The 72089-nt window shown below is 38.8% G+C and overlaps 1 long non-coding RNA gene across 3 annotated transcripts; it reads right to left on the bottom strand.

The window, feature by feature from the left end:
• Window positions 1-20962: 20962 nt before the first annotated feature.
• Window positions 20963-54119, bottom strand: LOC142062019 (uncharacterized). Of its 3 annotated transcripts, none has more exons than XR_012662348.1 (7): window positions 53932-54119; window positions 44907-44937; window positions 42879-43024; window positions 30703-31054; window positions 29760-29873; window positions 25071-25287; window positions 20963-23136 (listed from the first exon to the last, which is right to left on the bottom strand). It is a non-coding gene; the product is annotated as an uncharacterized LOC142062019 (long non-coding RNA). The 3 variants fall into 3 exon arrangements; XR_012662346.1 differs by having other exon boundaries at window positions 42866-43024; window positions 53932-54075; XR_012662347.1 differs by having other exon boundaries at window positions 21768-23136; window positions 25071-25370; window positions 42866-43024; window positions 53932-54096.
• Window positions 54120-72089: the final 17970 nt, after the last annotated feature.

Raw genomic sequence — 72089 nt, 5'->3', positions numbered from 1 at the left:
GTAAGGTATAATGATTACAATCCAAGCAAGCTGAGAGCTGAGCTCCTACCAGTCTTGGACCTGTTGGACCTGTTAATTCTATGCAAAGGTGTAAGACTGGGCTAATACAGAGGTGGCCAAATGTTGCTGCAAGAAAAGGCTTTGTCCAGTTTTCTGGATTGATTTTCATGTTTCAGAAGGAAGTCCCATTTACCATGAACCAGAGAAGGTGGGGTGGATACAGACACAATTTAAATGGGAGGAGGAGGTTAGATGGCACAGCTCCATGTCTGCAGCTTCATGTCATGATGCAGGAGTTTTTGCTGGACCTCATATCTGTAAGGAAGGGCTAGTGTTTCTATTCTCAGACCACTCTTCAGCTTTGGACTAGAGTCTCTGAAATGTATCCAGAGAGAAAAAAAGGTCTAAATTTTACCATCAGTATTCGCACAGGATGTCAGCCACAGCTATCCATAGGGGTCAGCATCTTGTGTATAAGAGCTGCTAAACTGGATCAGACCAAAGGTCCATGTATCCTGCCTTTGACTATTGATGGTATCGGGTGTTTATGAAAGAAACATAATAGAATGGTCATTCCTTAAATACACCCTCCCTGCTTCCGGCATTTGACACTTAGAGATTTCTTTTAGGTAGTTACATCAGTTCATCATGTCTGCTAATCCCAAAAGGAGGACAGAGTAACTTTGTGCTTGACCTACATGACTTTGTCTAAACCATTTTCAAAGCCATTTTTTGAAGCCATTTTTCCTATTGGTCTCCACAATATCCCAGTCACAATTTTGTGAGAAAGTACAAGCCACTGTCCTCGCTTTGTTTTAAAATGTTCCCTGGTCTTTTCACTGATTGTCCCCTGGTTCCTCTTCTTTGAATGTCTCTTCCATCTCCACCTTCTCCAAGCCATTCACAACATAGTAGGCTTTCCCTCTTTGGTTATCTGTTTTTGTCCAGCTAAGTAGCCTAGCGTACTTCAAAGTTTGCAGGATATGGAAACTGTTACATTAAAAAAAAAACCTTTTCACACCATGCCCACATTCATTCTCAGCTACATTGTCAATAGTAATTATCTTCTATCTTAAATTAAGCCTTGGAACCCATTTGTAGACTAAAAGGTTAAGAGATGACAATCAATTTAAGATAGAGACTGTATTTTTGTGTGTGCAGTAACAGGTATGATGGTGGGCCTATGAATAAGACTGCAAAAAAGATAATAAATGAAAACAAATGTATGGAATAGTAGCACACATATAAAAACATTTAACAGTCAGAGCTGTTCTACTATAAAAGAAGTGTAGGGTTCATAACGTTTGCTTTCACCAGTGAAGAAAGCCCTTTACGGGCTTACTTATGTAGCACACACTTATGGTCATAACTTCTTCACTGGTATTTCAACCTTCAGGATTTCTAGTCCTCTAAATATCTAATTAGTACTGCTTTTTTAATGGTTTTATAAAAGCATCTTGGCATGTATGCACAGAATGGCCTAGTGCCAAAGTACCATAACGTGTAGGAACAGTAATGACTCTGTCTCTGCACCAACTCTCTGTGATAGAATGTGATCAGAAAAAAATCAAATGCAAACCTGTCAGGACAGCTCACATTTCTGCTAGATCTCATAAACCCTACTCAGTGTAAGACTTCCATATCTTTCACCGGGCTTTAGGTTTTTTAGACATATAGCCTATAATTTGTTCCTTTTTTGCCTTTTCCCTCTTCATGTCTTCTTTGACCTACATATTGGTCAAATCCTGTCACCCCTGTAAGACAGCTTCAGGGGAAGAAGACCAAGGCATAAAGGAGCTTGTCAAAGAGACACTGAATAGATACTCAGATGAGATTTACTACAGCAGAGCACCTGAGAAGTTTGATTTTGCTTTGGAGGCACTGCCTAATACACTGGATGGGATGTTCAGCAGATGCAGTACCCACTACACTCAGGCAGTAGGGAAGTTAAAGCACTGCTACATATTCAGCCAGAGAGTCTTTTCTGTTCAATACCTTCTGCAAAGAGCCCTTTTTCCAAGCATCTGAACAACTTGAAGACTTAAGTTAATGCAGAAATCCCAATAAAGGGCTTAGGTTTTGACCTAATGCTTCCTCCCACTTGTCCAAACTAGTCCTTAGCCCATTCTCAAAATCAAAGTAAGGTGTTCTCCACTTCTGCTTCCTGGCAGATAATATATAGACTCTAGCAAGCATATCTCACACACCAGCAAGGCCTAGCTAACATAATGGTCCTTTGGAGCCACTAGCAGTCCACATAATTTACAGTCACCCTCAAATTGCTCTAACTCATGGCAAGGGACAAAAGCTGGCTAATGATCAGTCAGTGTAAGGTGGCATCTTTGCTCACACCTCCCTCCCAATTAGCACTCCTTGCTCCTTGCCTGCAGCAGAAAATCTGGGCCTTTATATTATTTTCCCACAACAGCAGACTCCATCATTAATTAGTGTATGGAAGCTCTGGAGATCCATTGGGAACAGAGAAAAAACATCCGCCTGTGACAGTGCTACTCGTGCTAACAACTCCAATTCCCCTCAAGCTGTCAGTGACACATCCTTGAGCTTCTGGTGACCCTGCACAAGACCTTCCTTTGGACTCGGGGAAGGAAACAATGAGATATACAACTCATGAAGCTTATGGCTTCCTGACTCATGATTGTATTATCTGTATCTAATGGGGTTCAAGCTGAGTCCGAAACCTTTACTGTAACTGGGGCATTGGTAATGTCTCTATCCCATGTGTACTCTCTGTTGACTAATAATGCACTTTAGCTTACAAAGATGTATCTTTCTCATTAGGGACCTTATTTGGGTATCCCTTCTCTGGTTTTCCACCTATTTTCCTAAAACTTGTGGGAACGCAATATCTTTGGACTTTAAAATCACCATCAGCTGGCTTATAATAAGAAGCCAGAAAAACAAAAGCCACCTTGGGGAAAATAAACAAACAAGACAAAACAAAAGTAAATCTGAGAAAGGTCTGTTCTTGTGCTTTGAATCCAGCAGAAGTCTGGCTAGGCTAGAGATTTCTCAAGAAAGCTGGAAGTTATGCTTTAAATATTTTGAAATAACTATGGATAGGATCAGAGATTTTAGATATCTGATGAAATTTTCTGTGATTCATTAGTCACTAATAATGTCACATTTACTATCTGTATGATACCAGGTACAGGAAGAAAGTACACACATGGCATTTATGCAATATCAATCAAAAATAATATTAAAAATGCATTAAGAAACAAGTAGTTTCCCACTAGCAATTCATTTTCCAAATTTATGAGGCTTTTGTACAGCTGTAGACATTAGTCCAGATTTGCAAATACCTTTTCCCAGCAAAGAACAGTGCAAGAATATATATATATTTTATATATATATAGTATATATATGTATCTCTCGTATATACATATGATTTCTTTTCTTTGTAGTTTTATTACAAAGGAAAAAGGTCCTGGTGAACTCAGTGTCTGCCCAGTTCAGATCACGGCTGTACTACCAGACTATGCACCTTGTACTGATTAGGCTCCCAAAGTCCTAGTTTAACATCCAATTGGTTCAGTTAAAATCTGCAAATGGTCTGAGGTCAGGCCTTTGGCTGTTGTAAGGTGCCGATCAGCAATCTGAAGGGGATATCCCCAGGATATTAAATCCATTGACCTATTGACACAAAATCTCTGATGATTGAAAGGAGCTGTCAGTCAGGAGCAGTGGAGTCTCTGCTAAGCAGGATATGAAGTAAAACAAGCACGTTTTTGGATTATTCCCCAACAGTAACCCCGTTCAGCTTTTTTATTGACCTTGAGCATGAGTTAACTCCTATGATAAGGGTCTGCCAGTAAAAGTCCAGATCACAAGGGAAAATTAAGTTTAAACATCAACTTCATTCTTCAAAAGTTCAATAATGTTTCTGGCATCAACAAGTTCCAAGTAAAATTCTGTTTTTTCTATTCACATTCTTTCCCATCCTTGTCCCATTAATGAAGAGCACATACCTAATGTGCCTGGTGTGGTATTATCACATATAGAATATGTCACCTGCAATCCCCCTCTGCCTGTTATCTAAGCATATATCCTATTGGGCAGAAGAACTCTTATACTACCCCCCACCCTCCTTCTACATCTGTACAGTATCAAAAAGGAAAGTTCTGTATGTTACAGAAACGTCCATATTGAGGGCTTCAGATGAGAGAAGGATGAAGAGGGGATAAGGACCAGGTCAAAAGAAAATGTACAGAAGGCAAAATATTTCAGCTGCCTTTTAAAATATAGAAAGTTAACTCAGATCAAATTGATTCCAGAACAGTATGCATTCTATTCCAGCAATATCTATTGCCATATGGGACTTTTAAATACTGGGTTTGGAAAGGAAAGAAAAGAACACAAGGTAGCCTAGTTAAAAACGCACCAGAAGTATGAAGACAGCAGCCCAGTCTGTTACTTGATATTCAAACCTTCTCAAAACTTTACTGGGATTTTTTTTCTTTTCTTCTTGGGGATTCTATGCTGCTATAATCAAACACTTGACAGCCATTTTCAAGTAATTTTGCATGATTTCCATACTGAAGAAGTATTAAACATAAGATTCCAAGAAACTAGTCAGACTCCGTGCATTTTGCTATTTTCTCTAGCATAAACACCCTAACCAGTGCCCTTAAGTACAGTACAGTATCATACTACTTTTTCCATTTTTTTCTTTTCCTCATAGAAAATCCAAAGCTTTTATATGTTTTCATATTTTTATACTTTTGGATCAAATATCTCTTGAACATGTAGAAGGGAACAATGAACAACAATATTTTGGAGTGTATTTGGCAATGAGTGTTTGGGTACATCTACCTATCCTGTGACACATTTAAATTCTCTTCATGAACAGCTTAGAATAAATAAGGTTTTTAGCACTATGTCTGCAGTTAAAAAATAGACAAATCAAGTAAAAGTCTGTTAAAAAGTAAAGTACAACTGTGAAATAACAAAATACCTTTAAAAAGGAGGAAGCGATATAGTCTAACTGCAAATGAGTCATCTTAATGGCATAACAAGAAAAACATACAGGAATTTGGCATTACAGTCAGCATCGCAATTGTTCTGGTAAGAAAGGAAGAGGAGAAAAAGAGAGAGGCCGGCTTTAGATGGCTAAGTGCTGCCTATTAGCAGGGAAACAAGTACTCTACTTTGTAAAAGTTACCTTTTTATAACATTTTGGAGCTTTTCAGCTGATAAATGTAAATGTTAATCATTGTCTTCCAAACTACTACACTAAATTTCTATTACACTTACATCACAGAGTGAGGCACTTATATAGAAACAATTGCATTCTGTTCGTTAATGTGAAACCATTCTACAGTGATTAACATGTGAGGTCTGTCAAAGCATTTTCAAGGTTGTTTTTGCATTTTTGTATGTGTGTAGTTAATATCACTAGAAAATGCTGTAATTCCAAACATCACATGACACTGAAATATCTTTATCATTCTTTAAACCAAATGTAAAAAAAATTTTTAAAGTATAAATATTCTTCATATAAAGAATAGGAAATCTATTTGTCTTTTCATTTCAGGAGGCGCATTATTATCTCAGGAGCTTCTTTAAAGGTGTCCTACAAATAATTTACCAGGAGTTAGTTTTATATAGCTCATACTTCATGATGAATGAATGAAGAATGTTGAAAGGTTTATTTTATTCTTGTTATTTGAGTGAGGGTTTGGTGGGTTTTTTTTCTTTGAGATATTTTTAAATGTCGGTTTTGGTTTTCCTATATTTTAATCACTGAACTCATTAGTGATTTAAAAATACATATCAATATGTTTGAAAAGGGTGGGGAAAGAAGAAAGATTTTAAACTTACCCTCTCCAAAAGATTATACTGCAGTACAGTTCAGTGGTGTTAACAAAAGAAAAATACAAAAAATAACACGAATTGTCACTAAAACTCCATTACTTTCCTTGATTCATGCCTCCCTTTATCTTTTTGACTGTTATGATGTCATCATTTCATCAGCATTTCAGGCATAGATCACAGTAAATGGAGTTGGATATACAACAGGAAAAAAAAGGGACAGAGGGGAAAAAAAAACCCAGCCCACAACTGTAAAATGTTTTTACATTTAATAAAGTACCAAAATATAACCTAAGCTCACATTCAGTTTTTCCTTGTTTAAGTCACTCAAAAATCACATAAAAAAAAACCCCAAACCTACTTCCTAATGTATAGAGATATTATCTCAGGAAGTTAAGTTTTAAGGAGTTTTTTAACCAGTAGTCCTTCTTTCTAGTTAGGGATGGACTGCAGAATTATGGCACTGATTTGAAAGAGAAGATGTGACAATTCATATTCAATTCTGTTTAACCAAGCATGATCTGCAAGGAAGTCACCTTGCTCCTTTACATCAACACCTGGAACAGGTATGGAGGCAGCATGCTTAGACATTGGCAAGGAAGGAGAATCCTGTCTTATTTTATAAGGTCCCCATCTGTCCATCTTGGAAGCAACAGCATAGAATGTTTGGCATGGACCCCAGTTCAAGGACCGCAATGAGGATGTCCTATTCAGCCAACCAAGAGTGCTTTTTGTTTACCTTCCCCATGTCTGCAGCCAGGAGCCTGAGGCCTTCTGGCCTGAATACCCAGTAGCCATTTACTTCATAGTTATGTGATGCACTTATCAAGTAAAAGAAAATCACGATAAGGTAGGGAGGCAAGGTAAATAATATCCAGAGATATCCTGAGAAATGCAGGAGACCAGTGACATTCTTGTTGCTTGTTTTCACTGTTATAGAAAATTTTTTTGCAATATATATAAAACTAAATTAATCAGTTTTGTAAGGCTTTGCAGATAAAGGTCCACAGCTCTGAAGAATGCTACAGCTCTGGATGCAGATACGTTGGCAAAGCTGTGCGAAGCTGTTTTGCATAAACTCACTCCCATAATATTCTAGGTCCTAGCTGGTGCTACCTGATATGTAAACACTGGAGATCCCTTCTTCTTACCTCTCTTAGTGCTTTGAACGAATCAGAATGTTTCTTGCCTGTTTTAGTTTCATGCTATTACTTTATCCCCCAGTACCATCTAAAAACCTCTCTAGAAGAAGCCATATCAGTATCAATAGATTGGAAAGAACTGCCTGCTAATTTTTCCAAGCTACTAATCTTTTTGAAGAAAGAAGTGGTTGATATGTATTTCCTGGATTATTTTCATTATCTTTAACATTAAAAGAGTGAGGAGGAAAGGGTGAGAGAGGGAGAGAAGGAAGGCAGCTCAGTCCTCTGACCATCTCTCACTTATCCTTGGTTCATCAGGGTGTGTCACAGTCTTCAGCAGAAAGCCTATGGTTTTATGCCATTTTGAAAGGGAACTGAGTGCCTCCAGTCTTGAAGACAGATTTTTTTAGTGGCAGCCTTTCTGGGTTCTAAGAACTTAGGCTTGCATTAAGAAAGGTTTACCCTGCAGAGGGTAAGGGTGAAAAGGACAGAAATGCATTATCCTCCTGTCAGCTACCAAACTTCACCTCTCACACATCCTCCTGAAGTGGGACACAAATGCAGCACTGGTTCATTTACTCTGAGCTATACTCTGCTCCTTCTCCACCCTACCAAACTGTTTGTGGCTGCTCACTGGAGCCATCTTGAGTGTATTTGCCACCAGCTGCTTCCCACAACCTCGTTGCTCCCCTAGCCACCTCCAGAGTGTTGCACCACGCTGCAGGAGCCCACAGAGCCATTTGCCAACACCATCTGCTGGACCTCCTGAGCCAAGATTACCTCCTCCTAAACCCACACCCTTTCTATCAGGGTTTCAAAGCCTGCAAACAAGGGGTCACAATCTGAAAAGAAAGGCTCAAAAAATCTGAAGCTGCTGTTTTTATTCCCAGCATCTTTCCTTTCTCCGTCCAGCACACAAACATCCTCCTCATCTTACATTACTGGGGGAAAAAGAAAATCCCTGTACAATTTTTGTCTGCTGCTTTAAGCACATGACGAGTCATGTCAAAGCTGTGAAGTGATAGTCCTAATAATGTCTTATCTGTCTCCAAACTGTGTCAGTCCAAAAACCTGAAAGAGCCAGGTGGTGGTCATGTATACTTACCTACACCTGAATTCCAGTCTCTCTCTGTCTTGGACAATCTTTTAATAATAGAATTTAGAAATTGCCTATTCCTGTACCTCAAGTTCGTGAGATACTTACCACTCCCTACACATACTTAACCTCCAGAAATTTCTTGTTTACACATTTCTACCTTTCATCTCTAAAGTATCCTCATTGGATTGACCCATCCCAGGAGTTACTCAAGAACTTTAGTCTTCCTTTATTGGTATTCCCTCTTTGCTGAGAAAGCTTCTGCTTTCAGCCCCAGGTTTCACCACAACTTGCAGTAGAAATGTTCCTCTGGACCCCCTGTACACTTGCAAAGGACTATGGTCCTTCCACAGCTGCAATGAGCACAGAGGCAGATTCTTGACTCAGTTTATGAGGAGACAGGCTATGAAAACTAGGCTTTCAATGGAAAAAAACCTGTCAGGTATTACACTGAAACCATGGGATCTTCCATTTTCAGTTCAAACAGATCTAAAAAAGAAAAGGGTAATTTTTCCTTTGTAAACCATACTTTTCCAGTGGTTTTGGTCTGCTGCTGGAGAAAAGAAAGAGGAGATCAGAATCCCCAAGTCCTACTTCTGCTTTTGACTCTCAGCCAGCTGCATGATTTTCCCTCAGTCAAATCATTCCTCAGTTTACCAATTTGCAAAGTTCATACAATAACAGCGATATTTCCACAGGAATGCAAGAGAGTAAAAGCAACTGTTTGCAAAAGACTTCAAGTTAGCAAAAGATAATATTGGATGACTTATTCTTTCCAATTAAATACGTTCTAGATTATTCACGAATCTATACATAAACTCAAGCCATGAATCTGCTTGTAAGTGAACCACTCCTACATGAACACTGCACTCTGTTTATAAGGCACATTGTTTCCTTTATAAAGCCTACAGAAACCAGACTTTGATTTGAATATAATAAAATTGCAGAAACAGCAGAAGCTGGCCATGTAACTCCTATTTTAATGAATACCTAAAGTAACAGTCCTCTAAGCCATTGTGTCATTTTTCAACTCCTGTCCCTCCCTCCCCCTTTCTGCACCAAACTCGAGGAAAAGAAAAACTGATTGGCAGGTACTGTAGCTGGCGTGAATAACCACGACTATATATCTTGTCAAAAATCAGCATGTACTTTAAAAAAGAAGAAAGTAAAATATGAAGATAAGAGGAATAATCTGAGGCTCTCCCATATTCTCATTCAAATTTTTCTATTTAGATTTCACTATATTTCCTTTTTTAACCTTCTCCTGCAGGTCTTTATATATAGGACAAAAAAATCCACTTCCGTCATTTAAAGCATGATGAAAGTACCAAAGAAAAATCTATTTTCAGCTGTTTCTCGTTAGAGCACTTTTTTGCCACTGTGATGAAAGTCGATGCAAAGAAAGAAAGACGAGTCACTGATGAAGATGAAGAAGCATTTCTGATCAGCCATCTGTTCAACCAATTAAACCCCTCGCAAATAAAGTTGTGTATATGTATATAGCTAACCCGTAAAGATATACATATCTATGTGTACACTGGCATGCGTACACATACATATAAATACCATGTAAAGTCTACTTTGCATATACTAAACCCTGCTTACATGCTGAGCATAGCTAATTAAATGTACACATAGAGAAACACTGCAAATGTGAAATAGAATTTGGCCCTGTTGGAGAACAAAGCCTTCTCTATTAGCATGCTTTTCTCTTAATGGTCCTTATGCAGTAAAAATAAAGTCCAAACACTATAATTTCACTCCCAGAAAAGTTACAAATACTGTAGGTATCTTTAGAAACAGCTGCAAAAGTGGATTCACTTCTGACAAGATTGGTGTTAATTACCAGTAAGGACTTCAGTATAATACTATTTAAATCATTTTAAATTATCCCTCTCAAAAATTAATTTTTCATCAAAGATTACACAAAAAAATCATGATATCATCTCTGCAGCTGCGATTTAGTAATAATTTCATCTATTATTACCAATGTCAGTTAGATAAAAGAAAAATGGCATCCTACTGTGCTGATTCCAGCATAGGCCATATATAGAAATTTTTAACTATCACTTATAATCGCCTTGATGAGCTTAAACCTCCTCTCAATTAACACCCTAAATGACACTGAGACATCTTAATGGAGGATGTAAGTAAAGGAAAAAGACTTTAATCAAAGAATAAAAAGAGAAGTGCCAAGCAAAGGAGGAAGGCTGGTGCACCTCTGAGTGTCCAATCACACTGGGGTCCTTTATCTTGTCTTGAACTTCTTGTCATCTTTATATTGCGACTGTAACTTCACAGCAGCCATAAGAAGAAAAAAAAAAAGTGTGCATACTCTTATCTAGAGTTTGCATCCACATCTGAGAAAGACAGTGGTGGTATACACCTAGCAGGCAAACACAAATTAAATGAAACTGAAGAAAGTGCAAAAAATAAAAGTATTATAAGCTACAATAAACCTTACTCCTTTTGGTTTCTACTTCAAGAGTGGTTCAGGGCAAACCTTAAAGACTGCAATAACATGATTCACATACTATTCAATAAACTTCGAAAGAGCATGTTCTGATCCTAACATCCTGACCTGAATAAAAGTTCTGCTTTCACAGCCAAGATGTAATTATACTTCTAAAGATCTCAGTTACCAGACAGCCATGTAAATATTTGCTTAAATGGCACCTACAGTCCATATTATGAAGGGCATTCTTGTCTCTTTTAACATATCTCTAAGACTACTAATACAAACATTTAAATGCATACACATAATGACTGGTTGTGATAGCGCTCTTCAAAGATTGAAAAATAAGTCTCTATCTAGTGTTTCCCGAACTTGTGAACCCAACATTCTAGCCATCAGAGTAACCACATAGATGCAGTAAACTGATAATCTTTGGCTAGCTTCTACAGACTTCTTGCTATACCCTTTGTGCAAAGCCATGGAGCAATGACTACAGCCTGGAAACTGATGGTTTAGGCTGCACATGGCTGGAGGGATGGGTAGCGGGTGTTTTTGCCCTGGTAGATGACTCAGTGACAATCTGCTAGCTCTGATAGGGGAAAAGGGCTTTGGGAAGCGTGGTCATAAATACCTCTGAGGGACTTTGGGAAGTGCTGTGAGTGCCCAGGAACCGTACATCTTAGCTGTAGCAGCTAATGGGGCTGTTAGGTTTTGAAGTATGCAGACAACAAATGGAAGTTCTTGTTCACTGTGGCTGTTCCCATGTCTGTAGTTATATATATATATATGTAGTTTCACAGCCTGATATTTTTTCAGTTAATTTACTCATAATGAGAAGCAAATTAATATCTCTGGGTGCATTAATAGTAAAAAAATGTAATTAAAATCGGCCATGGTATTTCATTTCTTTCAAGTGTTTGTTTGCCTGTTAGAGCTTCACAAACTGTTAGCTACAAATTATACCAGTTAAGGATTCAGCTCATTTTGATTAACAAATAATTTGCAAATGGATTTTGCTTTTATTTGTCATAGGTATTTGTTGAATAGTTCACCCAACCATTTCAGCTTGTGAGTTGTTTGCTTCAGCTTTTCACTAGTCACTCTTATTCTGGTGCTAAGCACACAGTATTTATGACACACGAAGTACTGTTAAAAGAGCCCCTCAGGTAAAGGTAAGAAATACTCCAACCTCTGCTCCATGACAGGCACAGTATCCACTAAATTTAGTCACTGCTGTTACAGAAAAATTGATCAGACCCAGGGAAGTATTTCTCCTCCCGTGCTGGATGATTTTAGATGCATGAATATTACATAGCAACTAATAATAAGCAATGGACTGTGTATTTTTAGGGAGAAATCTGCAGATGTGCAGTGATTCATATTAATATCTGTGTAACTTTCAGCACTGCCATGGGGCAGCTGTCTGAATATTACCCTGCCATGGGGCAGCTGTCTGAATATTTCTAACTAAAAAGCTTTCTGTGACTCACAGAAAAAGCAACCTTCCAACGTTCCAACGTTCTCTCTTCAAACTGGTTTTTGTTCGGGTTTTTTTTACCCTCATTTGGACTTCTAGACAAACACGTATCTTTCTCCAATTAAAATTTAAGGAGGGTTGATTCTGCATACGTAACACACAAGGTAGCAGCAAAGTAATGCATGCAATTAAAAAAATCCCTAAGTATTCACTGATCTGAAGGTTGACAGTCTACCAGTTTACAGAAAAAAAATGAAGCTAATAGCTTTACAGAAAGAAAATACCTCACGTGGAAAATAAGTCACTTACTGCAACTACTGCTCTAAAAGAAACTGCTGTATTGTCCACTGCTAAATGCTAGGTACACCATCTTAAAGACAACAGTCCTGGGAAACACTTATTTTTTTATCCAGCAGAAGAACTCTAAATACACTGCTTTTAAATTGGTCTCAATTTCCCTGTTTTACTGGTATGATAATAATTTCTGTTGATTACGAGCCTGAAAAAAAGGCCTTTTCTAATCAAAATGGCTGTGGCAACGAGGGTCTTAAGACAGACTTGGTAATGCTGATATCAAAAGAAAGTCCTTTTCCTGGCATTGGGTTTGACCTGCCTCAGCAAGTGACTGTCATGAACTTCATCTCTTCAGAGGGACGGGATAGTGCCAGTCAAGCCACACTGAGAAATACTTTCAAGTGCAGACAAGCCTCTGATATTCAGAATCAGCTAAAATAATACACCTTTCAATGTAGATGGACATTCTTACACTGGTTTATGATTTTGTGACCCAGGTTTAAGCCAGCATTAGGAAGTTTTGCAAGACAGTTAAATCAATGTAATGCTGACAAAAAAAAAAAAAGTGTTTCCACTCAGATCCCTTGCTCTCAGAGGTATGCTGCTGCTTCTTGCTTTGCAGAGACACTGGTGTTCATCTGATCTCTATGCTAACCAATTTAGTTCACAAAACTGGCAGAAAATGGTGCATTGTTATTTGCTGTGTTCATTTTCTGCCTGTATGAGCTGAAGTAGCTTACTGGGGCATCAAACAAGCTCCAGAATCCTCTCAGTATCAGCAGGATTTTAGGACTGTCCTCTGGGGAAACCACCCCCTTAAACAGTGTTATGTCACTGTACTTGGAATTTTGACTTTTGCCACATCAGAGCTATTGTTCTGACTAAATACAGGGATCTTTGGTAAGAATAAAAGACAAGACTTGCACAAAAACAGCTGGGTTTTTTCAGGGTGGAATAAATTACACAGAGAAATATACCAGCCTGGCAGCTGAGTTTTGCTGGCAACGCTATGTTGATTATACCTGTGAAGAAAAAAAAAACAGAGACAAAGAGCAAGCAAACCACACTTTCCTCTCCTAACCAGCACTGCTATGGCAGCAACTCCCCTGACGTATGTGCCATTTTATCTACAAAAGGGTACTTCTGTCCTATACTTATCTTGTTCAGGAAGTTGTATCAGTTTATCAGCTTTTTATGCCAGTGTAAACTTAGCCTCCAATGGAAGTGTCTGACAGTCTAGCTATATCACAAGCCCTTTCTAGTTAGGATATGGTCCTAGCAGGAACCTTTCAGCTTTTGATTATGAAGAAAACCTATATTTCAGTAGATGCCCTACCATGAAGCTGCACAGCTGCTATGAGGGTGTTCTTTTTGCTTCTTCAGTCACCACCTTTCCAAACAAAGAAGAAATTCTACGTGTGCTGTGAATAACAATTAAAAAAATATCTATTCAAAATGACTATGCTGCATTTGTGTCCTTTTATTTCTTTGCCAACAATAAAGGAGTTCACTCTAAAATCTCCAACATTCTGCAATTGCTTGAGAGCCAGGACAGCTCTCAAGCCAGGTCTAAATTATAAAGTGTTGTTGACAAAGCTGTTTCAGTCACAAGCATGAAAAAAATCACACCCTTAATTGATATAGATACGCCAGCAACACCCTCTGTATAGATGCAAGAATCCCTTTACTGGCATGGTTTATGTCACTCAAAAAGGTAGCTGTAGAAGAAAGACTCCTTTTGCCAATATATATTTTTCCTCTGGTACAGTTCAGCCAACAAAGCCTGTATATCATGGACCAGCAATTCCCAAATTTTCTATAGTCAAGTCTTGCTTGAGAAAATTGGCAAGGTATAACACCTCCCTGCATCCAACTCCCTTCCACCCAAATTAGGCTTTTAGTTCAACCTCGTGTCCCTCTTCTTGCTTCCCATCTCTCTGGCACTCGCCCTGTGGCAGCCCTGTGTCCCTCTCACATCATGAGCCTCCTGCTCTTTATGGGACTGTTTCTGTCTAGAGTCACTCAGACATGGTCACCTCATATCTCCCAGTACTTCTGGTTGTGGCTGAACACACTGGATGGGAAACTTCAGTGCAAACTGTTACAGAGCCTGTCAAAATGAAAGCAAAGAAAGACTTTCCATGCTACCATTTAGTTTTGTCACTCTCACCACTGACAGTCACCAAACTTCAGGACAGTTGAGGTTGACAAGGACCTCTGGAGATGGAGATCATCCAGTCCAACCCCACGGTCAAAGCAGAGTCAACTAGAGCAGGTTGCTCAGGACCTTGTGCAGTCAAGTTTGGAATATCTCCAAGGATGGAGACAATGGAGAACTCCATGTTGGAAACAGTATTATTTAAACCATTCCCCCGTGGAAAACATCTCAAAAGCTGCACAGATTCTAGCAGGTTTTTCTCGTTTCGTTCCAATATCCTGTAAATGGCAGAAAGACAGTTACAGATAGAGAACATGCATGGGGGGGGGGGGGGAATAAAATGGAGGTTCTATTTTGATAAGAGACATTTAAAAAGCAGGCACTATTTGGGGGGTTAAAGCTGATTAATTTTCTGTAGTCCCTCTATCTTTCCTCAGAGTCGTGAGTAACTGGAAGACTACATCCTCTGTTTCTTCATATTGAGGATGCTACCTGAACCCTAACAAGTTTGAATCTACTGATACTTTAGGGGGCATGAAGAGGTATAGCAGGAAGGACTGATTCTTGTTTTGCATTTGAGATTTATAGTCCTCTGTTTCTAGTGAGTAGACTGAGGTTATTCTTATTTTATATATTGGATTAAGAAAAATACCAACTGCTTAGAAGTACAAGGAAATCAGTATGAAATATGCAGAGTTCTCTATAGGTTGTAGACATAGCTTTGTGAAGACATGTTTATCCCCTCCTCCCTCTTTTTTCTTTAACTTATTCTCAGTGGGATAGCTTGCCAGACACACCCTAAGCCACTTTAGGTTCATTTAACCGAAGATTTAATCTTGCAGAATGGAATCCTCCTACACTATATCTTATGCTTGGATAGATCTATGGCTAACTGGACAGGTGCAAGGATGAATGATAATACATCACTATATTAGCAAATGTTGCCTTCACATATAAATTTCTGAAGAAAGCTCGGGCCTGTAATGATGCTTCCTTTACTTTGGAGGTAAATACAGTACTTCAATGATGTCCATGAGTTGCATTTGTTTGGAAACAAAAATAAAAAAAGAAAAAGCTGATTAAAAGAAAATTAGTATAAGGGAACAATACTGTGTTTTGTTTTCTGAAACTGTCTTTAATTTAAAGGTAGAAGGGTAGAAAATATAATTTAACATTATCTTAATATTTATATGAGGAACATATTTATATTATTATTTATTTGAGTTACCAAGATGATCAGGGGACTGGAGCATCCCTCTTACAAGGAAAGGCTGAAAGACCTGGGTTTGTTTAGCCTGGAGAATAGACGACTGAAGGGGGTTCTTATCAATGCTTATAAATGCTTAAAGAGTGGGTGCCAAGACATTGGGGACAGACTCTTTTCAGTGGTGCCCAACACCAGGACAAGGGGCAATGGGCACAAATTGGAAGCCAGGAAGTTCCACCTGAATATGAGAAAAAACTTCTTTCCTGTGAGAGTGCCAGGGCAGTGGAACAGGCTGCCCAGTGGTTGCAGAGTCTCCTTCTCTGGAAATATTCAAAACTTGCCCGGACACAGTTCTGTGCCCCCTGCTCTAGGTGTGCCTGCTCAATTAAGGGGGTTGGATGAGACAATCTCCAGAGGTCCCGTCCAACCCCCACCATTCTGTGAATCTGTGAATTGACTGAGCAATTATTACCCAGAATCTAACTTTAGAAGCAGCATTTGAGAAAGTAAGAAAAATGTTCTTGATTTCTTTTTCAAAATTAATTGAACTACATGAAATCACTCTTCTGTCCCTCTCTTATTCATCCCACAATATTGTACCAAACCAGCAACAACATATCTTTAATATATATACATCAGACAATTTCCTCCCAAAAGAGCACAAAGCTCTGTGTAGATGATGAAAGTTCTTTAGCTACTCCTGAAAATCAGCTCCATCAGAGGTGAAACAGATCAAGCACTTAACATATAAAAAAGGATGACTCTAAGTGAAGAAAAAGATTGTACCCAATTGAAATTTCAGGGAACATAAGTAGGGAGAATGTAATCACTCAGTCAGCAGTTGATTAAGATACCACTCTTTCAGCTGTAAGATCTTTAGTGTTTGTAAGTGGCTAGGACCAAGCTAACATTTCAATCAGAAGGTGCTACCTTGCAAACAGAATAGTCTTCCCAACAAGGCAAGAACAGCATGCAGAGGAATTAGTGATCGTTGGCTGAATACCACACAAGTTCAAGTTCTGGATTCTCCATCTCTTTTGCTCTTAGAGCTCCTTATTTCCTTGAAACACTAAATTTGGGAAGAAATCGTGTAAGGCAAGAAAAGAAAATATCTAGTACAGAAGAACTAACCCTACACCTGCGAGATTCCTAAAAACAGCACGCATTTCCTATGCAGGTTGCATCAATATTTATTAAGTAGTAACAGCATTTTTATGTTTACAATATTTTTTTATGTCCATCAGTTACATTCTAATAGACTATTTTTCACATTAAAATTCTCAGTAACAGTCAAGAACTGCAAAATTCAGCTGAAGTGAATGGCAAAACAAGCTCAAACTGACTTAGGACATTTTCTGGAATCTGAGTCTCAGTTCTGGTTTGTCCTTAGGGTCCCTGCCATAGCAATCCCAAAAAATCCTTAATTCATACCAAAAGTATTTGGCCTTTAAGGCTACAAATTCATGGTGATCTGCACCTCCATTAAAAAAAAAGGTCCATGGTCTTAATTATAGCGACTCAGCAACAGAGTTGCTAAATCATCACCAAAGCCTCTCCCTGCAGGAGAAACACTGCAAAACCAGCCTTAGGGCAGCTGTTTCCCCAGGAGCAACACAGGACTGCCACGGAGGTTGTAATCCAGAGCATGTTCGTGTGTCCTCCATGCCCTCTTAATGCTTCTTGTGAAAGATGGGCACTCATTTAGCAAAAAGTTATGCCAGCAGCAGATCAATGCAAACTGTGCCACTTTCCAATAATTTTAATGCTAGATCATGATTGAGTAAGACATCAGGTGGACTGCAAAGTATAGCAAGACACTGCCCTACTGTTAAGCTTTAATTAGTTAAGGCAGCATTGAGCCTGCCTAGAACAAGATGCTCATATTTCTTAGAAATGTAGGCAATCTTTTATAGAAATATGAATTAAGAATAACTTTTTTCTATCTGCAAGATAAAAGCAGGGGAGGGAATTAGGGCATGAAATCCTCACAGGACAGTTCATAAGCTTTCTCTTCTGGATGGTATCTGAAATATAAGTACTGTCTGAAGAATAACAACAAATAACAGTCTAGGTACAATCGTATAAGAACCAGGAAGTGCTATACCCTAGATGACACAAATGCAGCGTGTGCAACGGGAAGGAGGAAAAGGATTAAAATTGCTTGTGTTTTACTCTTTCCTGCCTCCACCACTGATGTTCTGTGAGATATTCAGTGATGCACTTCAGTTCCTACCAAAACTGAAAATAAAATATGTGTGCCATAAAGGTACTGGGAGTTTTAACTATCTGCAAAAGCATTTTGATCTGTGGATTAAAAAGCCATTAAAAAAATGAATCTTAGGGCTGAATACAGGAGAAACACTGCAGGGAAAAAAAAACAAAGCTGTAAACATTGGCTTGCCTGATTTTGGGAAAGTTTCCTGCAGCAAACTGGCAGCGGTGACATGTCCCTGCCTCAGAGAACAAGGAGCACTGCATAAAAAATGGTGACCAATAATGTTATGTCATGAAGTGTTTACACATTCTTACACCAAAATGTTGTATTAAGTTTCTGTATTGGAATTTGAAGTCTATGGATAGGCAGAATGGAACAATTTCAAATTAACTGTGGAGTTTATCGTAAGTATAGTCACTTCAGTTAAAATATGAATGGGTTTGCAGTCATGTGGTGGAGAATAGTTAAAAATGACTGGAGTACTCTTCAGATTATTGAAGCAATCTAGGAAATCTAAATTGGTCTACAGTGCCCGTGCCCAAAGCACCCAATTCACTTCCAAAATGAAGTGCTCTTAAAAGAAAAAAAAAAAAAAAAAAAGTGAAGCAATACATTTGGAAAGGATCAGAGTTCTGGGCATGCACTATGCAGAACAATTTAAAATTACTGGAGCACTTCAGTTTCTTTTTTTTTTTTTAATACACACTTCTTTCTGGAAGCAAATCAAAAAGCATTCTATCATTGTAGGCAAACTCATGAATGATTTAAAAATTGAACCCTATTTAAAACAAAAGGAGGAGAATAATTAATAACACTAACCCCATCCTGCCCTGAAACCTGCTGAAAGTAAAAGGGAAATGGAGAAAAAAGTAGGCAAGGAAAGGAAAAATCCATACCTTCAAGGGATTAAAAAGAATTGTAGGGTCATCTCTGACCTGGTCTGTATGCTTTTCAGAGATCTACAAATCAATACGCCGCTGGAACGATAGGATGGTCTTGGGAATAGACCATGGTGACCCTATCTCCTCACCTTTGGCTACATGAACTTCCTTCACACCACAGAAAATGCCTCTCTTCCTTCCTGGTTGCATCTGAGTGCCTGCTCCCTTAACAGTTGCGTTTGCCCAGGACTGCTAAACAACATTTTTTGTATAGATTTTTCTTTCTTTGGTGAGAGACATCTTGCACGGGCTGATTCTAAAGATTTTGTTGTGATTTAGTGAGGGTTAAAGCTCCAGATCTTCAATGTGTAGGACTAGGGGGAATTTCAGCTTTCATTTAACATGAAAGTGTGTTTTCTAGCCCCTATAGTTGATGAAAAAAACTTGGAAATGTGTCCCCAGGAAACTATAGACTCCAAATCCCTGCAGGCAAATAGAAAGATCTCCTCCTTCTCACCCCTCCCCATGCAAACCAAATTATTTTTAAAGCTCAGTATTTAGAAACCATCTTCGCAACTATGGAACATTTGGGTCTGGCAGTCTCCCTTTGCTTTGCCTCCCTCCTGGTATGCAATGTTTCCTTGTGAGCTAAGATTAAACTGAGAACCAGGAGAGGATCCCCAGTTTGACCTATGCTGCGTCGGAGGCAGCGAGACGAGCCCGACGTGGGAGCTCAGCCTTCCTGAGCATTGAGGCAGAGGCATTGCCCTTCTTGGAGCGGCTGCTGAGGGCAAACGCACAGGCTGGCAGCCCACCACTGTGCCGGGAGACATCCAAGAAGGGTTTATGTCTGTGGGACTGAGGAATGCTGCAGGCCCCGCTCTGAGGAAAGAAGGAGAGTCAGTTTTGCTGCCAACAAAATTAGGGCTCTCTTCCAGCATTCAGAAACATACATCCTTTTATATATTTGCCACATGGCTTTGCTGTGCAGCAGCACATGTGTTGTGGCTGTGCAATGATGAGTGAAAAGAGCACCCAAATCAAGAGCACTGCGGGTGGGTAGGTGGCAGTGGGTGGCACTGGGCAGATGGTGGTACCTGAAGTTGGGGGAGACAGCTAGAAACATTCATCTTCTGCCTGCCAAAGTAAAGTTATGCACCTGATCACCTTTGTGCAAGAGCAACAGACCCATTACCAGCACTGATCAAAGGTGCTTGGGAAGCTCTAGTCTTTATTTTCTTTCCCTGATGTTGTTATTGTTGCTATGTGCCCTGGTGGTGTTGTCTGCAGCATAAAAGCCTTAATGGAGACCAGGCCCCATTGAACCAGGCAACAAAACCATAGGAGATAATTGTAAAGAGTTTACATTGAAATCTGACAAGAAAGGCAAAGGGTAGAAGAAATGATACATTATTATTCTGATCTCAGGTCCCTAAAGTCCCACACCAGTGTCTTAACTGTAAAAGACTTCCCTCCTCCTATGACTTTAGTCAACAAGGGAGCAACCATTGAAAAATCAGACCCTGTTTTCCCACTGCTCTCCTGAAAACAATCCACAACGTAATTTCCTGTATACATCTGTGCTTAAGAGGAAAAATTCTATAAAAAGGGACGTTTTTGACAAACATGCCTATGGTTCATGAATAGCCTTGGAAAACAAGGAGGCAATTTAGGGAGAGTCAGTTACGAATACAAAAGAAGGTTTTCCTTGCCATGACCACAGCCAGTATTTGCTCAGCAGAGAAGCAGGTGACACAAGACAATCTGCATGCAGCCGAAGGCTGATGGAAAGCTTGTTTGTGCTCAGTGCACTAGAGAAGTTGTTCGGGAACAGTTACGTAAAGATTAGCCCTGTAACGCTGCCAAATACTTTGTGTTATTATGTGCTGTGCTTGTGCCAGGCAGCCCCACATGTCAGAGCTGCCTCACAGGGCATTTTTAACATGCACACCCACATTTCCAGAGCACTCAGAAGAATAAAAAAGCCACGGAGGAACCAACTCTGACCTCGTTCGCATGGCTGCCATCACTGATTCCCGTCAGCTTGTACCTGCCCGAGTGCAACCAGCGTAGAGCTAGAAAGGCACATCCACTGCATTTTGGAGGTGGCTCTCCTTTCCTCACCTCCCCTCCTCCCCGTGACCCATCGTGTTCCCTCCGAGAATCCCAGCTGCATGGATAAAAAAAAAGTAGCAACTCAACCATGTGGGAGCATACAAATTTAATGTCAGCTAAATAGGAAGGCTGTCCAAATAACACAATGATTGGAGTTATGCAGGTCATAAGTCTAGGGAGTAAGGACCTCGCAGTGTTTCTTTTCTTTTCTTTTCTGTCTTGCTCCGTTTTCTTCACAAAAGTTCATTAAACAATGATTCTTTCCCTTTTAAAAATTTATAAATGAATGATGTGTTCATGAAAATTAGAGAGAAAAAAGCACTGGCCGTAGCCAGGCACAGCACAGTCTGGCACTCTTCAAGCTCCCCCATGCACCCTCCTCTCCCAATGCACCTTAAGCCTGACCCAAAACACTACTACCCATGATGCCTGCAACCTCATGGAGGGAGAGACCTGTCAACAACACGTATGGGTATTACATGTGTGGGACATACCTGTCCTGGCAGGGAGTGGACATGAAACCCAAAACCTAGAGGATAATGCTACTTCATCAGCCCTGGAAACTCTTTAATTCACATGACACAGGTCTCAGTTATGAAGATGCCACAAGCACAAAGGAAAATAAGAGTGTCTGCCAACATAAAAATTGACATCTTTATCTAAACTAGTGTCATAAGTGGCACTATCCTCTTCAAGGTGCAGACATTAGTGTAGCTTGTCTGATGAGAAAGGGACAACAAGTAACCAACAGACCAACAGTAATGACAAGTTTTCACACAGCCCGTTTTATGGGCTTTTATATTTTTACTTTACAAAATAGAAAACTACCCTTAGTTTCCTACTCATATTCTCTCTCCATCTCCATAGAATTGCTTTATCTTCTTTTTTTTTTTTTCTCATTTTAAATGTTTTCTACATTTATTTCATCAGCCTTATTTTTTTACCTTTTCTTTTCTTTTTCATCCTCCTTATTCTCATTTAGCTTCGGTTTCAGACTTTTCGCAGTTTAAGTATCTCTCAACTTTTTTCTAGTATTCTACTTCTTTTCCTTACTCTCTATTTCTGCATCTCCTCTTCTCTATTCTTTGCCTCTCTGCTTGCCCTTTACCTACAGCTCTTTATCTGTTGTCTTCTCTCTTCATCCCATGTTGTTGATTCTTTTCCTTCCCAGCTCTGTTGCCAAAGTCCTTTTCTCACATCCTGTTCCTTATTGTGATCATTTCACATGCTGCCCCGTTCCCTTTCTTTTCCTCTGTTGTTATTATTCATATTTATATAACTCACTACAATAGTGTCCAGACATCTAATCTTGGCTGCCCTTTTACCACCACCACCACTACTGTCACCCTTCTCAGTGGTCTACTTAACAGTCAGGGGCATTCCCGGTCTCAAACTTACTTATCTTTTCCAGATCTTTTTTTTTAACATCTGCAGATAGGGCCTGGCTAGCGATGGAAATGTTAGGATTAGCTTGTCCTTGCAGCATGTTGGGAGAATAGGTTCTGGCTCCAAGGGTAGCCTGCCCTGGAGTCTGCAGAGAAGGGAACACACCACAACATGATCTCCAGGAAGAAAGCCAACTCATTTATTGCAGAGTACCTGCCAGTAGTTTCAAAGGACACAAACTCCCCAATAGCTCCAACTCTTCCATAATCAGGTTGGTTGGTGACTCTAGAGAGGAAAGACACAGCCTCCAGGCTGCCTTTGCTGACTGTGTGGTTGTCACCAGCAGAAATACTCTTCTCTAGCATTGCCTTTAAGATGAAGACTGTAAGTGAAGATATCTGGGCATGCCTGGCACAGCAGACTCCACAACAATAAGGATAATCCCCACCAGGACAGGAGACAAAATGACTCAGAACACCTTGCGGCTGGATACTGGGACATATTCCTGGGTACTTTTAAAGGAGTAAGTCTGATGATAACTAGGTTTAAAACAAAACAAAACAAAAAGCAACCAACACACACATGCACATACACCCAAAACAAAAACAACAACAACAAAAAACTAAATGTGGAGCTTTCTGGGCTGCAGTGGGAGTATTTAAAGCAGCTTCTTAGTTGTGGTAAGGTATGGTTTTATGGAAGCCCTTGACTTGCTTCCACTTGCCTTGAGCTGAACAGTGTTTTCAGAAAGGAAGCTTTGGCCTCAGGAGGCTGATCTTTTTGCGGATTTCAGTGTCTTTGACAAACGGAGCCTCAGAGCTTTGCTGGATGGGAATGGTATCCAGGACCTCACCAGAAGAGACAGCACCTGCTCCTTTCTAGAAGGATAAAACGTAGACAATGATTAGTTGTACCACCACCAAAGGAACCCCAGGTAACCAGGGCAGGTTGAACTCCCCTTACTTTGACAGACTGCATTGTCTGTCATAACTAAGAGAGGTCTTCAATCCAGAGGGCTGTGAAAGCCAGAGGAATGAAATGAAAAAAGGGAGAGGGTTGGAGTGACATAAGGAAAAAAGTGGCTGCAGGAACACTGGAACAAGGCAGGGAGGGAGAGGGAAGAGAGATGCAAAGAGCAGAAGGAAACTCAGAGCAGTACAGTTGTTTAAAAAAAATTCTACTTATGGAAAAAAGATCCAAAAGCAGGCCCTGCAGTTACTGGGTTTTTTTTCTTCTTTTAATTCCTTCTTCTTTCACCTTTCCTTTTTGGAGGCAAATAAGTCATAACACATCAGTGTACACTGGTCAGGTCTCTCTGGCCATATACACAGTTATGACATGGTCAGAACATTTTGGACAGAGGAGCTAATAACACTAACCTATATTACACCAACTTTTGTTTTCAGTCCCCAGTCTCTCTCCCAGGTTTGTTCCATCCCCAGATGCACTTTATATTAAGTTGGCTACTTCCACATGCATCTATCCTTTTTTGTAACAAATTATGGATACTTAAACCCTTTCCACACAAATCTGAGAGGATAAACCAGAGGCTTCTGCCAAGTCTCCACTGTCTGGCCAATAGCAAAGGAAGGTTTTCTTGATATCAGAATTTTCTTTCCTGTGTTGTGTAATGTGTGTGACTTTTACCCAGGAATTTTGAAGGTCATTAAACATCTTGGGGAACATATGCGCAGTCACCCCATAGACCATAACAATGGGAAGACTGTTTGTTTTTTTTGTGGGGAAAAAAAGTTTCATAGTAATACAACAATATTTGATGCCGCTAGCAGGGATATGTATTCATGCTGTGCATCTTCAGTTGTATAAAAAATAGATCAAGAGGGGTTTTTTTATTATTATTTTGAAAAGAAAGAGAAAAAGAATGTAACTTAATACATTTGAAATGTTTGTAAATTTTTAAACATAAAAACTCAACCCCATATCCCTATCAACCTGTAGCTCATATAATTAACTTAGCATACAGCCTTAAAAGAAACAGGGTTATTATTGCACCCAGGAAACAGGGATGGATGGGGAAAGAGAAGGAGGGAAGTTAAAGAGGAAAGACTATTATTTTCATGTACTCAAGTTCTGACATAAAAATGGGGATTTTGTCTGTTAAATGTTGCTGTGCACAAAAAAACATAGTCACGTCTAAATGCCTTAGTCATGGCAGGGGGTTAAAAAAGAGAATATTTGAGAATAATGTGAATTAAAAAGGCAAGTTAGTTTAAATTTCTGTTTGGTAGGGCCTGAGGCCTACAACTCCGATGGGAATACACTGTAGCCGGAGGGCTGATGAATGCCCTTAATGAAGTTGGACAACCTGGAATACATGCATAAAATGATTTTAAATATTGATATGATGTCATTGTGTGTCTGAAGATATTGAAATGTTCATTTTCAGAGTTAGACAGGTTGCGTCTAATTTATTATGGGAAGGGGAATGATTATTTACATTTTTTAATGTAGCAATAAAACAATTATGGGATTTAGGGAGAGAGAAAATATTCATGTTTCTCAGAGAGCAAAAATGCATGTTGCGATGGAAATTACTTAGAGGAGCTTATACCAGCAGATATTAAGAAATACATGTTCCCTTTTTCCTTCCTGATAATTGAGGTAATACATTCATAAAGTATGTAAAGTAAAAGGACCCTTTGACCAACGTTAATTATATTTAACCTGCTCTATGTATAGTAGAAGGAACAGCTTAAATATATCACTGGAGACGACTAGCTCACCCATATATTCTGGATATGTCTATTATAACATTTCCATGACATTGCCTGGTTTTCAGAACAATTCTTACCGTGAAGAAGAGGAGACGTGGTGCTATAATGGTACGTTCAGTTCTGTTGTGATATGAAAGTTTTTACGAAGAATGCCTCAGGGCAGCTGTCTGCCTTGTGTGTTCAGTATTACGGCTGTATAACACACAGGGGTGGAAGTGTATTAAAGGTAGAGCCATTGCAGTCTGCTGGAGGTTGCTGGTGCTAGAGTCCAATCCTGATGATCCCCTGACCAACCTAAAAATAGAAAGTCTTCTCAAAAATTGCCAAGAATACTTTTTCCACTTGTTCTTTTGTTCCTGGCTGATATTCATCCCTACCTGCAAAAAAAAAAGAACTTAGGCTACATTTCAGTTCTAGTGCAAATTTAAACAACTGCCTTGTACATGGAGGTGTTTGGGGCATGAATTTCTGATTCTCTAAAATATCAGTTTGGCATTGTCCATGCTTATGATATGCACTAGCAAGCAGGAATGAAAACTTCCACACCTCTCTGCTCCCTTGCCCACCTTTCACATCAGTGGTTTAAAACAATTTAGCTGAATAGTTAAGCATATGCATAACTCTAAGCATCTCACTGAGGCTGTTTCTCTGCTCAAAGATGGGTAACTTCTTGCTGAATCATGACCTGTATGATTATAGATGCAGTGTAACATCAAATAGGTCCTTTAAGGGATATACACACTGCTTTCTGGTTCCACCTAACAAATCACAGACACTAGAAATACTGCCTATGACATGGGCAGAGCTCCAGAAAGGGTAAAATACTTTCAAGAATGCAATGGTAAAATCAGCAGAAAAGCCCTCTTCCACTGGATGCCCTTCCTCTTCCTGAAGCATATATACCAACAATGACTGGATGGGCAAATGAGGCAGAGGAAGGAAAACCTCGAACAATATACCTGGACCCAGTCATCAAATATGAAAAAGAGCTAGAAAAGGCAGAGAGAAGGTCAGCATGGCTGAGGACAAAGGATATGTGAGAAATTTACATTTTTCAGTGAACAAGATAGATAATTGAGGAGAACGTGACAGACATGTGCAAGGTCACAAATGGCCTAGTGGAAGCATGCAGGCATTGACTACCGCCCTCTTCCCACAGTATCATAAGGAAGGGGGACCCAATGAAACGAGCAAGCAGCACATTTACAACAGAGGAAGCCATTTTTTCCATAGAGCACATAATTGTGCAAAGTTTCTGCTGCAAGATGGTTATAAGAGGCCAAAATTACTACTAGATTTGAAGAGATTAGACAAATTTGTGAGGGATAGCTTCTTAAGTCTGGATTTAACCTCTGATTCAGGAAATTGCTAAACAGTTGATTGTCAGAAAAAAATCACTTTACATGTCTCCTGTTTCCTCTGTTTTTTCCCTAACCATCCATTCCAGTTAATACCAGACAGTAAATAGCACTGGAGAGGCTGCCCGAGCTCTTATGAAGGTGTACAAGGCACAGACAACCTTCGGATGTATATTATTAGTTCATCTCCGCTGGCTAGTCACTAAGTGAGCTGATTCCTGGCATTCTTGACCTATTACTTCCAAACAGGAGCAACTGTCAATAGAGTGAGTTAGAGACTAAGAGTACAGCAGACAGGGACATGTCTCACCAGGCTCACTCTTGGTACATGTGTGTGTGAACCTCCATGTGCACATTCACAGGTTAGCCTAATCCCCAGTCCTTGTTTGTGCACCCTCAGCTTCCCCAAACAGCCACGTTTCACACCTTGTCTCAGCAACTATTTGCTCCTTGGGTTTTACATCACATGTGCTACAGCTGTTTAAAACTAATTTCAATTAAGGAATGAATCAGATCTCATGATGATTCCAGCTACCCCCTTTTCTGAAGTGATTGCCCTGGAAGAAGCAGTGTTTGGTTCTCAATTTGGTAATCAAATAGCCAAACTATGTGATTAGACGATATCAAATTAGTCACTGGTCACCAGCTGACACCCCCAACTAATGCTTCCTGCCACTAATTGACTTTGTTTCCACTTCCTTTAATATGGCTATCTGTTTTCAAGCTGTTAACTGGATTTACACGCCTTTCAACTTGGTCTTTCTGATAAATATCCTGCAGCCCTCCTGCTTTTCACCTATCCCTACCAGCATGTCTTCTCTCCTTCTACCCCTTGTTTCTCTCTTGTGTTGCATACACTTCTACTCTTAAGCTTCATGTCTCAAAGAAACATACAGCATCATTTTGGCCACTATACAATGAAAGATTGTGAAAATTTAGTGTGAGATGGCAGGCGAATGCTGCCTTTGAGTAGAAAGGTGTCCCCACACAAAGAACCCTGGGCCAGCTGAGTGTCGTAGTGAGAGGTCAGGACTCTCACTGCACAGAGCATCCTAAACTTCACCTGCTCAGGCTTGAGGGGTGGAGCATGGCCAGTAACGGAATCATGCCTGAGTCCTGCACATTCTTAATTCAGTCTCATTTAACATGGTCACACAGAAATACTGCCTCTCCCATGCCTGCCTTTTGCACTGCCTATGTGCATGGAGCAGGCCTAAGGCAACCCAGAGAAGGCAGCCTCAGCTGGGACAGACTGCTCCTGCCCCATGGGGTGCTGGCAGCACTTTTCTCTGTAGGAACATATAATGTGCTACAGCTTTGCCCAGCTACCACGGTATATGCTCCAGGTTGTCTAACACAAACCAGAGCAACCCCCAGGCAGCTGTAAACAGCGCAAATGGAGCTGAGTGTGTTACACTTTTCTCCAAACTGTGCTGAGAAACACAACAGCCTTGCCCTCTGTGCTTGTAAGGGACAGATCAACTACATACACAGTCTGGATCAGGCTGTCCCCCATATTTGTCTCTCGACATTTTAGCTTAATGAATATCACCATTCATAGAAAGTTTGACTACAATATACATTGCTAAGAAAAACAACTGTATGTTAGCATCATTCACTGCTAATATGGGATACAAAGGAATTTTAAAAGCTCTGCAGTAATGACAACTTTTCCTGGGAAGAACATAAGCATGGTAAAAAACAGTCTTTTTTAGAAAAGCTTTAAAATGTTCCTAAATATCAACATTATTTTAAAATACTGTAATATTTCTAGAATAGAAATGTGATCTTAGCTGTCTAAAATTGCATTCACAAAACAGGAAAGTGGCATTATTTTAATGCTCTTAAAATTGAAGGAATAAACTTTAATTCATTTATTCAACTGAAGAAAATATCTGAATATGATTGGTATTCAGAGTAAGTGAAAATATGTTTCAATTCACATTTAACTTTTTGACACTTTTGTATTGTAACATACACAATTCCAAAATTATTTAATGTATTTTGTTTCTTCTTTTACAAGACAACTGAAAAGCTTTCTACAATATGGGTCAGAGCAAAACTCTCATTCCTAAGCTTCCTAAAGAATTGTGTTCACTCAGCTGCTCTTTTTTATGTGTATAAAAGTCACCTCTCTGTTTGTTTTCTGCTAATCGCAATCATCATTAGAAATGATGGACAATAGGATCTGTCTGAAGAGCTGCAAAATTTTTAGAATATATTTGCAAGGCTGATTTAAAAATCACATAGTATAATATATATTACAACATATTGTCTAGGCCACCTTAGAAGAAATCATTGATACAAGTGAGTAAGCCAGCACTGGCCTTGATGGAATAGCATTGGCACAAAAGAAATAATGCAGTAATGCACTCGCAAGAACTGAGAGCTAATAGAGAGCAACATAATAGATATTACCCAGGATGTAATACCCTTATTCTCATACATACCACTTCATTTCACATCAGGATGCAGACAGGCTCAGAAGAGAACTTGTGGGAGGAAAGGGGGAGGATGAGGGACAAGGGTTTGTCTGTGAACAGATGAACCTAATTCACCAACTAAACCTCTCAGGCCCAAGTGCAAGGCACAGATTCAGTGACACTAGTTGTGAATTTTAAGAAACTCTCTCAAGCTAACAAGTTTTCCAGCACTCCAGATCTGCCCTTGAATTTTGTTCCTTCTCTACAGCTCCCTACTCATCTTGAGCAGGAAAGTCCCATACTGGTAAATGTCTGAGGGCAGTAACCCTAGAGACAGATCTGAATTTATTCAAACAACTGTTGTTCACTCCTGAGAAATTTGGCTGGATCTGGATAATTTAGCAAAAGAATGTTTGGGGGGTTTTTAGTCACATTCGTTACACTTACTTGTGTTGCTCTTGAGCAGCAGCCCACCATGCTGTAACTTCACAGGAGTGTGACAGCCCCTACCCCAGAGCTTGCAGCAAGCACTCCTCACCAAGAAACACAAAATTACACTGAAAGAAGGAAGGGCAGGGTTCTTCATCTCTGTAAGTTCCTATATTTTGTTTAGTATTTTCCCTCCCAACATCTGTCCTGTAAAAACTCAGATTTCTGAATCAGCAACTCCAGAATCTTAGCTCAAAATTGTCACTCATTTACCACTCTTTCACAGGAACAGTTTCTTTGTGTGTGTGTGTGAGTGTCAGTCCCCTTATCCACCCCCACTTCCCATGATCTGAATCTCTTCGCGTTATAGGACAGAGGTCCGCACCTCTATTGTCCTGCATCTTCAGGCAGGCATTTACATCACCGGGATGCAGATGCTAAATATTACTATTGTTATCAGGCACTGTCTTGTGCCCATGCTGCACTCACCTAAACGGCTACATAAGATGCACGGCAAAGGACAATCAGTCCCCAGTTTTCTGGGCTAAGTACATACCTCTCGATTCTGCCATTGATTTGTCAGGAGATGTATACTCGAGTAGATGGCTCAGAAGAGGATCCTTTAGGAAGAGTGTGGTCAGATTGACCTCACTTTCACTGAGCTGACAGCCTGGTGAAGAAAGTTAAACTGAATATCAAAATCATCAGCAAAAACCTCCTCTTTCTTTGATTGTACAGTTTAAGAGGAGCCATTCGAGCTCAATTTATTCTCTACACAGGAACTTCATTGATTATCTCAGACATTCATGCAGGAAGGAAGATGAGATAAGAAGAAAGTTCTTTTTTTTTTTTTTTTTTTTTAAAGTGATTGCAAGATGGAGAAAGCTGCTTTGTGAGTGTAATATATACCATAAAGTTCCCTTTGTGTAATCTCCTACTGAAAAGTGAGAAGAGTTTACCTTTTCTGAACAAAAGAAACATTAGAGATGGGCTGGTGATTACTAAGGGCAGAGATATGAATACTAGGATTAGGGTATATATTCAGATATAAGATTAGCATACAAAAAATAAGTTTTCTTGGGGAAAATATTGTGGAGGTTCTCCCATTGTCTTGTACTGTCAGTCACCAGGACTGGGAAGAGAGACTGATCACTATTCATTTTTTTTCCCAAAGGATATTCTGGTTCGATCTCAGGCTATCAACCATAATGGGGATTTCCACTGACTTTGAGAGGGAATTAATCCTGATTTAAGACTGATGCCATGAAGAGATGGGTGTTCAGTTACGTTCTACCAAAGTCAAATGGATGCTCCACCAGTCTCGCTCTGGGTGAGGAGGGAACTGTGGGACTGCAAACCTGAACTCCGGGGGCACACAGAGACGCTGCATCACTGCTTCACACACTAGCAGGTTACTGGAAAGGGTAAGGACGTGGTATGTGTTTTATCTGAATGTTGGTGGTTGTAGTATGAATTGAATGGATTAAGTATATACATACCCTGGGAGGGTCTCTGCTCTCAAGTCAGTTGCTCAAATACAGTTATCCTCTTCACAGAAAACATCACACTTCCTAAAGGAGCCAAGGCATGCACTTTCACATAAGGGCAGTTCTTGTGCATTGATTGATGCAGAAACTGTATAGATTTCTTGGGTCCTTTTACACAGCACCAAAAAATCTTCAGATGCAACTTCCTGTGCAGGCAAGTTTTTATGGGCACAGACTTTGAAACAGCTGTTTCAGCTGAGAACAACTGATTATCATATGGGAAGAAACTGGAGGGGACAACAAGGCTCAGTCAAAATCCCTTTGTGCTATTTTGATCTTGGGGTTGCTCTGTGTCAGTCCAGTCCTGTGGGGCAAGCCAAAGTGACATGTGAAATGTATCAGTCATACATGATACACGAGTCAAGAGTGGCACTAAAAACGTTACAGTTTGGGCTCTTATTCATACCACCTCTGCCGTCAGCAGATGAGAACTGGCATGGGGACCCCGAGAATAGCTGCACCAGAAAAATAGCTACATCACAGCTCTCCATGACTAGCTGAGCCGCCATTTAATCTCCTTTACAAAACACCAGAAAAGACAGATTAATCTCACCCATATCTTAAAACAAAGAGTATCTCTGCTGTCCCAGCTAGACAAAATTGAACTAAACCAGCAGAATCATTCTTACTTCACAGGTCGCTTCAACAGGGTCACAGCAGAGCTGGTTGTAGATACTTCAAGGATTAACCGCTGCAAAAGCTACCGGAAGCGTGCCTCAGGGAGGAGCTAAGCAGATCAGTATGCATACCATCTCTTCTATATCTGCTTATACTGGTGTTAGATTTTGGCGTAAGTACAGGCTACAGAGCACAGAAATGAGGGACTTCTGAATTCTAATATCGTCTCTTACATTAACCCCTTTGGCCTTGGGCAAATCTCCTAACTTTTTTGAATCCAATCATTTATCTTCACAAATGTAAATAAAACTGTACTGCCTATGTCACATTAGAACTGAATGTTTGTATACTACTACAGATTTTAACCACGGATTTATGCAGAAGTAATATTTCCCAGAAAGAGCTTGTAGAGAATCTTTATCATGACACACCTTTTGAAAGCTCGGTACAAGGCATAATATTCATGTTTTGTATTTCACTGGCACATGTGTGCAGGGTGGGATGCTTTCTAATATTTATTGTCTCCCAAATGCTCTGAAGCTGACAAATCAAGCATTATTAAATAGACACTTAAAAAAAATTACTCAGCTGCTAAACCAATCACTGTAGGTTGCAGCTCAAAATGAAGTTGGAAATCTGCACCTTTTAATAAAACAATCTGCTTGAGAGCTGATGATATTTGGTTATGGAATTTATCTGTAAATATAATTAAAAATTCAACGAGAGAGTGCTCTGAACTGAGGGGTAAATATTCAGCACGATGCAGAGTGCTCAAGCTACATGATTCCCATTATCGTTAATGGGAGTCCTACAGCTAAATCCCTAAGCATCACGCTAAAAATTTACCCCCTAGTGTTTGCAGATGGAACAAAAGGATTATTGTACATACAGGCAGAAAATAAAGTTACCACTGACATTTTGACCAGAAAGCTTCCATCAGGATTGATCAGTGAAAGATTTAGCCTACTAATTCCCCTGCAGACTGTTTCTTTGGGGTTTCTCCCATGTGAAAAGGCATTCTTGATTTTTATTTAATTCATTTCTATTTACTGGTTTTCATTTCATTATATCTCTCAAATTCCTTTCCTTCTGGCTTCCTACCAGAACACTTCTCTCTGCTTCACCCCAGGCTTCCTGGCTTCACTGTGCACAATTTCAGGTCCTTGAACCTTAAACATAATGGACACAAGGACAGAAGAAAAGTACATATGCCAATGACCTTTCAGCTGAGTTAGCTAAGTGTGCAAATTTACCTAGCTATAAAATGCTGCAGGGGATTTTAGGGGTGATTAAAAAGTTGAGGGAGAAGGGAAACTCACACAAGCAACTTCATTCTTCCCTCGTTTGCACCTTCTACTCTTCCTGGGTCAGGGCTACAAGCTGTCAGGTGTCCCTAACCATGTGTGACTATGTATACACACACATGCACACACCAAAACGAGAGGAAAACTCTAAAATCTAATTTCCATTCTTGATTTCACTTATTCTAATTAAAAAATAGCCAAAGGGATTTGTTTATCCTTTGCAGACCATGCTGCAGTCCTGAGTGAATTTTTATGGGTGATTTTTAAAGCCCTCAACAATAGGGGCTTATAATGGAAACACTGATAGACTGTTATTATAGTGCTGTCATAAATACAATGCAATTTCATTTTATGTAACATTCTTCATACAAAATATCACAAACTGCTTTACAGGAAGCATCAATTGCAAGCCAAAGCAAAAGGAAAGGGAATTTAAAGGCAAAATTTCATTGACTTTAGCAAGAAGGAAAGAATTCTTATAGGATAACACAAATAAAAGTGCAAGCTTTCTTCTGCCAGGCTTTTCTGTAGAAAGGTCTTAGGAGGCTGAGAATACATATATAAAATGTATCCTTCTCTCCAAAATTCAAGATTTCAACTCCTAGTTCCTCTGTTTATATACTTGTAAGGCTCCATTACATACCTTGGCAAGGATATTCTTTAAATATTCTGGCAGGATCAGGCCTAAACTCCTGAATTGTCATTGATTTCAAGAGGGCTGGGGGCACCTGACAGCTTGTAGCTTTGTAGCCCCAACCCAAGAAGAGCAGAAGGTGCAAAACAGGGAAGAATATAGCTGCTTGTGCAAGTTCCCCTCCCCCTCAACTTTTTAATCACCCCCAAAGTCCCCTGCAGCATTTTATTGCTGGGTAAATAATATAATGAAAAAGTGCCTACATGACACAAGCCACATGGGCACAGACAGCTATAAAACTGAAATGATTTATTTCATAACAATCTGAGGTAGCACACTTTAACTCTAGGTATAGCAACCCCTCCATTTCTGCTTGCCTCATTTGCATAGGTAATTGACAGCTTGTTAACAGCTCATTAGGAACACTGAAAACCATGTGACAGATACAAACCTAGTGCTAGAGGGGAGAAAATCTGTGAATTACAGTATATTGAAAACTCAATCAGATTCAGAATTACAGGTCACAAAACAAGTTGGTTATTTTATTAGGTTAAAAAAAATTAAAAGGTTAACATACCATTTTTTGAGCTGTATTTTTAAGATAGCAGGCTACAAGGTAATTAATTAAGAATCTGATTGAGACATGAGCTACTCTCCACTGCCATGGGTAGGTTTAGGAATGATACTACGTTGATACAGTAGGACAAGTAATAATTGCTGAGAATTTTTTAAAATATTAAAAGGGCTTGATGTGGTATTCAATTTTGGTTTTGGAATATACCTTTCTCAAAAAAGCAAGTAATTTACAGACACTGCAATCTAATATTCTGTAACTGAGAAAAATGTGAGGAATAATTTGATTTTAGCCTATAAAAAGAAGATGAGTGTTCTGATTTGCACACTCTTACTATCCGTAAATTTTGATTATGCTTTTTTTAAAGGACATTTGAATATAAACAGTGAAAATAACAGTTATATCAGCAAATCTACTTTTTGTATTAAACACATACACCATAATCTTGCTTTTCTAGCACTGCTAGCAGAAATACAGTAACCTGTAGAAATAAAGTGGTCTTCTTGCAAAAACTCTCCCTTTCCTTGAAGCCTGATATGGATTCCCTGTAGCTCGAGTGATATTTGCTGATGAGGACAGAGCTGGCCAACATCATGTTAGTCTGTAGGGGAAACCAGTAAGTTGTGTGATTTCAGACCTTCTTTCAGACACCAGTGGTTTATAGATCCTTCCCTCACCCCTCTGAAAAAAAACACCAACAAAATGTGTTTTGGTCTAAACCCCATGCTATTTAGCAAAAGGAACACCACCGTTAAGGTGGGGGATTATCTAAATCCCCCGGTGTTTGTTCACACAGAGGGTTGTGCTGTTGTTCAAAAGGTGCAACTGCAGCAGTATGAATGCATATGTTATTTAGATAAGTTCCATAAAAATAACTTCTGTTAGAGTTTCTTCTCTGAAAGCGTGGATCTACTTCTGTACTATGGGTATAACCATATGACTACAGCACTCTGGCTGGTGGGAATAAAATCTCCTTGTGTAGACATGGTTTAAGAGTGATTAATGAATCCGTGACCTGTGATACAACGAAAGCAGCGCTTGTAAGTCACTTCAGCACTTTTGAAAGCTCCATCTTTAGTCTTCATTATGAATAAAGCCAAAAGAGCTGTTGTGCCCCCTGCATTAATTACACTGACTCCTGCACCAGTGAAGTTACACTGTCGTAACTACAGCTATATAAACTTCTAATGCAGACACGCTCCAATGGTATAAAGAGAGCTTTACACATAGTGCAACTGACCCCAGATTTACACTGAGCTTAGGCAAGTCATGATTCACATACACTGAAGAAAAATTAGCTCATTTTTTGCCCTTGAGCCCATATCAGCTGAGGTGTTTTGTCCAAAGAAAAAGTCAGTGTATGACTGGCAAGAAGCAATGGCGATGGAAGAATAGTCAAAGTTCAAGATCATAATTAACCAAGCCAACATATCATGGCAAATAAAAGAGATGGTAAGCTTACCACAGGTGAGAATAAGAAATAGCTAAACCCTAGACTCCCAGACCAAAACCCAATGAATTTTACTTACATGCCTTTTTCTTTGACCATACCAGTACAAACAACAGTGCAAATGCTGTGTTTCACAATAGGTCTCATACCTGAGTACTGAGCCAAAAGTCTCAGGAAAAGGAGCTTGGTCTTGGGATTTTCACCATGCCATGCTTCAGTTGTGTATATGACTGGCAATGTTCTTTGAGGCCTGGGCTTTGGGTTTTATTTCTTTTTTTTGTTTTCCCCTTGGTTTTTACATGTGAGAATCCCACTTTGATTTGGTTCCAGCAGGGCAAAGATAAACACTGAAAATCAGTAGCTAAAATTTTCAAAACACAGATCACTTTCCAGTTAGACTGGGCTGAATTACGGCTGAAATTCTGGGAATATATTCTTTTTCTGCATTAACCACTCACTCAACCCTTATAAGCAGATGACATGATTAAAATCAAGTTTGAACTTTTTCTGTAGATTAATTCTCTGACTTCTGACAAGAGTCTTCTAGTTTTCATTAACTTAAGTGCCATTTCCTTAGGACTCTTATTTTACAGTTTCTTATCTACAGCTTTGTAATGACCTGGTCTCAGGAACGTATTATGCTATATTTCCCTTCCTTCAGTCCTTGAGCAAGGGACATACAGGCTTTTCAGAAAAGGAACGGGGCTGTTTCATTTTGGCTTCCAGCTCATGAGCACATAAGATATTGGGGTTTGCTGCTGAAAGTGCTCAATGGTTGACCCATACCCACAGTCCTCTCACCTGCTTAATGAGCGTTCAGGTTTTAGTGTCACTGGTGGAAAGTCTCCAGCTCGTTAGTTGTTCCCTATTCTTGTAGCACATTGCTATACCCTTCCTTCAGAAAGTGTGTTGCCCATCAGTTCATACTGCTGTTAACTAAAGATTCATTTCCAGAGTACCAACCCAGCACAAACAAGCTGCTTTGGCATCCAGGTGTCTAAGTGCAGTACTATACCTAAGGGAACAGAAATGACCTGGAAGTCTCTTTAAGGAAGCATGGGGTAGAGTTTTGGCTTTGCACCTGTGTGGCACTGTTGTCTTGAGCAAAACCAAATAATTCTTCATCTGTTCACATCATAAGCTTATACAACAACATCTGTCTTCTAGTATCTGCATACAGCCCTTGCCAGTGTCAGGTACATTTACTGACCAGCTTCTTTCTAGTTTTTCTGTTTCCAACTCTGATCTTACAATGACCTTAACACAAGTAATATATATCAGATTAATTCTTTTTTTCAGGTCTTTCCTATCAATATACATTCTTTATATATTTGATTATTGACATGAATAATAAAATTATAGCTGTAGTTAACTCCTGCTAACTCTTTTAGTGTAGCACTAAGCAATAAAAGCTTTTATACATAGGCTTCTAAAGGGCAACACTCTCTACTGCCGGTTTTACAGGATAGTTACTGAAGACATCTTTTATTTTTTGCATGGCTGGAATGTACATGTAAGTAACATTGTGTATTTTTAGCTCAATGCCCAATGCACCTCTGCTAGGTTGCTAAACTATTCCTGGGCCAGGAAATCAGGGGAAGGAAAATGCACATTTAGAAGCAAGCAATTCAAACTTGCAAGCCTATTCTTCAGGTATCCAATTTCTTTTAAGCTAGACAGCTTCAGACAGCTCATGTTTTCCTAAGTATTCCTCCTGTAATAATATAAATAGTTGTAATATGTGCAAAGGGTCTCTCTAGGAGCCTTGGTGAGATAAAGAGCTTCTTCAAAGCTTGTGAAATAAGACCAGACTTCAATACTGACTGACGAACCAATAGCAAACCAAATGAGAGCTTTGCAAGGAGATCTGACCCTCTAAATTTGCAAAAGGCACAAGATACCTTGCAATGTCAGAAGTAATATTTTGGGGTCTGGGTTTTGTTTTGGGGGAGGAGGATTCAACAGTGGAGCAAGTTTTGCATGTTTTCTTTCATAAATTACGACAATGTTACATCAGTTTTATAGAGTGACACCCTACAGACAGTCCCCATTTCTACTCTGAGCACCTTGCTAACTATAGCAATTCTTTCATTAAATCTGAAATGAAAGTATAACTAGCAATGTTGTGTGCTAGGGATGAGAACAGCGTCTTTCCAATAAATCATTCCAAACAAGTTCTTTGAGTTACTATATCTATATAGGTAATAGGCAGCAGGTAAGTTGAAAACATAATCAAATCCACTAGTGACATTTTCTCTAGATGTTTATCTCACTTTCTGCTGCACTTCTAGACATTGCTTCCTATTTAAGATTATTTTACTTCTAAGGCTCTGAGAACACAGCATAGAAAAGAAAAGCAAAAAGAAGCAGAGAAGATGCCAGGTTGCAAGTAAACTGCACACAGGGAAGGGCCGTGAAATTATGTCTCTGAAGCAGTCCACCTAGCAATGCTTTAATATGTTCCTGAAAATGTAGATGCACCAAAAATACCCATTTATACTTACTAACATAGCTGTTTGGGTAAATGTATACAAAGAAATAGCCAGCTGTTCAAACATCTTTTCAAACTTTCAAAACATTTCTGGTGCAGAGAAGCACGGTTAGCACAACTAATGCCTACAGAGATTTGGACAAATTTACATATTTGATATTTGTGTGGTTTTTTTTTTTTCAGTAACTTTCCTTATAGATGCATGCTATCATGTGTGCCATAAATCAGGGCCAGAATATAATTTGCCTGTTTTTACCCACAAAACTTCTGAGCCACTGCACTAAAGTTCCCCATGCCTCACTAAGTATCACAGGGGCATGTAAAATAAAAGCAGATGGAGCAGGCACACACATAGATTTTATATATATTAACACACTCAAATAAAACCAAACAAGTTTTAGCCTTTTGTACACCTGAGCAAAAAATTAGAAAAGTAACTTAATTCCTGTGATAGATAACATCATTCAGGACAGGCTTCTGCACCTTTACTTCTGTTCCAGATCCTACCATATTATTTCTTTTTTTTTAAGCTCCTTTCCTAACTGGAGTTGCAATAGCAAAGCAGGGTTCACCATATCAAACCTATCCACTAACTTGAAAAATTCAGAATACATGCATATAACAAAATATCCAAAACAATCCTATACTCACTCTTACCTTTCCCGTGTGTGGTGCAGTTGTATGGAGGTCTGGCTTTCCCCACCCAGCACACAGATAATTTGGTCTTAGGACTCCATAAGTAATAGTTTACTTGTTACTGTCTTCTATCAGACAGGAGTTATTTCAAGATAAGAGCTCTTTACCAATACTAGCTTTACATGCACACATATTTTTAGGAATAGGTGTGTTTATGTGGATGCCTGTATGAATGAGTGTCTGCTTTTGTCTGTATTTCTATGCACAAATACATAAAACCTCGGCTTCAGATACAACGCAACAGAAAAATGTCTTCTTTTGACATCATCAATCTGTAGGGTAGATACCACAGGCAGTTTTCTCAGTTACCCTGGAGCAGCCCCAAGTTCTGTCCATGACTACATTGCATATGGGCTGCCATTTTCTTTTAATTCCCTTCTTCAGTTCAGAAGAACCTGCAACACAGTTCCTGGGCAATCCCTAATCCCATCTCTCTTTTTAGGCAGTGAATGAAGGGTGTTTCCATAAACGCTTTTATTTTTTTTTTAGGTGTAACTGCTAAATGTTACTTTGCAGGCTTCAAACACCATTTATTTAATATGGCAGGTGTGGAAAATCTAAAGCTCTTCCAGCTTCTTGGACATAAAGTTTTTGTCTTCTCATCATTTACTAATGCAGCTGCAGTGAAGGGGAGGTGTATTACAGAAACTGACCTAAAATTGGAGGATTAGAGTCTATGAACATTTCAGACAGCACAGATCACTGGACTGACATATCTCCATCCAGAATTATTCTTAGCTCCACACTTCACAGCTAACAGTGTTGTAGTATGGAGTTAGTGCTCATTAAGATTTTTTTTAACGTCTGCTTTCATCAGGAATATGTCTAATTAAAGGTCATTTACCCCCACCTGAGAACTCCTGTGCATGTCTGAATGAAACAGTTCAAAACTCTGTCCTTTTCTGCTTCCATTTCAATCAAGTAATGACAGGGTTAAATTGCTAATAGAGGTTTCATGAGGTCTGCCAGAGCCCACTCTCCAACACTTACATCTGTTCAACAATTATTACAGCATTTTTGTCATAAAAAATTCAACACCCTGAGTGTCGTGCTAGCAAAACCTGAAAATTTATGCAGTGAATAGAATAGCTAATTTCTCTGAGGAAATGCAGGGGGAAAAATTACAGATTTAACTTAAATTCTCAAGTACTGTAGAGCACACATCTGACTCCCTCTTTAGGTTTTGTCACCATGTAACATAAGTAGTAATACCATCTACAGTAGATCAAGGAACCTTTGCAAAGCAAATTTATGCCTTTGAAGAAACAATGTTTAAAACTCAGAAGGGGGCTGTACTGGATTCATCATTTTACCTCACAAAATCTCATTTAAATAATAAATTATTCAGTTTATTCTCAGGATAGGGTTATTCTCTCACTATGTCTTGCTGTTACAGAGTGAACGGCACCCTTCGCAGGGTACAGGTAAACGACACAGATGCAGAGGCAGAAAGACGACAGAAAACCATTCCTTAATCTCGTGAGCTTCATGTCGGGCTGCTTGGTGTTTTTGGTAAAAGAAAAAAGAAAACAGAACCTGCCTCACTCCTCCATAAGGTTAGGAATATGGATTTTATGCTAAAACTAACACTGTCTAGTTAAGACGCCAGTGGACTGGAACAACATGCTAGAGGCTATAGCCTTCTATTCTCAAGGGCCGGACTCTTACTTCCAGTACCGGTGGTTCAGCCATAACGATAATTGCAGGCACGACGAGCAGGGAGCTCTTTCAGCATCACAAGAGCAACAAATAAGACAAATGGTTTGGGAGTGGAGGGAGGGCCATTTTCAAAATGTAAGGTGTGAAGAGGACGCTGGCTCAAGCATGGACAAATACTGTACGTCCTCTTTCTTCAGGCCATATCCTGCTGGGATGACGAGAGCTGGACAAATGTTGCTGCTGCAGAGGTGATCATATGTAAGTTCAGATAAAAACTGCAGATTGGCTCAAAGGATATTTACAGGTATTTTTGCTGTTTTTCACAAATTATATTAGCCAAACAGGCTTATGAAAGTACATGCTTAATGAAAAGTCTGTACGGGCTGGACCTGCTAGACCAGTTTTTCACTTGGGCATCAGGAACCACGGGCACAAGCACCCAAACATATCCCTCAGGGAGTCATAGGGCTTGATTCAGCAGCAGCAGAAAAACTATCCAGAAAAACTTTGGCATTGGAATAAAGTGGTGGACCAAGATTTTAAATAGCCAACATACTCAAAAAACAAGCCTGATATTTTCAAACTGACAGGTGATTAGATTTCCAAGAGGTTTGGGATATTCTCCGTACGTGAAGCATTACAGAATACTGGGCAGTGTCCAAGCTTCAGCTGTTTGCAGCATCTCAGCTGAAAAAACAGTTCTCAAAACAGCAATTGCTTCTAGTCCTGCCTATTCCCCAAATACCGGTGATGCCTGCACAGGAACTGCCAGATTTAGTTCTTACTACGACTTTGTGTCTGATAATCAGATTATCGATCTGACTGCAAACAGGAAAAATGTGTACAACAACCAAAGAGTTTGCTTAAATAAGAATAATTTTCACACTAGAAATTAGCAACTAGTGCCAGCACAGGGTCAGGTCATGTATGCTCTGTGCAGCCTGAGACCTGCAAAAATACCATTTCAATGATTATTGTCACTCACTGTATTACACCTATAAAATCAAATATCCCAAAATATTTTTCAAATATATATTTTTGATAGTCACTTTTTTATATAAATGCAAATCGCAAACATGCATAGGCAAAATGATTTACATTTCCAGGTCCTGATTCTAAATGACTGTGAAAATTACCGGTTCATATGAGAAAAGATAATTCTTTGCTATTGCTCTCCTTTTCTTCCTTTTTCCAGCAGTGGAGTCAGTACCCATGGAGGATGGTTGGCCGTCATGGGACACAGATGCCAAGTGCTGGCAGATATTATTCCAGTGTCAGAATCTTTTTCCTTGTCAAACTCCCTAGGCAGTTGTGTTAATGGCTCTGGAGCTGCCTCTGGGTCTGTCACGTGGGGTAGCAGCTGATGGGTTGTTTTCTACAGTGTCCTCCTGCATAACATCTTCCTTTAACTCATCTTTGGTCCTGAGGAATTTGCGCACTGTTACCAACTTGGAAATAAGCTCCTATACATTTTGCATTAGGGCTATGATTTCTTCACAGATTTGCGTACTGCCCTTGGAGCTCATATGCACATTTTCTTTTGTAGCACAGCCTCTCTATACCTTTGAATGTCATGCAGTTAAATTACACCCTGACAACAAAGAAATATTTGAGCAAATGAAACTACTAAGAATTTGTTTCTCCTCGCCCTCATCACCACGCTGCCTTCTCTCGCCCCCATTTTGTTTATGATTAGTGAATCTTTCTTTGTGAACTGAAGCCAGTCTTCTGTGTTTGTTACTTCATTCACAGGCTAGGAGTGAGAGCTTCCAGCCTTTAAGTCATTCCTGGGCTGGTTATATAGAGTATTTGCCATTCATGCTGCATGAGTCAGTCGCTTAAATTTCAGGATCTTAATCCTGCAAAGATTAGGATAAACTCAAATGGGTTGTTCACAACACATGTAAATCTTTGCTGCACTGCAGCCTTTGAAGACCAGCTCCTGTAAAGTCTTTAAGGTAAGGAGTCCCAGACAGGAGCTGCAAGATGCTGACCACCTGTAGTCCCATCCAGCAGAGAACCCGAAGTGTGAAAGTAGCTCCACTACAAGAACCAGATCAGGACAACAGCACTCAGCAGTTCGCACTGGAGGCAGTGAATAGACATCAGTCCCTGAGGAGAGCTGCTACAGTTAACTGCAATATAACTACTAAATGTAAACAAATATGTAAAGCTAATCCACGTCATACTATCATTACTATTACTCGACTGAAATATTTTAAGAAGGAAAATAACAATTAACAAGAGGCAAATTACACACACTCATGCAAATTTTGAGGAACATCCATTGTAAACTATGTGAATCTTTCCATTTTTGCAGGCAGGTTCAGAAACACAAGGCAGTTGCCCTACACATTCGTGGTTAGCAAATTATGTCTCCTACAAAACAAAATCAGCAATTTTATTCACAGTTCGTTTGGGGGATCTACAGTAGAAATTCTGTGTGAGTTTTCCCCCATTGTTTTTGTTTTGATAACAGTCTGTGTAAACTGGTTTGGGATCTAGCACCTTTCTTCATAACTTGCCTGGGAAATCTCATGGAGTCTATAGGAGTAAAAGGGTACTGAATAACCCAGTCTTATAGGAACAGCCTTTGAACGTCTTTCATTCTTGTTTGGTAACAACAGTCAGAAAAATCCTGCAACAAATTTTCTGGTTTTCTATTTAAGGGGAAGAGGGGGAAGCTTACTTTGATTGCTTACGTGCTTCTCTGATGTGAGCAATAAGCAGTCCTCGATGAAATGATTTTTCCTTCAGTGGCAAACATGAATTAAACACAGGCTATGCCAAAGAGTCACTTCGCAGGGCATCTTCACAAATGGTCTTGTTCAACCTAGAATACAGCAAACTACAGAGCAGGAATGAGGAACATCATTAATGCATTTTTTGCCATCAAAATGTTCAAGTAACTGCACCCTCAGCTGAACATCAGACACAGACCCGAAGCTGGTGTAGGTGCTAAAGAAAGGGATCTGCCCTAAGGATTTCATTTGTATCCTGCCCCTTAAAAGAAGCAAGGTTCTTCATACACCTTGTACACACAAGCAGGAGATAACCACAACTAACAGACTCAAAGCAAAGTAAGGAAAGTTAGTTAATTTTTTCATAAACAGACTGATTTAGAGATCTTTCTTGTTGCTAGCATGTTGATATAAACTTTGCAGACTCCGCTTGCCCTTTTAGCTGTAGATTAATTCTTCAACTCATAAAAAATACCCTAGCTAAGTTAAGGTTTTTAAATACTTGTGTAATGCTCTGGATTTAAAAAAAAAAAAAAAAAAAAACAAAAAAAAACCAAAAAAAAACCAAACACCAAACCCAAATGTACAGTACAGAGGAACAACCTGATAAGTCCCTGCAAATGAAAGCAATAGGGAACTGACAGCTCCTAAATGGTACTACCTTCAGCAATGCTTCAAACCCATGCATAGAAACAGGAAAAAGAGAAAAGAGTTTGAGGAAATGTCTATAGACCCAGCTAGACAGACCATGGGGTTGAGGCCTTTCTGTCCTGAGTTTTCCCCCTTTTTGCACTCCCATCTTTCAGTCCTCTCTGAGCTCTGGAGAGTTATACACAGCTCTTTCTATAGCCAGGGTCACTAAGAAGAAATCCACATTTGAGTTGACTCAAAAGTCAGAATGCAAATAACTACAGTAAAATATAGATTTGAATAGATTAAGTGGTTGTATTTTGTATTTACACTGTTCCTCACATCCTTATTCCTTGTACAAAATCAGAAGACTTTTAAGTTTTTCTTTTTTATTATTTAATAAAATTCTGTCTTTCTCACTATCACTGGTGACTGGGGAGCAGAGCGGAACATTTTTCTTCCTACCATAGGGAGACTTGAGTAGTAAGTGGTTAATGAATCCCTCTCCTTCTGTCCAGGCCAAAGATAGTCTCAACAGCATCTACCTTCCTGTGATAAAGCCCTTCCTTGATGCAACAACACAGACTGTCCTCAGAATGGGACTTCAACAGTTCCACTTTCTGAAACAAAGCCTCAGAAAGGTCATATTTCCCCAAATAACTCCTGTAGGCTTAGATGCTTATTTTATTCTTATGGTATCCCTAAGCAAACTATTTGTTATCAGATCTACCCAGGCTTGTAACGCCACAGATTTCAGTGGGATTACTTCTGCTGCACAACTGCACAAGTGGCAGAACCAACAGGACCATTGTCAGTTTTAAGTTTACCTGGCTTTCCTTCCTACTGATGAGTCAGTACAGAGTCACAGCTATCTCTTATCCTCCCAGAGTATGGCTCCGTTTCAAAAACCCAAAATAGCAAAGTCTGCTGCACTGCCAAACAGGAGACCCAGATTAAAGAATTTCAGACAGCAGTCTATCACAAGCCCGTCAAAACCATGTATATCGTGCAAATAGTGATCGGAGAGACAGATCAGGTGACTGAACCAATATAGCAGCACAATATGTTCACTACCTTAATTATCCCAACTTTTTTTTTTTCTTGTGAGAAACCAAAACTATTTGCTTCTTCCCTCCTTATAAAGACATTTAGTGTTACTATGCTTATGTGCGGAAATATGTTTACATGGGATTAGGAAAGGGGAATTTTTTTTTAAATAGGGCTTATGTTTAAAAATGTGTAGTGTCAGTGAGTTGCACTCCAAAAATAGCCATTTATCCAAAAGTAGCCTCTCTCCACTGTTCCTTCTGCTGTCCCTTTTCCTCCCTCACCCCTGCAGCCCATAAGGCCATCTCCTACCTTTCGTTGAAGAATCAGCGACCAAGAAAACCTAGTACACACAAGGGGAAAAACAGTAGGTAAAAAAAAATTCTATTATTCTTTGAAAAATAGTCCTAGCATTATTTTTAATTCTGAGCACAAACAGAAATTTGTAGGTGAATACTGCTTCAGCTGGTTTCAGTTTATAACATGGTCATTAAGTCCATATCAAACATGTGTGTTTTAGAGTTAAATCCTCTAAGACAATGAGATGAAATAAGTAATCATTTGATAGAAGCACTTATAATGAATTAGATTTGAAAATGTTGGAAAGTCATTCAAGGAAAATCCTTCTTTTACCTTACACTGAAAACATATCATTAGCCTTAATTTAAGTCAAGGTGAGGAGGGGAAGGGGGGCGAAGGGGGGAATAGGCATTGCAGGAAACTCTTGAGTGACTATTGTTTAATCCCATTTAGGGACACTTTGAACAATGACATATATATAATGAGATATTTAAAATTCTTTGGTCAATCTCTAGCTAAAGGCTTTTACTGTGGAAAGAATGAGTAATTCAATACGGACTACACAGCCTTTCACATGCTTTTATTCTTGATTTGTTGGACATGTGTAACATAAATTTCAAAACCAATCTATTAATGACTTAAATTGGAAACTGGTTTCCTTTGCTTTACATACAGCATTTCAAGTAACAAGCATAATAACAGGTGGATCAATAGATACTATTTGGTGCAGTATTTGCAGTATGTTAACATTAGTCCTGTATCTCTATTATTGAACATTGTGTCAACAAATTCCTGTTTCAAGGAGGATGGCAAAAATATTTTCTAGTGTCAAGGTTGTTTAACCACATGAAATAGTAAGAGTTTTTTGCACATTTTGTTGTCTACTAACCTTGCTTCTTCCTCCTTCTTTTAAATAATCCATGTTTTGATCAAATCAGTGGGTAAAAAAATATTTTTGCATCAAATCTGCCTGCTGTCAACTCAGATTATGTTCTTTAAAATGGACAGTGGTTCTGGGAAGAAAATCAATTTTTTTTTCTCTTAGAGAAACATAAGGAAAGAGAAAAGCACTAATGTAAATACAAATTTAGAAAGAAACAGAGTCACAGAGAGGGAGAGAACGCAAATGGCTGACTTTACCATTTGAAGAAATTTAGCTAGGGAATTATTCCCAACATATAGTTCTCAAACACAGCATGAAAAGACAGAAAAATGAAATTTTAGTCATTAGAATTTGACAGCTCCCAGTCATAATATGCTGACACGTGTAACGGGAATTAAGGGGTTCTGCAGGCAGAATGATCACTAATAATTTTTTAGGCAAATCATTTCTTTCAGCTCCATGAATCACACAGTGTTGGAGGACCACTGGACACTTACAAATGACAGGTATAATATAACTGTAGTCTGCTTTGTATTCTTTGTTAAACAGATTTAATCCAGAAGCATTAATTAGCACCAAGTGGAACAAAATTTTTGTGTCACAAATAGCTAAGGGCTCTATGTGGCGACCACAGCCGCAAAAGGGAACAATTTGATGGCTGCAGCCAAAAGAAATCCTGCACTTTCTTGCCACTTACCTGGCAAACTGGAAACTAAAGGTCTATTTTCTTGTCAGTGGAAAAAAAACCACCTCAGTTAGTCCACAATGGATGTTTCATGTCTGAGTAATGACCTTGGGTATGACTGCACCAGAATTTCTCAGACTTTTGAAGGTGTGAACCACCCTTTGTTCATCTGATCTTTAAGCAATCCACCATACACACAACAGTATGTATATAGTCTTACAAAGTCAGGCGTGTGAGGAAGACGAAGAACACACTTTAGCTACCTAGTGTTACAGGTGTGTGTATTATAAAACACTCCTTCAATTATTTTCATTTAAAAAAAATTAAAGATGCCTACAGGTTTTCTAGACACTTCCCTTCAGAAGAATACTTGGATGTTCTAATCCACAGACTCCTAATTCAGAGCCCAAACCCAAACACATATGGCATTCACGTTACCTATATGTTGGGCAACACCTTGGATCACATTTAAAGGCCTCAGGCAGCTGATGAGAGCTGGCTCAAACTGGGAAGGTGAGCTCAATTGGCTTGAGCTATGTGGTATGGCAGCAGCTGAGCAACGGGTAACAACAGCAGAGACACAGCAATGCTTTCACACTTCAACATATGACTCATGCAGAATATGAGTGACTCACATGCAGTATGTCATACCCAACAAAACTGAGCATACTTGGAGAAAACCTGAATAAAATATAGTGTGTCATGCTCAGGCCCTAATCACCTTGTAGAATTAGCTGGGATATATCCCTACTGCCTCCTCCTATATCACTACTAGCTACAAAGAGAAACAAGGATGAACTCAACATGCTGATTTCAGGACATTTCTCTAGTAGAATCACTAGCATTTTATGAGCAGTACATCATAAGGCTTGTTTCCAGCAGGTGTAACTTTATAACATCCAGGTCAGGTCTATTAAGCAACAGGGGATGCATTTCTTTGGCAGTAATCTGCCACCATGGCACAAACAATCAGGGATGAGTATCTGACTCAACAAACAGCTGTTAAAATTCTCCCTTGCCTTTTCTTTCTAAGCAGATGGCACAACCCACCTAGCCTATACCCTCTGCATTGTACAGGTTCAAAAAGCTCTTCAGCCAGTGCAGAACTGGTTCCTAACTCAGTACCATAAATCTGCAAACTTCTCTTTGCATATCCTTGAATCCTGCAGAGAGGATAAAAATATCTTTTGAGCTGATAGTCTTCATGTTTTTACAATTCTGTGTCACATAAACCCTGTCAAGTCCGAAAGCCTTGGTCGCCAAGTGTTTCCTGGTAGTAAGGGATGGGCCAAGGGCAAGCTGTACTATTAGAAATGTTTCAGCACAGAGTGTCATTTGCTGTTGGGGGCTTCAGGACTGTCTGTTAGGGCAATCAAGAGGGTTAGTCATACTCCTCCATCTGGAAGAACTTCTCTTTGCTTCTTGCTGAATATTAGTCTCTGCTGACCATAAATAAAATCTTTTGTGAAAACTATGAAAATTTCAAAGGGAGAAGTCAGAAGTAGTTCTGGGAAATGAAATAGCATGCATCTTGGATTGTGGATTCAGTTACTCTTCCTTCAACACTCCAAATTCCCTGTGCTTTTCTGAAGCTTATTATATATATCAAGAATTTCTCCTCTTATCTTTCCTCTTCATTCTTATGCCAGCATTCTTTCTTCCAGTTTGAATTTTTCCTTCTCAAATCGATCCCCTTCTTTCAGAGGAGAATTTGCTTTCTGTGCCTAGACCTGAGGAGCTGCCATACTCCCTTCTGGAACTTTTGTTTCTCTTTCTGTGAGTTCAGTACTAACTCTGGATACCTTAACTTAGACAATAATTTAACTAATCACATTTTTTGTCTTTTGCCATGCCCTGCATGTCTTCCTTTGGATTAGCACTTGGACATGTACTCACCTCAAAACATGCTCCAGACTATCTGCAGTGAGAAAATGAAAGGGATGAATGAATTCTGCTTGACTATATGTATTATGAACGAAGTTTTAATTTCAGATAATAAAGACTGAATCCTACCCTCCAGATGCCTGTGATAATGAACAGACTCTAATGGTGGCAAAACCCAGGTCTCAAAGATATTGCACTGTGTTCATGGGCTCAGCATTGAACCAGCAGTGCCCTTTATTTCTTCCTCTTTGGGTCTGGCATGCATGTGTCAGTTGAGGTATCCAGAGACAGCACAGATGCCCAAACGTGGGCAGAAAGCCAGGCTGCAGGGCTTACAGTATAAATATATATTTTTTAACTTCATACAGACCTCTTTTCCCAGTAAGTGTGTTTTTCGGGCTTAGAAACTCTGTGTTCTTAGCTATTTTAAGAAACCTGAAGGGTGAGAGATGGAGAAGCAGCAGACATGTTGGCAACAAAGATCTCTCCATGAACAGAATGCCAAGATTAAAAACAACCAAAAAAAAAAGAGGGATACCTTTGACTTTTTCTTGCTTTTCTATCTCAGAAAATTGGCTCATCTGAAACTGTTAGATTCTGGCAAAGATTTAATATCAAATGAGAGAAATAGCATGTTCCTGAAGCAAGGTGATTTCCAAAGTGATGCTAGATGTGCATTCAGCTCCTTCTACTTGGCAGCTATCATGAAGGGCAAAAAGATTTACCAGTTCTCCAGGGGGTATATAACAGGGTTGCCCCAATCTGTCAGGAAGTGTTAGAACTCAGTAAGACTTGATGTGGGACTTAAAGTTACTGAAGCTCAGATGCTCACAATGTCAGGTGTAGATCCACCCCAGTCAGAAAAGAACTAGGAAGAAAGAAAAAATGTGGGGAGTCCTAAAGGGAAATTCTTTACGCAGTCAAGCTTAGCAAGAACACTAAATAAAAAGGGCAAATGGAGAACTCCTTGTAGTTACTGTGCATCAGCTGGTCTATCAGACCTATCCACATGAATGCTGTTTGCTTGCAACAAATATGAAGTAAAGCTGAGTTAGGCTGGCCCATCATCAAAGGGAAGTTATGCATTTTATATATACAGAGAGAAAGAGAAAGAGAATGTTACCCATACTATCACATTTAGCTCACAGTTTGTATGAGAAAATATGGATGGTATAGTAATGGAGGCTCTACATAGTGTTTTTGCATTTGTAAGATAAAGGTAAAAAATAACACTGTGTAAACTCTACAAAATGGGTCACAACTGGACTAGAAGTAATTTCAGAAGTCCCATTTTGTCTAACCACATTTCTCCAATGGTCTGTCCAGATTTCTGTCTAATCTAATCTATCCATACGCCCATCACTTTGAAAATGACTTGCCATTTTTCACATTTTATTAAGCCACTTTTGAAAATTCAAAATATGACTCAGAAGCAGGAAATGGCCTTGTGAAGCAAAAATAATAATAATTAAAAGCACATGCTTAATCCTGCACACTGTCTTACTATGTGAGAGTTAAAATGCTTACCACATCTCAAAGATCTTTATATTCTTTCAAAGAAAGGACTAATGGAATAGGAGAAGGAAAAGTTTCCACGGCCCAGATATGTCTTTGCTGAATCACTTTGTAAGGTGTGGACAATTGAGTCATAAACTTTCACACTACAGATGGCTGTGTTTCTTTCATAGTGAATCAAGCTCTAAAAGATCTGTGACACTTTATGTTATACGTTAACTAGAGAGGCATATTATGTAAAAAGCACATAGGGTTTCACATGCACTAGTGCTCTCTACACAAGAGAGCATCATTTTCAATATTCACTCATAAAACCAGTTTCCATTTTTATTTACTAACTTTCTTGTGCAACTGACTGACGTCCATGTGGGTTGGTACATTCATACTGCTATGAGACTTACTGCAAATACTGCTGTGTCGAGCTTCATGAAATCATTAAATGCATCTTTTCGTATCCATACAGTTTGTACTTTTTATCTTAACATTAAAAAATAATATTTTTCTAGATTGTCACCCAATCAAATGCCACTTTAAGAAATTAAAGACAAGCAACTTGATATGTATACATTTGTGTGCTCCCACATGATAAAGATGTCCAAATATTTTCGACTTATTTTAGAATTTTGGAGAGAATATGACAATGCAAAAATACTTGCTGTCTATCTTAAACTAAATCTCTCTTCAACAGAAGGCCTCACAACAGAAAGGCTGATGCCTCTAACTCCAGGTGTACAGTGTACAGTTACATTGACACCGCAGGAGGTTTAAGAGCTCTGGCAAAACTCCTATTTACATTTTTAGTGCAAGTATGCTCCCTATAAACATTAATTTTAAAACCAAATAAAAAAGCTCAAAAATATGCCTCCCCAGCTGACAGAGAGTTCCATAGCGATGGACTAAAGTGTGATCGCTGAGGGGGATCAATAGCGAGAACAAGGATTAACACTTTGTTTGTTTAAATGAAGAACATTTTGTTCTCATTTTTCTGAACCAGTGGAACATCGTTACACTCAGCACAAATCGCTTCTAAGGCAATTATGACCAGCTGTGTATCTAAAACAAAGAAAAATTATAGACAAAAAAATTACTACAGGCCACCTCTCAAGACATATTCTCTTCTTTGGACAACACTGCTTCACACAAACCTATAATTCGTTGTTCAAGAGTAAATTGTCTTAATTATAAAAAGGACTATATTCCCTACCACACTTCCAGCCAGACAGGGACCAATACTGGAGATTAGTCCCTGTATTTTTTGAAATTTTTCTTCAAAGAATATGCTGCCTGAGCTTTTCTGGAGGTGTAACAGTCTATCAGGCTGAATTACAAACTATTTATGTCTTAGGTCAAGCTGGCTAAACATCTTGACCCAGCAGACAAAAATTTCTGGGAGTTATTGAAGGACTACATTTCAGTCACATCTCTAGATGAACTAAAAGAAACAGCAAAAATAGGTAGTTGAAAACAAGAAAAAAACACACACAATAGAAGCAGAAATTTTCAACTATCTTTCACTGTTTTTACCTTAAAGATAGCTTCAAACACACTAAATACATACAGAAGATTGGCTTGATTACTGGTCTAAGGTTTAATGATTCAAAGTTTTCTGTTAACACTTTTTCAGCTTGAAGTAAGAATCAGATTTCCTAGTATATAACCTGTAAGATACTTAATTTGATTTTTTTGATAACCACTCACCATCATGTCCCTGCTTCCCTCACCCGTGTATGTGTGTTTGTGTATATAGCACCATGAGACAGACTTTTGGTATTCCCTTGCGGTACAATACTGTGTCATGCTTAACTGGCAAAACTAGAACACTGTCTGCTTTAAGATAGCTTGGACTAAACAAATATTAAAAAACTAATGTAACCTGATCCTCAGCATGCCTCCTCAGAGTGGCTGGGTTACACAGAGTCCCACTACTTGAACTAACTGAGAAACTAACATTGGTGGCAATCTGCCACTATCAACGGGGACCAGCCATTGAAGGACAGCAAAGGGTACAAACAACTCACTTCACCACTTCCACAACGATTTTGTAAGACAGCAAGTGCAAACTTGTGATTCAGGCAGCATTGTGTCTATCCCAGATTCTGCATGATGGCTTCAGATCCTTTACTCTGGCTCTGTGAAGCAACCGTCATCCCACAGCTCTTTTTTCTGCAATTGCATGCAATAACCATATTAACCATATTATAGCTTTTACTGTTCTTTCACATTTCTTGACAGAAAGAAGACAAATATTGTTGTGAGGGTCCCTGCTAAGTTTGTCTCACAGACACCTTTATTCTGACCTACCTGAAACTTCTCACAAAAGACAAACCATTGCTTTTGCTTATCATCCACTTCTGCTGCGAGTTGGTTCCTAGCTGAAGGCTACCATTGCAGGTGTGGCATCTCTTGTAAATGCTCTTAGATCTTAGTTCTGCTGTGGTCTTTTAACCATCTCAAGTATTTAGAAGTAGTAAATGAGTCATCTAAGCCATGGAAAATGTGTTTGATGATTATTCTTTCTTAAACTATAGTTCTGTAATATTTGCTACTAGTCTTCATTTTGTCCAAATGAACCACTGTGAACTCTTTCCACTTGTCCTTATCTCCCTTAAGTCACTATGCTGTTTCAGGTATACATAAAAACCTCCAGCAGTTTTCTGTTTATTGCACATAAGCTCTTTTACATGTGGCACAACTGGAATTTCAGACACTCACTCATAATAACCTGCTCGTTAACTTATTACTACACCCACATCTTTAGACAGATTATGAAGGTCTTGCAGACTAATTTGTCCCACATAATTAGGTCCTGTGAGCTTTGCAATATACTTTCTTACTATGCTTTAAATTCCAAAGAACCTCTTTGGAGGTAATTTGACACATAAAACGCATACACTCCTCAGTATGTTTGCCACATGTTCTGCTGTTTCCTGCTATGTTATTATGGCCTTTCATCATTTCCTCTCACCACATCCTCTCGACTATGCATCTTTCACTCCTCCCCCATTTACTTTCACTGAGTTATCACTGCTCCTCAGAGAGTTTCACTTACACTGGGAAGTAGTATCTGTAATAGAACCAGTTGGTTATAATTTAGAGAAAAAATTATGGCAAATAGTCAAAATTTGAATTTCAGATCAGAACATTTTCATTGCAACTTTCAAATTCTGTTGGTACTCTTTTTTCCAACCACTGCTAACTATCCTTTTGTCTGTGTTCATACTACATTGAACAAGCCCATTGAAATATATTTTATTGGCAAGTTTAGAAAGATTGAAAATGAGCGTTAACAAAATAACGCATTTTCAGAGCAAGGGCAGGTTTTGATAGACTTACTCAAATAGGAAACAATATAATCTCTCAAGGAATAGAGTACCAAAAGGTAGGTGTTATATTGCTCCCAGTAGAATCCTTAAGTCCCTTGCCAAAACATATTTAACGTGCAACCATCTCTACTGTAAAACGAATGTTAAAAGGGTGCCATTGGTGATATTTGCATAGATTCATTCTCATTAAAGGCTTTTATAATAGCATTCATTCTGGTGTAAACTTTTTAAAAAAATTATTCCTAGATCCACTAATCCCTTTCATCTGCTCCTCACAAACTTAATGTGTGACACTGCAGCTAAAAGGGCTAGCATGGCCCTTAGATGAATAAACAACAGAAAACAGGGTAGAAGTGGAAAAGTTACATGTGTTTTTAATAGCAGTGGGGCCAGTTGTAGAAGGGTTGGAAAGACTTTGGAGCAGGAAAGACTTCAGAGCAACTAAGGGACTGGAGAACAGGATTTAGAGTCAAAGACATAAATAACTCTATTTAGTTTAGAGAAATGTAAGAGATAACTTGATTATGGTTTAGGCATGTCTCTAGAGATAACAGGAACTTAATACTAGGGGAATCTTCATCCAGCAGAGAAAAAAATTATAGCAAAAATCAATAGCTAAAGACTAAATCTATAAATCAGATGTACAGTTTTAACAGCATTGAAACAGCTCAGTGAGGTTTAAGGTGGATTCTCCCCCACTACAACTAATAAAAGTATTATTGGATAGTTGAAAAAGATGATAGGTACCTTATCCAACCACAGCTGTTAGATTTGAAGCAAGAATTAATCCAGGGAAGCTCTGTAGCCTGGCATACGCAGATGAAATTTTAGGTTTGTTCTCCCCAGCTTCTGAAAATAATTCTTAAAGGTCTTCCCACACCTGTGGAGAGCACACGTGTGCCCTGTGGCTGTGACACTCCCAACCTAATCACTGCATAACCAACACCCGCCAACACCAGCCTTCTACCTTCCATTAAGTGTAAGAAAGGGAGGGGCTGTGAGGGGAGTATAGTCACAGAATGCCTACCCTGTAAGACGCTACTCCCACTGTTGTCCAGCTTCTGGCAGTGTCAAGGATTCCTGTGTAGTCAGTAGAGCTTCTGAAGTATAATTCAAAACACCAGCATTAAGAACCTGCCCCTTTTTTTTTGACTGTACAGGAAGTCTGGTATCCTGATCATACACAGTGTGATGGCATGAAGAGCTGTCCAAAAGCATTCTGCCTTAAAACCCCTATTCTTTTCCTATAACCATAATCAAAGTTACATGTGAAAGAATGAGAGGAATGTGGCTTCTCTGTTTTCTCCTAAAAAAAAACATGTTCTGCTCTGTCCTTCCTTTATCTATTGTTTCACTTCTGTTGTTTGCTTTTCTCCCTCCACATTGTTTGCAGAATAGAAAACCAGACTGTGAGAGGAATTGTTTCCCTGATGCAGAGTACTCCTCTCCTGGGGCTGTTCTCTACCCTGATGGAGCTGCCCACAGCTCTACCTCTGCCATGGATGTTTCCCAGGGTCTGTATTGATGCAGCTCATTCAGGCTTCAGCAGTAAACTTTTTGTTATACATTGGGATAATGCTTCTGTCTGAATATATGCATTGGCCTAGCTGTGTGGGCAAAACAGGCAGGATTAAAAGTGTTTTCTAAGGTTCAGCACTGAGCATATAATGACTATCACAGGGGAGAGCCACTTCCCAAGGTGATGAAACAGCAACACGCCATTACACATTATTTAAACACTCTCTGACATCTCCTGCAAATGTATAGGCATAGTGTAGTGGCAAAGTGTGTCTTACAACACAGCTACAAAAAAAAAAGGCAAACAAAAAAACCCCCACAAAACCCAAAACAACCCCAACAGCTTACTGCACTGAGGACAAGCATCCTCAAGCCATGCCATGCAGAACTTCATTATTATAGAGATTATGATCTACTACCTCATTCATCATTAAAACTGCCTTCCTTGCTACACTGCTAGAGGCCAGAGCATAAACTATTCTTTAATATTGGGGAGCTGGAAAGACCACCCTTTTCCTTCTTGCTTTTCCCTCCACATAACTAGCATAGGGGTCACCATTAGCTCAGGACTAGAGGGTGTATTTTTACCAAAAGTGAATTAACTTCCCTTTGCCAAAAGCAGCGGATCCGTTGATAAGAGCTACAAGAGTCTGATGAACTGGGATGCACCCTGCACAGTGACCTAGCACTGAGCTAGACTCAATGGACTTTCCTCACCTGGGTATCATGAAATTTCCTACATGAAGCTGGTAGAGCTGAGTGAAATGTCATGAGGGTGAAGATACCCTATTGATTGGAGTTTGTTTCCAAGATATTATGAAAGCAGGATTTAAGTATGTGTCCCTGATCCCTCTTGTGCATGTACATAAAGACCCACTGCGCAGACCCTGGTTTAGGATAAGAGTATATCTTGACTTGTGGGACCAAAGATCATTGAAATCAGCAGGTACCAAAAAATAACATCTGTTTAACTGTAGAAAGACTTTGTATTTCACCTCATAGTTAACTCTGAAAATAACTGGGATTTCAGTCTGAAAGGGGAAGTTACACCACCACATATGAATCATTGTTTATTCTTAAAAATAATACTTAATTTTTTAAAATGTCAATCTATTTATATACAACAAAAATGAGTCATTCTTATTTCACATTAATGAGGAAGCTGTTTCTTAATGGCTTATGCCAACACAAATATGCCTCTATCTTGAAGAACACAGCAATATACAAATAACACTTCTATTAAAATTCATGCATAATCAAAACAAATTGAATATCCATTTTTATTTCCATAGGGAACAGAGCTATAAAGATTAATGCTAGACAATGATATTTAATTAAAGCTTATTTACTTTATAAGTACTTCCATGTTTTCAAGAGTAGTCTCCTCTTTAGAACAGGAAGCTGTAATGCATTCCTAAGCCATCTAACAGTCATAGGTGGAGGAAACGAGTATGATCACAGCACAGTGCTTACAGAGACACTGACAAACTGCCTAGCAAAATTTTTCACATTAAAGAATTCTGGTGTTAAAGAATTTAAATGCATTTTAATTGACTTTTCAAAATCCCATTTTTTTATTCACAAACACACCTGAACACAATAACAGGAATTCAATTTTATATGCATTATTCTCTCTGATGGCATGTTGTTGTACTGTACACATACTCCTCTCTTCAATTTTGAGACACAAAATAAAAGGTTATGCTCTTATGAGTAATAACCAAATAAATTTCCTTTCCTTGGGCACTAGTCCGCTGCTGTGTTCCAGATTTTTGTTTTAATAAACTGTTAAATACTTCAGTGAAATTAGAGGAACCAGTTTGTGTATAAATGCAGATATTAGCATGAGAAACTATAGGAAGTACAGAAGAAAATTGCACAGAATGGCACTTTCTGCTTCCTGAGGATAAAAATTACAGCAAAATTTTGGAACACTGATTTCTAAGAGGAGATTTAGTTTTAAAATGCAAGAATTGTTGGGATATATGTGCTGATTCTTGTTTTTCGTCAGTATGAACACACAACCTCCAAACACAACACTTTCAATAACAGTCGTATTAGTCATCTACAGCTACAAGGCTGTTTAAGATACACAAATAAAATAGCTTTATTTGGATTGTAATTAACATGGCAAATATCACAATATTCTACAGGAAACAAACATTCCAAATCTATGTATTTTATTTCTTCTGACAACTAGCAAAGTATATTTTACTGCGGAATGCTTTATTGCTTCTTAACTATTCACCCTACACAGTATACATAAAAGCGTAATGAGTATAGCTGCATAAAAACTAATTTTAATGCTTTTAAAATCAATGGTGAACAAAATGTTGTTTAGATTCTCTTTCAGACAACTATACCACATCTGATCCTTTGAGGAAAAGCAATTACTTCTTCTTGTCATAGCCAATACATTTCTTCATTCTCCCATTTTAGTTGTACCATTCTTAGGAACCCGTATACCAGTTACCATGCAAACAGTTAAATATTTGATCAAATATAGAAAAATATTGTTATTAAATGTCTAATCAATAAAATGCCACTTCCACTAATAGGCTAACAGCAAGGAGGGCAAGAGGAGAAAAGATAAAAATTTTTTTTTCCAAATTAACAAGTAGTATATGCAAGTTTGGCTAATGAAATATGTCTTCAGGAAAACTTGCAGAAAATAATTTATATAAAAGATATACAAAAATCTCTATAAGACAGCTGTTATAATCTGAATTTAGTTCCTGATTCTTTTATCCACTCTGTGAATAAGCATCAGCATTTCTGTGTTTTCTAAGAAAACATCAAATGTAATAAATTTTTGTAAGTTTCAAGTGCTATGAATCTTTGCGAACTTCTGTACACCTAATTTATGCAATCATATCGGTAGTGAGGAAATGATTATTCTTTAATGTTTTGTATCTCTGTCATTCTCCCCCAGCAAATTTCTTTATTACACAGGCACCACAATAGTTGAGAGTTTCTCAGCGTTTATATTAGTGCAACCAATTTTTGAAGGTATGTAATTCGGTCATAAAAACTGAGACCATAGCCTGAAAGTGTTAGTTTGTGAATCTCCAAACATGCACACACACATGCACACAAAGACATACACCCCACACACACATTTTCTGATTTAAAATGCTTCCTTTTTCCTTCCCCTCACCTGCACTCCTGAAATAAAAACATGTTCCTTCTTTTTAGTAATTTTGCAGGCCATTAGGACAGAATACAGATCTCTGCAGTACAGTCAAATAAAAAAATAACAATAACTACCAACCAAATTGCTGAGATATTGAGATTTACAAGCATTCTTAACACATGCATAAAAGCCACTTTTCAGGCGGAGTTGCGATGCATTCTGGAGTATGTTTCAGAAATACAAAAAAGTACATAATACACAGATGTGTACTGTAGTACATAGACATTCGCTATACCCATCTATGATATGTGTGTTGAATCCATATTAAGAGTCACACAGAAACATCACTAAACATGCTTCTATATAGCCCACATTCTCCTTTTACTGCAACACAGCCTGTTGGCCACGCCAGAAATACGTGTTTCTTTTAAAAGTCATGTTTCTGTTGGAAGTTTTGCCTGTGCAAGGACTGCAGTTTCAAGCTCTGCCTTCACCACAATAGAACAACTGGTTTCGTGGCAGCTTGGTCTTACCACTGTGAGTTAAGTTTGCCATTTGGAAAGAGGCTTTCGGGGGACATCTGCTTAACCTCCTTCCAGCTGCCTGTCCCAGTAAAAATCTTCAACACTGCAGGTAATTTCTAAGTATAGTTATTTAAGTATCTTTTTTGTAATTTTTTTTTTCCTTGGGATGTACATAATGAGGCAGCAACATAAGCAACAGAACCTGAGCACAAAAATACTGCCCCAGCCATTTCAGTCAGGAATTCAGTAAAAATCAGGAAAAAAATGAGATTAAATTTCAACTTTAAAGTAATAAAAGATGGAGATGGAGGTGTCAATGAAATCTGCCGAAACTAAATTTCAGAAGCACAGCTTTCTCATTTTGAAATGTTACACCCATAAAAGCAGCCTATAAAATTAATCTAGCTGGAGATTTTCCATGTTAAATCAGCTCAGAAATAACTTTTAAACACTTATGACATTATATCTAAAATACATATTCTCCTGTTGTCCATATATCAAAAGCCTGTGTATTTTGAAAAATAAGATCCGAGGTGCACTGAAATGTTTGTGTTATAAGAAAGAACAGTAATAAAGTATATCACTTTCAGAGAGATTTGACATTTGTAAGCATTCTTTAAAATTTTGCATCAGGTTGCAATATTTGGGGAGCATGCTGTTTAAAGGTTCCTAAATTCACCTGTTTGAAGAGAAGTATATATAACAGTGAAAGGCAGCAAAAGGACGCAAAAAGCCAGTATGCCTTTTCAACCTGGGTCTGAAAATGAAACTCCTAAAATGCTATTGTTATCCATTTTACCCGGAGTGCAATATGGCCCATTCATATACACGCTTGAGTCCATTTGCTCAAGGGAAAGGGACATTCAATATGAGAAAGAGAAAATCAGTGGAGTAATTTCAAAAGAAAACAAACCTTTACTTCTCTCAGGAAAATAATGTGCTTTTTCAGTTTGCCAGATCTGGAAATAAAGAGCATTTAGATAATGATGTTTATACTCTAATCAGTTTGTCCAAATTAGGTTATTGTAAAATTTAGCCTGATCTGTATAATAATATGTGCATATTCAGGGTTGGGGGGTGTGTGGCGGGGTTCTGCCTAGAAAGCTGTAATAGGCGAAGTAACAGATACAAGTGGGGAAGAAAAAAAAGAAGATTAAAAAAAAGATTCCATACATTTGGGTTCTTTCCAAGAACTTTGCCACATATTGCAGATTCTCAGTTTTCAAATAAAAGTGTCTTAGCCCTTGCAATTGTGGAGATATTCTTGCCTCTGTAAGTCAATGTATTGTTGCTAGCCAGCCTTGCAGAAATCTGTCTACAGCCAGGCAGCCAGAAACAATAGGAGCGACAATTATATATATTCTTTTCCCTCCCTCCAAAATTAACGTGGTTTTGCCTTAAAATTGCAAGGCAATTTTAGTAAAGGATGAGTTAGTGCTCAAAACACTAAGGTGGAATCAAGCAGAGGTTGCATTGTAAAGGCACGTATAATTAAAGAGTACAGACTCCTTTTTTTGCCTCTACCACATTGGTTTGGGTTACTTTTAACAACTCAGCATTGCAGATTAAGCGGGGAGACAAATGAACGCTGTAAGGAAATAAATCTGGGGTGAGCATTTGGATTTTATCAGGTCTGGATGTTTGGTCAAATATGATATATCAGGCAAAGTTACTGAGGAAGGGGAGAAAAAAGCCAGTTGCAAAATGAATTGTACCAACCTGAACCACTGATAAAGCATTTCATGCCAGGAAGGCAGCAACTTCAGAAAATCTCTATTTAGTGTCATTAAAAAACATGTTGATGAAATATCTCTACATTTCAACCAACATAGCTGAGTTCAGGACCTGGTCCAATCCTCTTTTTCATTTTTTTACCTGGATTTTTCATTGAAATCTATTTTGCCCTTCTGTTTCAGCTGTCTGCAACTCGCCTTAATTTACTTCTCCAAAAATCCACCTGAATTTGAATGAAATGTTAGGTTCCAGAATTTAACAACTGTACAAAGGTGGTGTGGTATAGCATGTTGTTAATGTGCTTTATACTTCTGAATCTGGAAGCTCTCAGCGACTTAAACATGTTCCCTCAAGTTTCTGACACATTTATCCACAGAATGGGTTCAGAGGTGGACACTCTTTGATGTGAAATCAAGGTGCTACAGAATTCTGCAGAATCTATAGAAATACCTCCACAGATTTTGCCAAAAAACCTCAGCAGATTTATATTGGCCCTGCCAATGACTTTCTGTTTAACTTGTAATCAAAACAACTCAAACCCAGTTACTGTTTGCATATCTGCCAAGCCTCTCAATTTCAGCAGTAGGCAGCAGACTCTCAGTATGACAGCCTGTCTTTCAGATTCAAGCTGAATCTGCCAAGGCTCCACTACAGAGGCAACTGGTAAATTAAATGCCAACAAGCAAGGACATTCATGTACCTTTACACTCTGCACATGAAGAGACATCACAGGCCTCTTCATTCTAATGGGTGCTTTGTGTGTTTTGGGCTGCAAAGTAAAGAGTGCCTGCTCTTATGCATAATGAAGCCATTGCATATATATTAGTTTAGCTGTATTGCTCTAATTCTGTGGTCACAAATTACCTAACAGGTTTTCTTGCTACAGAAAAACAGAAAATCCTTTTGTTGGTGAAATTAACCCACGGAAATCGTCCAGTGAAAGAAAATTCTACTTTTAAGCCCTATTCTACCTAAGGACAGCAGATAACATTATACAGCCAGGTTACAGCAGAGTCATTGCCAAGGGTAACTGAAAATAAGAAACATTCAAAATTGTACTGTCAAATCTTTAATTCTCTTGTTCATAATGTAAGCTCACGCTCTGATTCTGAAAAGGAGGATCTTTTTAAAGCCATCAACATTACTGATGTTTCTTTATAGCAAGCAGAAGACATTAATTATATTTCTGTAATTATTGACTCTTATTAATACATACAAGTTGCATGAGACTTTTGATTATTGATAGTTGATGCAGTCACTATTGCCAAGTTTAGATTGTATTAGAGACTTTGAGTGCACAACCATAATACAACCAGAGATATTAATACCACTGAGCATAAATAACAGTACTTGACAGACTCAAGTGGGGGAAAAGCACTAACACTGGTTACTCTAATGGACAGAATAAATGATAGAATCGTATAATGAGTTTACAGCAGCCAGGTTTAGTGAAATCTATTTCTGAAGTAAGAAGGGGGGGAAGGTAGCAGCTTTGGTAACAGAATGAGGGTATGAACACATTAAAAATTAACAGGGTGTTTTCAGATAATTGAAAGAAAAAGCACCGACATGGGAAACTTAGCTGTTGTAACTCACACGGCTCTACAGTGGGCATTATCACTGTTTCCCGCCACGGATTTAATCTGCCATCACACCTATACATGAAAGAAAGAAGTATGAGCTTCCCAAGAGTTTCTACAATAACATGAGAGGGTTTTCTTTTTTTGCTTTTTTTTAATAGGGAGAGGAAGAGAAATCCTCAGTCCAATATAAAAGAGGTTACTGTATTGCAAGCGTCTTTTTTATTTACTATAATTTGGCAGACACAGCTCTGCAAGACTTCAGAACTAAGAAAGTGGAAAACTTTGATGTTCCTTTGACATGAGCCAGTTGAGATGCATCTTTTCGTAATTGTAGAAAAATATTATATTGTTGCAGCTGTCTGGTGCCAGCAGTGAACTATGCTTCTTTTTACAGTGCCAATTCCTCCCTTCTCCACTTCCCTCCAGCATCTGCAGTACTTACCTTTGTCACACCAAGATTTACTTTAACTGGAACCTTGTCAGGTGTCCCCAGAAAAATGACAAACTAAAATTAACCTATAATTGTAATATGAGCCTGAAGACATGTGCTTGGTGGGAAAGAATTCACCTTCTATGGACACACAGACGCGTGCGCGTGCAGGAATGTTAGAGGGATATTTTAAATTCCAGACATTGTAATTTCATTAATCAATGAGTAAATCAGTTAGCAACCAGGCATGCTTTTTTACAGTGTGACCTAATCCTAAGCTTGAACTTGCCATTGCCCGGTTGTATGTCATTTAAAGAGCCTGATGCAGTGGTCACTGAAGATATTGGGAAAGCTCCTGTGAACTACAGCGGCTGCAGCATCAGGTCCCTTCCACTTATTAACAGTATTTTATAAGTATGTAAGTGGAATCTGTCAATATAAGAAGTGCCTAACTCTGGAAGTAAAGTTATAGGCATGTGTCCTTCAAGGTTAAAAAAACATAGCTCCAGAAATCCTTGTAGTTTTCAAGTTCCCTTTTTCTGTACTCCTTTATTTTAGTCACCTGCCTATAGGCTGGAAGTTAGTGACTGGCTGGCCTGAGACAGGGATATTGCAGCCAGTAGGACAGGCAGCTAAATATCTCATCTAGCTATGGTATATAAAGACACGCTATCCCCTCCCTGAGGCCTATGTAAGTTAGAACATAAAGTGCAAGTACATACAAGTTAAAAATAATGAAACTTCTCCACTCTCCAGGAGCTACTGAACTTGACTTCTGCAAACAGATATTTCCATGTAAATATTCTCCCAACCCCAACTTGAAACAACCCAGTTCTGTCTGTCTCTGCTAGACCTGTTTTGTTAAAGTATTTTTTTAAGGTAAAAAATTCTCATTGAAAAATGATTAATAGAGGTAGTTTAAAAAAAAAAAAGAAAAATCAGAACAAAACAAAAAACCCCACCGCAGACTTTGCACTAATAATAGGGCAATAATTTACTGTTTTGTGTTCTGACCTATTCAACGGCAACCGATTTGGGGCTGGGGGGAGGGGAGCAGGGTGATTAAAGGGTTAATATTCAAATGAGAAATTTGCAAGGCCTGCATAATGGAACTGCCACCCTGATAACAATAGGAATTTTTAACAATATCGAGCCTTGTTAGCAAGAGAGTTACAAGCATTGAGGGCAATCAGTGTGTCTTGTCAGTTTCTTTTTATCTACCATCTCCAACCGCCAAGGAACCGAAATGAAGCACTTTGGAATTATCAATTTCAGCCACATTTGCATAACAAAGCCCCCGAGGAAGAGGCATGATAAATGTGAAGGACCCCTCTTGGAAAAGGAACTGTCAACCGCGCCCCGAAAGATTCTCCGACCGAGCGCATTCTCGGGGATTGTAGTCAGCGAAAATAAAATGAAAGCATTAAAGAAAGTCATTCTCTCAGAGAGAAAAATCTCCCCCTCTGCACAGAGAGAACTGGATGAAATGACATTATGCATATGAAAATGTCCAGAAAGATGTTTGATTTATGTATGCATTAGATGCAAATTCCATTACCGCACGCGCGCTGTTGTGTGATTTGGCTCTGAACACATCACTGCCCTGATCAAATCTGATCTCATTAATTCCGACAAGGAGAGAGAGAGGGAATTGAGAAGAATTTATGGCCTGGACACTTGAAAGAAGTAAATTGTAATTCTGTTTAAAGCTGTAGCGAACCTTTTAAACACCTTTTATTATAGAAAAAAGCACTTACTTTTATAACACTGTTAGAACTTACTTAATCTTGTACTTGGAACTTCTAGTCCTCATTTTAAAAAATCTATGACCTTGTTTGGGTGGGTGGGGGGGAGAGAGACAGGGAGAGACAGAGAGAGAGAGAGAAAATATGCCTGTCTTACACTGAAATCCAGCAGAAGCATCATAATAATATGATCAAAGAAGACCTATTGACTATCTGAATAATTGTGTGAAAATTCTGTTCTGCTGGTATATTTTTATTTTTAAACAATCTTTTAATATTCTCAAACAAAATATCAAATACTTTACAAGTGTTTTTATGGGACTAGATAGACATTGCATGCTTAAAAACGTTATTAATTGTGATCTAGATAAAAATGGCAATGAACACGTTTTATAACAATATTCTCAAGCAGTGCACTGGTGTCAGCTAAAACTGATATGTGTTCCATTCTAAGATACAGACAATTTAAAGACAAAAAATCACCCCAGATCTTTGCTAAAAAGGAAGTATATTACCGGGGGGATGGGAGGGGACGGAGGGGGGGGAACGGGACACCAGATTGTTTCTTACATTAATAAAGATTCTTATCCTTGTTTTGCTCCTGAGAAAGACCTTAATAACTCATTTCCTCCCTTCATGAAAGATAATCACCCTTCATGGGTGAGATATCCTGTATTTACTTGATACCAAGTGTAAAACTGAAATAGTGTCTCAATATGTTATTGCATTGTATAATCAGTGTTCCTCCCCCAACATTCATGAACCCCTAGGGTGCTTCATAGCCTAGAATAGTTTCTTTTCTGTTATGCATCTTCCGTTTTAGTGAGATGTAATGAACTACCTCCCCAGTAAAGAAGAGAGAGGAAGAGAGTGAAAAAAAAAAAACCCGCCCTTGATTTCTAAAATCTTAGTTGCCTATCATGATTCATTTATGGAGAAATGAAGTGATTTCTGCAGACAGTTTCCCCAATGAAGCCTGCAGCTTTCTTTGGTAATATGCTCCAGTTGAAGTAATTGTTGAGCAAATGTTACCCAGACAGGTACAGGAAACTTATAAGTTATTGTATATATAAACAGAAAACAATAATTTGTAGGTAAAACCAGTGAATATATTTTAAGCACCATTCACATTTTCAATAGTTAATATTGAGTACTTGCGGAGGTTGTTTTTTTTTTTTAATCTTTCCACATACAGAAAGTATGTGTTTACGATTTCCATTATTCAAATACAGAAAAATATTACCTTTTGAAGTGTTATTCTAATATATTTGGCTACCAAATTCAATCATTAGTTTAGAAAAAAGGAACATGGCCCTGATTTGTGTAGAAATTTCAACGGAGTCCTAAGTATGCATTCAAAACCACTTTACAGAAACATGCAGACATTACAGTATATAAATGAGTACAGATATGTCCTGTCATTTTATTATTTTGTCATTGGTATGTACATATTTCTGTAAAAGTATTTGAACATGTATACGTATACATGAAAAATAGCAGAGAGAGAGGTTTTGTAAGTTATAATAGAGTGGGCATTTGTTAAGGTGAATATAATACAGAATGCTGCTTTTTGACTGTACTAAATTGAGCACACTGAAACGTGCAGTCTGCATTGTGCTGAGCGTATGAAACAACAGCCATTTGGGTATCTGAAATATAATTATGTAAGGTGCAATATTTGTCAGACTGAAAGTGCTAAAGAAACATTTCTTGTCCTAAATAAATATTTTCTCCATTATTAACTAGAGTGTGAATCACTTTATGTTATATCTAAGGGAAAAAAATGACCCAGAATTTTCCTTGCACATAGGCTTTAAGAAAATTAGCACAGTGTGAGAGAAACTGTAATTCCAAAATTTGGTCTGGTGTTTTACATGAGGTTATCTCCCTCCTCCTGCATACCCTTTAGCATACCACTGAATGCATTTTATTAAAATATTCTAGCCACCTGTCCATTTGAGTCTGTTTCGGTTATCACCCAAAAACAAAAGAAATTTTGTACTTCAGAACACAGGGATCTAGAAATAAGTTTCTATTACTGGTGGTTAATTAAGCAAACTGGGCTTGCTGTCCCTTTTAAAAAAAAAAAAAAAACCCAAGCCAAAACACAACAACAACAAAAGAGACCACATCCTTTTTTGCCACCCTAACCCCTCCTCCTGTCCCCCCCAAATACATACACAGACGCACATACTTCCCTTCAATGAGTGGTTCAGGCTCCCTGATTAAGGTCATGCCGTTTGTTCATTACTGGCCTGGCTAATGTGATTGAATTGGAACAATACCTTTGAACTCCTTGGCTCTGATCTGCATACTAATTGACTCTCTTGTCCTTGGCAGTGACCTTGACAGGCTTTCCACCACTCTCAGCATGGCTGACCAGTTTCTCATCAAAAGTTCCTAGTAAAAGGAGCCCCAACCCCAAAACAAGAATTAGTCATTTACACTACTTTTCTCTGTATTCATATTTCCTTATATACCATTAGAAAAAGCAAAATTGCTACTCCCTAGCTCCCCCTGGGTGTTTATTAATACTTGAAAATCACAGCGTCACTTTAAAGTATTCAGTGACAGCATTGTTTTGAAAGAGTTCATTGTTGCAGTCTAAAACATGTTTTATACATATTTCCGGGTGGTTTTTTCCTTTGTTACACAAAGGGTTTGAAGTTTAACTCATGGACCTTTACATCGTCATCATTTTTTTTCAAATACATAAAATAATATTGGTTGTATCCTACGAAAACAGCACAAATTAGTTTCCTTTTTACAATTTACATTAAAACTCTAACAACCTGGGTTTCAACAGGTTCTATAGTAATAGAAACACTATGGTTTCAAACAAAACAAAACCAAGCCATGCAGAACACTGCATCTAGAAAATGTCAAGTTTAAGGTAATGAGCTAAAGATTTTATTTTTATATCTCTGAGGCTCTTAGACCACCATGTTACTCGAGAGGCATGATTTCTATACAGAAGACATTATTAAACACTATACAAATATTTATGGAAAAAGTACAGAAGAATACACTTCTGAGTGAAAAGCAGAGGTTTACTTCATTTTTACTGGAGTGGAGATTTACCTTGCAAGACAAGTGTCAGCCTTGGTGAACTTTTGTTATTAAAGTAATGAAGCTAAACCAAACTAAAATTAAGTATCATCAAGAAAAAGAGATGGACAGAATGCCAAGAAAAGTACTTTTATCAGGCTGTCAGCAAAGATCCACTTTAGAAAAGGTTCTATGTTTTCTTTAATATTCATTCTTACTTTAGGCAAAATCTATTGCAGGGAAAACAGCTGGAATTTAAAACTCATTTAATAATACTTTTCACTTCTCTAGCGGCTCTTTACTAGGTTCTCAAAGGGCTTTAGAAACATGAAGGAATGAATATGTATTAAAACCAGGTGAAGTATTATTATGGAACATTAATAATGACCTGCAAATCTATAAATAGTAAATCAAACTACAAATTTTTTAATACACATCCTTTAATGCAATTCCCATTTTTAGTCTGCTGTGGTAACCAGACCAGCAGTTCTGAAACCAGTCTCAAAACAGAGGTTTTCACTATTGAGAAATTATTTTTTTTTCTTAGTTTTTAAGGCAATACTATCCAAGCACCTTGCCAATATCCAAGTACTTAGGGCAGACCTCACAATTTAGCATCCAGTTCAAGACCGTTGCAGAAATGTCACAAAATTCAGAGCTTGATCCAAACTTTCCTAAAAATTCAACAATGGCCTGGATCTAAAATTCCAACATGTATTCACAAATTTTAGTACAAAGGAACATGTGGGGCTCCATTTAGTTTCTATGGCCACTTCTGTTCAACACCTAGCACTGGAACAGGCTTCTTGTTGTGACATTGGGGCCTGCATATATCCCTTAACTGCAATGCACTTGCTCTGCTGGTGAAAGCCCCAGGCTTGCTCAGGAAACCAGAAAGCTGGTGCTGAAACAGTAAAAGCCAGAGACGGCAAGGTGCAGACTTGAGCATCTGCGGAGACCTGCAGCGGCAACGTCAGGTAAGCCTGCAAGCAGGACACCTGCCAGAGCATCGTGGCTGAGAAGAGGCAAGTGCAGGTAGTTGGATTTGTGAACATATTAAAGCTCCACAGAGACACACAAGTGATACAGGACTGAAGAACACATCTTTGAAAGTATTTTGGTGCCTAGAACACATACAGACAGTTATAGGAGTTTTCCAAAGCATCTGGGCCAAAATCTCATTTATTTCCCTTTGCTCTGAGGCTCTAGAAGCAGCAGCAAAATAGGTGAAGTTAGTGTTTATATAAATTACCAATCAATTTTCCTCACCAGAAATAGCACTGCTTATATAAAAATCTAACATTTCTGGTATTCTGAAACCTTCCTAAAGTGTACTGAAATATATGAAGTATTTCACAAACCACTGAAAAGCAGCCATCACTGCAATAAAATATACCAGATGCCTCTGCAACGTGAGAGCATACAGAGGAGTTTTAGAAAGAGTATTTTTAAGTGAAACTGAAAAAGGAAAGATTAGGCAGATAGAATGCACTCTATGAAACAAGGCTTTGATCTCTCAGATTTTTTTTTTTGGCCACAAATTGTCCATCCTTGGTTTTAGGAGTCAACCAAAAACTGGTATGCCCATCAGTGTCAGTAGTTAATTTTATTTAAACAGTGAGCACCACCTACTGCAGGGGAAGATTGCAACCTATTCAGTCAGTACATCAATCACTTCCTATAATAATTTGTTTTCCTAAAGCTGTTACTGCTGAAGTTCTGACCAGAACTACGTATAGCTTTTGTGTGAGATTGGAGCTGATCGCTGCTCAAAATGCAGTGTTTGTGAGCTATCTGTAACATGTATAGGCCTTAGATATTAACCAGCTGAAGGAAAATGTAAAAGAAGATCTAATTGATTAACCTAGTATACAAAACCCGAACTCAAACAAAGGCAGCTGCTGGGTGAAATTAGTTTATCCTACTCTCTATACTTGGTCTGTGACTAGCACATTAAAGAAACCATTCACTGACTGGGACAAGAACTGTTCTTAAAATAATAAATAGATAAGTTTTAGCACTGAGTTTAGATACACTTCTATATGAGAGCTAGACTCAGTTCAGCAAAAGTGAATGCAGGGCACAGAAAATCTTTTGCCTTTCCCACCACAGAAGACTAGCAGGGGTTCTGACACCACTTACGTGGTGCCCAGGCAACCTCTTTCCACTGCAGATGAGACCCCCCTCACCTGCTCACCTCTTATCTGCTCCCTTGCAGCTGCCACTGCCTGCTCACCTAGTTGGTCCCTAACATGATTCAATAAAATCTATTTCCTTAACCTGCATCAGTTTGACTACTTTGGACTAGAAAGCTGTTCTGTGACTCATGTTGGTAGACCCGAGGAGGCAGTAACTTTCAGCAGGAGCCTGGGTGTGAGCTGAGGGGATGCTTAAGCAGGGAGAAATCAGGCTACCATCTGCAGCCAGAACAGGCTGTCTGACTGCAGCGCTGAGTTGTTGCCAAGCTATGCTAAGTTACACCGGTCATATAGGTTCCTCAACAGCTTCTGTCTGTGACAGAAAGGTAGAGAAAATCTGAGCCCTGTCAGCCCCAGTCCTACAATCACAGTCAGGATAAAAGTAAAGATCCTCAGCAAACGCACTTCTGAGGATGAGGCAAATAAGATGCTCAGTTAAATGCCCTGCTGGGCATTTACAGTAAGATTGCACATGCCTGCACAGTACAAAGAAGCTGCAATGCATAAGACAGTTGATATGTCGGAGGACTATTAAAAGAAAAATACCAATATAACGTAAACACCTGCAAAGCAATATAGACTCATGCTCTGAGTGCTTACCGTTTTTTACTTGCAGCTGACATGCTGTTGGCAGCATAAGGCAGAGAAAATCACCCCCCCAACCCCATGATAATGACCATGATCCTGCTTTTTTTCAAAACATTTAACAATATATATGTAGAGGTCTACAGATTATAAAAAATAATCCAAAATTTCCTGTGTGCCTTTATGCCCAAGAAAAGTACAAGAAAACAAACACGTGACAGCTGTGGAAATGCACAGAAAAAGACAGGCAGCAAGTGTGGTGATGAACAAGGTGTAGTAACTAGAAAGAAGAGAATAGAATGCAAGTGAAAAGTATTAATTATTAATAAGATAAGGGACAGATAATTACCACACTTCATATCTGCCTACCTGCTATACGGACAGAGAAGACATTTCCTAGCTGTCTAATAAGTAGAGTGGTGGGTTGCAGTTTGCTCTTTTGGCTCTGGAGGCAGGTTCTCTTCTTCCTTGCTGGCTGGCACTGTCATGCACATGCTACATTATTCTGAGTTGCTGTTAGTAGTCTACTGAAATCACTTAATAATAGTAAGGATAATTATTACAGTCAGACCTGATCAGAATACAGGTTACAACAAAAGTCCAGGACTAAATGCACCCCTTGGGTCATTTACTAGAAGGAAGATAGATAAACACATGGAAAGAGAACATTATTTTATTTCAAGTAAAAACTACAGTGAGAGATGAGTGAGTCAGCGGCAAACCTTAAGCTGTGTCCTTTTGAAACCAATAAGAAAGTAAATACCTAACATTTTACCTGTGAATATTCACACATAGAATTTAGGATATACATTACCTGTACCATGCAGAATTAAGTAAAAAAGTTCAAGTAAATTCTGAACATTTACCTGCTGATCTGGGGCAGGTTTCAGGATTGCTTTTGCTCTTTATTGGTTTTATTCCATCACTTATTGTACTGCATGTGTTTACTCTTATGCTGTAATTTCGTATTTAACTTACATTTCTCACCATTTTATTTCAATCACCATCTCTTAATGACTACTTCTTTGTTAATTGAATAAAGACTTCTATATTTACCATTTAATCTAAAAGATTAACATAAAAACATGTGATAACAATATAACAACAGCAAAGCTGAACCTTAAGGCATAAACTGTATGCTGTTAGTTATCCATGACACACTGTAATGAGAACATTCATAACAAAATCCTTCTTAGTGGTGATGCACCTGTCTTCAGGCTTGCAACATATTTGTTGTATCAGAGCAATCTTGCTAAATGTCAAGCTGGTTTGCATTCCTTTTTGTTTAAAACTGGTGTTAAGTTGGTAGGTTGATGGAGGAAAGCATCATCATAGGTTTCTGCACTCTTGTTTTTCTGATATGGTAGGAGATGAGCTGTCAACTGGGAGTAGGGAGTAGCCAAGAGATTCTGGACCTCTGATGACAGTCCTCCAACACGCTCCAACCTCTAGTCAGATCTGAATCTGCTGATGTCCACACTCATGAGAAATGCCACATTCATGCCTGAGAAATCAGTGAGCCACTCTGCTACCTGACAGGTACCTGGTGGCCAAAGCAGTCCAGTGATGTTGTCCACCAAAGTTCTTCCTGCCACCGTGAATTCAGACAACCCAGCAGGGCTCCTACAAGTTGCATGAGAGGACTTTGTCACTGGGGCCATGTAAGCTCTTACTGAGAGTCCTCTCAGGGACCACAGCTTGACTACGCCTGCTCATTCAAACTGCAGAGGAGCACCAAGCCTACGTTTGGTCTGAGGGATGGGCCAGATCACCTTTACAGGTCTGTGTTTAGTTGCTTCAGAAAGTCCCCCTCTCTTTTTAGTATGTTTGTGCTTCTATTTCACTGAGTGGAGGCACTGGTAACAGTGCAAGACAATCTCTAACTTCACAGGTTATAAAAGGTGCCATTTTTCTAACATTTCTTGCTCCTGTTTCTTGCTCCTGTTTGTTCACAAAGGAGGAGACTTAAAGGACTATGAGGCACCTTCGTGGAGATTCAGTGCTTGCCAGTTTGCAAGATTGACATCACAAACGAGTTCAGTGATTCCCAGACAAGGGATCATAACCTCTGGTGACATGAAAGAGACTCAGAAATACAAAATGCATCAGCTTTCAGCTAACAGACTGCAGCTGAACAAGGAAGTAGACTATTGTCTTTGCCAACTTTCAGGTGCCAGAAAATGGGTGCTGGCAGCTAAATCACTTGCCTACCTGCAACAAATGCGCTTCCCTGAAGCACCTTCTGTGAATCTATCTGCCTAAAGATACACTTCACAGGCTGAAGGCCTGACCTTTTGGTTACCTGTTTAAATCTGAATTTGGAGGAAAAAGAAAACAACCTCAAAAATAGCCACAACATGGGGACAATGGAAATAGCAACTACGCAGAGAAACAACTATCAGGTGGG

The sequence above is a fragment of the Phalacrocorax aristotelis genome, chromosome 9 (genome assembly GCF_949628215.1).
Source record: "Phalacrocorax aristotelis chromosome 9, bGulAri2.1, whole genome shotgun sequence".
NCBI classification, from domain to species: domain Eukaryota; kingdom Metazoa; phylum Chordata; class Aves; order Suliformes; family Phalacrocoracidae; genus Phalacrocorax; species Phalacrocorax aristotelis.
The sequence above is the reverse complement of the archived record's forward strand: the minus strand, read 5'-3'. Positions and strand labels throughout refer to the sequence as shown.